The sequence below is a fragment of the Varanus komodoensis genome, unplaced genomic scaffold (genome assembly GCF_004798865.1).
Source record: "Varanus komodoensis strain SLA01 unplaced genomic scaffold, ASM479886v1 scaffold24, whole genome shotgun sequence".
NCBI lineage: Eukaryota > Metazoa > Chordata > Lepidosauria > Squamata > Varanidae > Varanus > Varanus komodoensis.
Genome location: NW_025335641.1, coordinates 6,463,752 through 6,535,840, shown reverse-complemented (window position 1 = coordinate 6,535,840; position 72,089 = coordinate 6,463,752). Strand labels below are relative to the sequence as shown.

Here is a 72,089-nt window from a genome sequence, read left to right as displayed (position 1 = left end):
CATAAGCATATTACCTCTGCTACTGGACATCAGATATACCCATCATGCTAGTAGCCATTATTCTCCATGACCTTGTCCAATCACCCTTTAAAGTGGTCCATGTTGGTGGCCATCACTACATCATGTGGCAGCAGACTCCACTCTTTAACTAGGTACAGAAGCACATAAAATTACACCTTGGCAGTGGGATTGATGGCACAGGGAAGGTGTGTGTGTTTTGTTTTAAATGGCCTCCATAAGCCACAAATAACACACATGTCAGTTTTAAGCCCATGCTACTGAGGAAGGTAAATCTGACTTATGTAAGAGAACAATGCTTTTCTGAAGACAGTTGTTGGCACTTGAAATGTAAAATTATGCCCAGAGTCTGCACACCAAATTTCATGGTAACATCTCAGACTTGACAGTGGAGAGATCATATTGGAAACCTGGACTGACTAATGGTGAATCCAAATTTTCTCTTTTTTTCCTTCCTTAGGCAACAACTGAAGAAATAGATACAAATCTCAACAGACTGAAGGCCCTGAATTCTTTGGATCCGATCACACTGGTCTGTAACATCGCTTCTCCTTGTTTATTTGTATTATAAGATATGTGTATGCATTATAAGTGTTTGACAGGAATTTTTTTTTTGAGAAAAAATTTCTGATGTCATCACTATTAGTCTAGTGACTCCCTTAATTGTTCTTGAACAAATATTTTTGCCTTATCTTTCTGGCAGGTCATGTTAGGATAAAATAAGAACATATTGTGACATCCTTAGGACAGGGCGAAGAAATTAAGTAGCGTGTTTAATTCAAACTCTTTTGCACATGCCAAACAGAAGGAAGTTCATAAATAACAAAGTACATCCCACATGAGGCAGCAGCTATTTTGAAGGCCAGTGCCTTCTTGGTAAAATGTATTTGGCGGCACCTGAACTGAGACAAGGAATGCAGTGCGAAGACATCGGACGTTGCATCATTATCTTCCATACTGTGAACCTGGGAGAAGCAGCTGTGCTAGGGCGGGCACCAGGCCGCTTAGGCAGTGTGCATGTAAGCAACCTGTTGATACAACTGTTCCTGGACCGTTTTGCAATAATTTCTCACTTGCTGGCTCATTCCATTGCTGACCGACAGAAAAGACAAATTACGGAAGAATACCTTGTTTATATTCCTTTCATGCCAATGCCTGTTAGGCTCGCCAGCCAGCTGGCAAAGACAACAAAAACAAAACCAACCAGTCTGGCCATTCTTCTTCTAGTTTTTTTGTTCCTGAAAGGTGGAAACAAAAGCAAGAAGAGGGCAGCGAAGCCTTGTTGAATACATGGGACTGGATCCAATCTCACATGGGACTGGATCCAATCTCGCATGAGTGAAAGACTGGTCACGCAACGGGACTTCCATTTGCACAATGACACTTCTCCATCCACTGATCTCCCTTGCAGACCCCACTCCCGATTTTTTTCTGGAGGGTCACCCGATCTGTCCGAGGAGATTTGGGTACTGTCTGGAGCCTGTGGGGGAAAGGGCAATGCAGTTGCACGAGGAATTCCCTCCTGTTGGTGGAACATCCTTGGATCCCAGTCGATGTTTTAAAGATTATTCTCCCCCGCTCCATTTTTGTTTGTTTGTTTGTTTTCTGAAAAGTGTGTGTGTGTGCACAGTTGGGCAGAGGAAGCAAGAAAAGGTGAAAAAGCAGCTGTGGTTGGAGAATGCGAAGTTTCAGGCAGCCACCTGCCTGGCCTCCACATCAAGGCCCGGCCTTCAAGGCAGCAAGAATCACAATTGCTTTTAAACGGAAATCATCAGAGCCCCAACAACTGAAGAACGGAGAAGTAGATTAGCAGAATATGCTGTGATGGCAACCATAACTAATTATGTAAATAGAAGACTGTTAGAAGAATTAAATGATAAATGGAAATTTTATTATGCACAATATGACTAATGGGTGCTGAGGGGGAGTTTAGAAAAGAAAAAGGAAAGCAGTAGAACTTGAAGTGATTAGATCTCCTGTTGTGTAGATTAATGATTTCTTTTCTGTTAAACTCTCCCAGAGCATTGAAAGATAGGAAGATAGATCATTTTGGGGGACTGAATGTACTGAATGTATAGGCTGTATTTGTTTAAAATTCCCTTGGCAACTTTATTCACATGTTTATTTTAGTTTGTTCTATTTATATTAGTCTTTTCTGTTTCACATTTTACTTTAAGTATTTGTATATGTTAAGAAAATAAAGTCTAATTTTAAAAAAAGTGGAGGAAAGGCTCTCTCTTGTTCTTCAGACAGTCAGTACAGTCTACCAGTCCCTTACAGACTGTCATCAAGGCAGCAGTCAATGGGAAACAGCAGCCACAGAATTGGTCCAAAGGACCTGCCTGCCGTGGAAGTTTGGTGCTGGCGACTGGAAGGCTTGTATAGAGCATCCTTCCCCAACTGGAGCACTCCATCTGTGCTGGACTGCATGGGCTGCGTTCCCTACCAGCTGGGAATGATGGAGTCCAACACAGCAGGAGGCTGGGAGGGGGCTGGTGAGCAGCCTCAGGAGATGCTGAGGTGTCACAAAGGTGACAGCACCAAATAGGTGACCGCACTTATGACAGCACTTATGGAATGCGCTCCCCAGAGAGGCCCGCCTGGCGCCATTATTTGTTTTTCGGCACCAGGGCAAGACCTTTTTATTTAAACGTTAATTGTTGAATTTATTTATTGATTTTATATTTATGCCGGGATGTCTCCAGATTTTTATGTATTTGTATAGTTATTTATTCGTATTGGAAGCCGCCCCGAGGCTTTTGCAAATGGGGCGACATATAAGTGTTCCAAATAAAAGAAAATAAATAAAATACAAAATGGACCGCAACAAATAGAAAACATTTAATTATTACTTCAAACACCAAACAGTCAAAATAAAAATTTCTGTGGGTTATCAAATACCAGTATGTGTTCTATTCATGCGTGAAGGAGGGGGCACTGTCTGTTTTTGTTAGGAATGATTGCTTGGCAGTGTGGCTGTTACTGAGCAGAGAGAGTCATGTGTGTTTTCTGAGCTCTCAGATACAGGTATTCTTCACCTCTAAAATAGCGAACTTATTTCCCTACCTATACCTTGTGAACTGAATCCCTCAATAATACCATTCGTACATATGACATGTCTTGTGGCTTGGCTCACTTCATTGACATACCTTCAGAGTCACCCTACAGTAGAAGAGGAAATCTGAGGTGGCCAAGCTTCCTTTTCCTATGCCCTGCCAGGCTTGCATTGGCCAGGTGGAAGAAGGGCAATGGCTTCCTGCCTTCCCCCACTCAGTTTCCCTTCCCACCTCCACCTCCATTGGTCCCAAAAGAAGGGCAATCCAGCTCTAGAGCTACCGTATTTTGGTGCTAGGTTGGTGCTATGCTGAAGAACATGGCTGGAGAGCCAATTCTTCCCTGAGCCAAGCTTGACACACTCCCTGTTAATTTCTCAGAAGCTGGAGCACCAATGTTGGAGAGGAAAGGTCAGTGGAGTCTTCCATGCTTGCAATGGGAAAGCTTGAGGGGGCAACGCTCAGAGAAGAACATCTTTCTATCCTATTTCACCTGGGATGCCACCTGCCTTCCCCAGGCACTACGGAATGGCAGCCTTGGTGATATGGGTCATTTTCTGTTTTCCAAAGGTGGGGCAGCAGCGCTCAGGACTTGTGATGGTGCATGGAGGGTGGATGTTGGGTGTGAATGGCACTGCACAACCACAAGCAGTGCGTACATACTAAAGCTATTGTAAGCTGAGCATTGCTTTGCCTTTCCCCCACTCCCTTGCTTGGGTATAAGTATTTTTATTTCAAGAGTTGGCAACTCTAATTCTGTCAAGAAATTAAAACACAGGATGCACAGAAACTTACGATCTGTTGCTTGTTCACTGTCTCTGCTGAGTGAAAGGGGAGCAGGGAGAGAGTTGCATTCTGGAAATGTTAATGGAATTACTTCTAGCAGTATGAGCCCTCCTAATCTCATAAAGTATTGAATCATCGCAATACTTTAATCTGAGGTCAACATCTTCTATGCGTCATGTTCTGAGGCCTTTGCAAAAAATCTTTGTTTTGCATCTTAGGAAAGGGTTTAAAACAAAACACAAAAAAAATCCCCTTCTCCCCTAGGCTATTGCTTGGTCCCACTGGGAAGGGAAAGGAAGCAAAATGTTTACTTACAGAAAAACTCCAAGCAGAAGGGGGAAAGAAAATAAGCTTCTAAAAATTTGAAGCATTAGCTCAACCTTCCTCCCTCCCCTGCCACCCCCAAATGTGGGGCCTTCCAGATGTTTTTAGCTGCAGCTGCCAGCACCCCTGACCGTTTCACCATTGCCCTGATGGCTGGGGCTGATAGGAGATGGAGTCCCAAACAGACTGCATTAGGGGAAATTTACATTAGCTAAACTGTCATGTGATTTAAAAAAATGTGTAAAGATAGATAGCAGTTGGAAAAGACACTTGGAAGAAATGACCCAAGCAGAGATCAACTTTTCAGTAAATGCCACTCATAGACAGCTCCCCCCACAAAAGAAAAGCAAAAGTAGAGTCCTTCTGTGTCTTTACCATTTGAGAAAGTAGCTGGGAAACCCCCATCAAAAGTTTCTGAAAAATGCTAGCATGTTAAGTAGGAAGTTTTCAACCCAGGCTTCTCCCTGACATGTGAATTTTCTACTTTTATGAAGCATTTTTCTTAAATATTTTGAATATGAGAGCACCCAAACATTCAGTTGCTCATCTGTATTGTGAATCATAGTGTATAGCCTGCAAGGGCCACACCATACACAGCTTTTAACTGTATGTCAACGCTCTGAAACAAAATGCTGCTTGCATATATGTAGTGGGGAACTTTCAAACTCTCCTTTCCATGCCAAAGGAGGGACACTGGAGGCCTCTGGGTGTGTGGGTGGTTGAGTCCCCTTTCTCAGACAGTAAGGCTCCCAGAAACCAGATAATCTCCTGAAGGCCTCTCCTTTTTCTGGCATTCCCTCCATTTCTGATGGCCAGTGTTGGGAAAATTCAGATCAATCCTTGGAGAAAAAGATTGCGTATATGTGCCTTTGTGTCATAACATCAAATCTGCACCTGTTTCTCAGAAACTAGCAGAATTCCAAGCCAGCTTACAGTTTAGCCTTGCTGTTGCCTTAAGAAGATGGCATTCTTAGCTGGACTGAGAAGCTGCTGGAGCCTAATACTATACTAGTGTTCAGACCACTGAGACAAAGATATTCATTTGTTTCTGAATGGACCCATTTAGTCATCTAGCTCTGTTGATGGACCCATTTAATCATCTAGAGCACCTCTGCAGTGAAGCTGTCAAACCAGATTTCATGAATGGTTCCTCCTTCAGACATATTTGCATGTTTAACCAGACACACTGTCTGACCTGAACTGTCAAGAATTTACTAGATTGACCTGTCAATAAAGCAATCAGAAATGATTTCCATGCTATTGTTAACAATGTTTTCTAACCAGCTTAGGCATTATGTCATGAGGAAGTGCCTTTGTAAACATAGTCTAAGGAAGTGTAATACTCTGTCTTGTGTACATGACTCGCAGGTTATAAAGATGTCTATATTTTGCTGTGATTTTGTAGTTGAGTTTGGCTCTACCCCGTAATGCATTATCGTGATGACTGCAGGCACTGGGCCACCTATCAATAAAGCCACAGAGGTTCAAACTTTTGATCTTTCCCATGGACCAGAGTGTTCATTCCTTGCAAATTGAAAACCGAAGTTCTGTCACCAGGCTGGCAGGCTGATCCTTGTGTCACAAAACTGACACCATGCAAACACATGCACCAGAGGGAGGCATCAGTATGCATAGAGGAACCTAGAGGTTTGCAGGAGTGTGATAAATTATTTTAAAATGATTTAAAGGGTCAGGATAGGAGAGGAGAGGAGAGGAGAGGAGACCTCTTTCCATGTGAATCTACCTGGCACCTTAGATCTGTATCTGAGGCTCTACTGAGGGGGCAACAAGAAGAAGGGCCTTTTCCAGAATGGCACCCCAACTTTGGAACCAGCTCCCCAGAGAGGTTCACCTGGCACCTTCTTTATACTTGTTTCGGTATCAGGCAAATACCTTTTTATTCCAATGGCATTTTGTTCATTTGTTCTCGATGACATTTTAATAATGGGATATGCCTAAATTACTAGTTCTGTCAGTGAGCGTGTTTTTATTTTAATTATTTAATTGTTCTAATGTTTTATTGCAAATGGTGATTATGTTTTACATTGTATGCATGGTTTTATTGTTGTAACCCACCCAGGGAGCTGTGTGGCTAATGGGGCAGGTTAGAAATCTGATAAATAACTAAATAAAATGTTCGACATAGGGAAGAGAAGGAGCTGGGAAGAAACATGGGGCCATAAGCATCGTGCTTGAATAAAATGGAGGGACTTATATTGTGATCGTTATTAAGTTTGATGGTCTTCCATGCAGACATTTAGGAGTGTATTATTATGTGCTTTTGGATGATTCAGGTTTATTCTAAGACTTTCAGTGAGCAGCCATGGAGGTACCTTCCAACCATATTTCTATTTACATGATCTATTCTACCTTAGCCCCTTCACTAATTAAGGTACTTGCTTGCCTTTTTGCAGAAGAGGAGGCTTTCTGGAAATCATACAGTTTATTTATTTATTTAAAACATTTTTATGCCGCCCCCATCACAACAAAGCCTCGGGGCGGCTCACAACAAGAACAAAATATAACAAATTGTACAATAAAAATATTAAAACCCGGTGCATCTCGGCTTAAAAGATTTAAAATCCTATAAATAACCAATAAATTAACAATTAAAATAAGTTTTAAATAAAAAGGTCTTAGCCTGGTGCCGAAAAACAAATAATGACGGCGCCAGGCAGACCTCTCTGGGGAGCACATTCCATAGATGGGGCGCCACTGCAGAGAAAGCCTTCCTCTGGGTACTCACCCTCCTAATATCATTCACAGAGGGTTCCCGGAGAAGGGCATCTGTTGCTGATCTCAAGGGGTGGGAGAGCATATATGGACGCAGGCGTTCCTTTAGATAACCAGGTCCCAAGCCGTTGAGGGCTTTATAGGTCATAACCAACACCTTGAATTGGGCCCGGACTTCAATCGGGAGCCAGTGGAGCTGACGGAAAACTGGAGTTATGTGAGCACAATGCCCAGTCTCCATCAGCAACCTGGCAGCTCTATTCTGCACCAATTGAAGTATCCGGATTGTCTTCAAGGGTAGCCCCACGTAGGGCACGTTACAGAAATCTAATCGGGAAGTTAGCAACGTGTGTGTCACTGTCGCCAGGCAGTCGTTCTCCAGGAAGGGACGCAGCTGATGTATCAGCCGAAGCTGAAGGAAGGCACTCCTCGCCACTGCCATCACCTGAGCTTCTAGTGACAACTCAGGGTCAAGGAGCACTCCCAAGCTGCGAACCCTGTCCCTCAGAGGGAGTGCAACCCCATTTAGGACAAGGCCCAAGTCCCCCATCCTGAGGCCCAAACCACCCACCAACAAGACCTCCGTCTTGTCTGGATTGAGCTTCAGTTTATTGGCCCTCATCCAGCCCATTACCTCGGCCAGGCACCGGTTCAGCACAGCCACTGCCTCACCTGGATTGGTGGAAAACGAGAGGTAGAGCTGGGTATCATCAGCGTACTGATGATTCCGCAGCCCACACCTCCTGATGACCTCTCCCAGCGGTTTCATGTAGATGTTGAATAGCAAGGGGGACAAAATGGACCCCTGCGGAACTCCATGGCATAGCTGCCATGGTGCAGAGCCATAGTCCCCCAGCACCACCTTCTGAAATCGGCCGTTGAGATAGGAGCAGAACCACTGCCACGCGGTGCCTCCAACTCCCAATCCCGCTAGTCTGTTCAGAAGGATACCATGGTCGATGGTATCGAAAGCCGCTGGGAGGTCCAGGAGAACCAACAGGGACGCACTCCCCCTGTCTCTCTCCCTGCGCAGGTCATCGTACAGGGCGACCAAGGCAGATTCAGTGCCATACCCGGGTCTGAAGCCAGACTGAAATGGGTCCAGATAATCAGTTTCATCCAAGAATGCTTGGAGTTGTCCCGCCACCACCCGCTCTAGCACCTTGCCCAGGAACAGGATGTTGGCCACTGGCCACCGGTTAACACTTACATTTATAATAACCGGTATTTCAGTGCAATCAGCTAGTTGCTCACTTTTGTTTTGTTTGTATTGGCTGTGGTTAACTCTTGGGAACCCAAATCCATTTCATTGATATGAAATATTCATGGCAGATAAAAGGGGGAAAAGTGAAATGCCCATAATGGTTGAATCTTCATGTTCAGGGCAGCTGAGCCTTGGATAGCAGGTGTTTGGCTAAAAATAATAGGGGAAAGAGGGCAACAACTTTGTGAATGCTTTCTGCCCAAAGATATGTGGATGGCAGCTGTTGGCAACAGAATTTATTTTATTTTATGGGTTTCTGAATCACCCTTCTGCTTAGCCAGTTCTTTAAAAAATTACAACAAATTACAAAAAACCAATAGAGTACAACAATTCCAAGTGAAAAAAGCAAAAATAAAACTGATAAAACACTTATATTGTTTTACAATATATACAATATATTGTATATACATAGAGGGATTTCCTAAAATTAAAGAGTAGTGTTTATCACTAAAATCTCAGAGGAGCAGTAAGGTTGTTTTCTTTTTTTAAACGAAGATTTCTAAAGTTTAGACATCCCTCAATACTGGGATTGAACCTGAGTCATTCTGCATTCAAGGCAGGTGTTCTTCTACTGAACTATTCCCAATGAGCTTCTGAGTTTGATGCTAACTTCCAGACGGTTGAACTAAAGCAGTTTCAGGAAGAAAGTGCAAGTAAGGGAAGAATTCAGCTATCTCCTCCTGGTCTTCCCTGATCAATGCACTTCAAGAGGCAGATCTTCCTGATGCATAGAAACTTGTCGCAGGCTCACCTCTGCCACAGGGATCTACCATTACCCCGTCTGGTGTGGCCTCTGCACCAGTAATGACTTCCCAAGCACTCCCACGCCACTTCCAAAGAACCAGGAGAGTTGCACTGATCTAAGTGGTAGAGAATCCAAAATCTTTCATTGGACCAAAATGCTGCAAAGGCTCCATGAGCTTTCTGATACTCCAGAGCTTTTCCCAGTCTGAATGGTACAGAAAACAAGTGTTGGGAAAGGAAACAGAAAACAGAAACAGAACTGGGCCGGACATGGATCATCGTTTACATCCAGTCTTAGGAGGGAGGTTGCTGACGGACTGACTTAGTCACTGCCCATTGCTGCAAGTTATCGGAAAACAACTTGCATTCTGGGACAGCAAAGCAATCTATAGCTTCCATTCCTGAAAATGTAAAAACCATCTGTAACTCACATCTGTCTCTTGCCTTGGGTGCAACTCACAACTCTCTAGGTAGAGACAAAACTTTTGGGATAAAATCAAGTATGTCTGTACATTCCAGATGAATCCTTCTGCTGAAAATTTCCCTTAGAAACATTTGAACCCAGCTCCGGAAGAGGAAGGTTCAGCCCACAGAATCATACCCATCCTGAAACTCTTGATCTGCATACAGCTATTGGTACAGAAGGAGATGCCTGAGATTAGACTGAACAAAGGAAGTCTAAAAATATCCAGCTGTTCCTGTAAGGGTGCGTACCATTTCCTCAAGCATGCTATTTTTGTGAAAGGAAGAAGACAAAACTGAAGAAACTGGTGGCACCAGCCATGAAGGAAGGCAAGCAATGCTCAGACATATAAAATGTGCTCATCATAGTTTGCGGGAGAGTAAATGGAGCTGCAGCAAGCCTGCTCTGCCTCCCTGCATGCAATAGCCCTGTGGACTGATGCTCGTGGACCCGTCTTCATTGGATCTCCACAAATATTGGTGCCTTGTGACTGCTCCATGTAATGGATGCAACTGATGCTTTTGATGATGGCGGTTTGTCGTAACATGTTGGACCATCAAATGCTGATGTGCTGCATCATACCCTAGATAGCTTCTGTGTTTATTGCTGATGGAGTGGGTGATACACAGGAGAGGAACCTCTGGTCCAGAGGCCAAATTTGGCCAGATTTGCCTGGCTCAGGAACCAGCTAGAGGAGTGTTCCTTTAGCCTGAATTTCATTCAGGGAGATATCTTAACTCTGCCTACTTTTTTTCAGCTGGGAAAGGACCACAGTGAGGCAGGCTTCCTGTTGTGCTGGTTGGTGGGTCTCCAGGTGGAACCTCAGTCAAGGACCCTATGACATCAGTGACAGGCCTGCATCTGTTGCCATGCATGAGGTCCCACTCCTTGATATTATCTACCCTGATTCCAAGGGTGGGTGATCCAAAATAGTTTGACACCCCTGCCTTAAATCGCTATGCAGTTCCCACTCCCCAAGCAATGAGGTGTCCCTAACATAATGCTATTTAGGTCTGGTTTTCTTAAGATGGGAGAGAACGTGAGCAAGCCCTGGAAAATTAGTACATGCAAGTAGAGCAGCCTTCCCTGACATAGTGCTCTCCAGGTGTGTTGAACTGCAGCACCCATAATGGCTGTGCTGGCTGGGGATGATAGGAGTTGTAGCCCAAACAGCAGGATGGGGAAGACAGGCCTAAATTAACTGGCATTTCCAAGGAATGAACCCGTGATTTTCTGAAAAGTTCAACAGGTGTTCTACCAGTAAGGCTCTGTCCTCAACAGCCTCAGCCTAGAAGTGCTTCCTCTCTCCTAGCAAAGTTTAATACCGATGGTTCTAATGCATCTCTTGCTGTAAACATACGAGAAGTGTGTGTCTGTTCTCTGTATTCATCAGAACAAAACAGAAACCATATAAACACACTAAGCTGGGTGTACAAATTATGAATATGTACATTTACTCTAGATAGGATGAATGCTTGCTTGTTTAAATTCCGAGATACAGCAATTCTATTACAAATAAATCTCTCGAAACTTGAATTGTTCTTTCAGATTTTCTGAAAACTTGAGTGCTTGTCATTTTCTCATAAATGTGAAACTGGCAGGTCAGATCATCATCGAAGTACCCAAAAGCAACTATGAATAGGGAATGCTGAGTACACAAGAAATGCCTTGAAGAAAAACTCATTCATTCTGTGAGCAAAGGGAAATTTATTTTTGTATTTGTGCAACTGTATTATTCTGCTATAGCACAGCGCCACCTAGAGGCTATCCGGCTGAAAAGGAGGGAAGAGGTTAGTGCTTGGATCTCTGTTTTGCACTAAACTGAATGTAGGCAAAATAATTAACAGCCTCATGTAAAACAGGTCCATGTCTGAGTCCAGAATATTGAGGCCAATATAACTGCCTCTCTAGCCTTAGGGTGGCTCTTTTCTGCTACCTTTCTTTTCCTTTCCACTGTCCATTTTCATACTCCATTTCCACTACTCCTGAGATTCCACTAGTCAGACACCTATTTTATGGAGTTTTAATCACAACCTGTTTCTTTTTATCTCATGCCTTTAAAAATTAATACAATCTTTCATTCTCTTCCTCAAAGCTCCCCACATTGTTTCAGTCTGACCCTTCCTAAACCTGAGAACAAGAACACAGAGTTTGGGTGGACAGCCTTTGCTGAGGGCGTGCAAACATTCCAGAAGAAGGAAAATCAAGAACAATGGAGGGAGGCCGTATCTAGGTATTTCCTAAAACATGGCCTGCAGATTACTCCAGGGCTCCTCCCCGCCTCTTCTGACTTAAAAAGAATTCTAAAGAAACAAACCAGGAGGCTGCTTTGCTCTTTGGGTTCAAAAGAGCGGCTTTGTGGATTCAAACTCAGAGTCCACTTTCCCGTTATGCAACTTACTTTTTTCAGTAGAAGTTTGCCTTCTGGGAAAGAAATGGTTGCAGCCATGTTCTCAGCATGCCCACGACTCTCTCTAAATTCCAGGTATGCCCCTCATCCGAAAAGGATGGAGACCTCTGTGGCCACCACAACCTTGGATCTTCATATCCGAATCGCATGCAGTGAGTTAAATGGTAGCCTCTGTGTAAGTGAGTTCTAACACTGAAGATGGAGTGCATAACCTTTACTGGGCTCCCTGTTGTCCGCCACCCCACCCCGCACAACACGGCTCAGCATCAAGCAGAGAGGATGCTCAATGGTTCACTTTTGGATATTCAGGAACAATAAGCACGCTGATGGGCAAAGACATGCATACGTTCATTTAGCAAGAAAACAGATTAGCCGAGCAAGAAGGCAGGCTCATCATACGGAAGAAATGCAGTAAGGAGAAATTGCAAAGCTGATTATGTGTATGAGGCGGGACTGCTGTGCTCTTGACCCTTTAGCTACTGGGCATCCCCAGTGAGCATCGCCTGGGAGAGACTTAACCTGGCTTGCTCACTGCAGTTTCTGCACTTGAGGGCTTTGTCAAGACTGTCTCTAGAAGTTCCTTTCAGGTGATAAGATGTTTAAGCCACGTGAACAGCACAGATCGACACCTTAATTGCACCTGTTGTTTTGGTTATGCAACAGGTTGAAGAGATACGTATGTATTACTGAAAGCCTATCTAGATAGGTGTGATCATCACAATATGCTCCAAACAAGTGGTGGTCTTTTAAACCCTTCTCTCAGCACATGCTGACTGGGTTCAGATTATCATTTTCAGACTACTATAAACAATGATGGCTTTTTGGCATTGTTGGTCTATTGTGTTGTCTGAACCAGGTCATGGTAAGTTTTGTCTTTAGTAATCTTCCTAAGCACCCCTCCCACCCACACACACGGTTTGTTCTATGGTTTCTCTGAACCACCATGGCTCATCATGTTGTCTGAACCTAGGATCATGGTTTCCATGGTCTCACTACACAACTACAACAGAGTCCTTGAAAAGAATGACAACTGCAGGAACTGTTCCAGTCATCTAGCCTTTGTGAGGACAAATGAAGAAGAGGCAGGTGACATAGGCAGGGACTGAAGCACTTTGGGATTGAATTTCAGGTGCAGTGCTGATGGGATCGATGCCAACAGTGGGAGGACTGGGTAGGGAATATGGAAACCATGATAAAGTAGAAATCATTTGATTGTGTATCAGGTAAACCATTGTAACCTCCACCGTCCCGCAACCCATGGTAAGCACTCAGGGTTGCCTTGTTGTGTTGTGTGAACACAGCAACTGATGTGTGTCTGTGTGTGGACAGATTGACTAACCTTGAGAATTATAAGAAAAGAATCCTTTCAAACCATGTAAGGAGACAGGGACCAAAGGAAGTCCAGGCAGAGAAACAGCAATTGCTGCGCAACATCTAAACTCCATGATGTACAATTGTCCCCTAGAAATTTCGACCCCTTTTGCTCACCTAGATCCTTATCAAGAGAGGAACATAATGCTGTCACAGCTCTGAACAGGGGTTCTTGCTCTGAGCCGTGTCTACAGTGCAGGCCTCATAGCAATGAACTCTCACGTTGATCAGACCCATGAGGTTTGGACCTCTCCGAAACCAAGTGGAAGTGTTACATTATAGCGAATCAAGCCTGCATTGTCCATAGCTTGACCCTCAGTGCATCCACCAGCGCTCTGATTCCTGATGTGGTCTTTTCCTCAAAGAAGGGTTTCAAAAGTGGTAAGAATGTAGGGAGGGTGCATTGCTTGTTTGTTGCTTCCCAATGCAAAAAAGAGTTCAACCAGAAATTGGGCCTGGCATAAAATATGGTGCAAGCATGACAGTCTGATCATCCTATGAGGCCCTGCATTAAGAATGCTTGCCATCTGAAGACAGGCATCTGGTGATGGGACACAAGCCTTCAAGTCATGGTGCTCACCCTGTGAAATTCTCCCACTGGGATTTGGATGCCTTCAAGGCCACCTTCTTTTGACATGTTCTTGCAGCAAGTTTCAGTCCGTTGTGTGCACACACAGGGAAAACGGCCTGAAGGGCTGTGGTCTGTTGATAGATTTGATGGGAATGGGAGTTCAAACAGTGAAGGCAAAGCAGTTTTGGAATGTCGGCAAATGACAGTATCAGGTAAGGAACAGGGAATGTCTGCAGAACAAGCAGAGTTGCCCCAGCTGGATGGGGGTGGAGACCACGGAGAGGGGGAGATAACCCAACAAGGGGTGGAGCTGGGGGCAGCAGCTGACAAGCGCTCCAATCTGCCAATGGGAGGCGGGTCTGGCGGGGGCGGGCACCAGGAGTTGAGCAGCCCGCCGGGTGTGGAGACCTCGTCCCCTGAGGAGGTGATGCTGCTTGCTAGGAGGCAAACAGGCAGGAGATTCCATTGTTGGAGCTACAACAGGGGTGGAGGCAGGTGAAGAATGTCAGTGTCCCACCTCTGAGCCAACACCGGAGAAAGACTCTTAAAAAGGGATGAAGATTAAGGGCAGGGGGACTCAGAAGGCTCAACACTTCACTCTGGGTGAACTTAGAGATATTTGACCATACGGATGTGAAACAATAAAGCATTGTGCAAAGGAACTCTGAAGCAGCGTGTTTACTCGGGAAAAGGACTGTGCCTCATGACACAGACAATATGCCGGGGACAAAGTTGGTGGCTAACTGGGAGCAGGGCCTTTTTCATGGCAGCACTCACTCTTTGGAACATACTTCCTAGGGGCCTCTATCATGCCCTGGCACCGTATTCCTCCAGATACCTGATTGAAACACAGAAACGACACTCTGGCTGAACGTTTGTCTAATGTGTTTAATGTTCGTCTCTTATTTGCATTTTCAGTCTTCACTGTTACACTCTTTTAATGTTTATGTTATGCAGTTCATTTTTTAAAAAAAATTGGAAAACACCAAGGATGTTTCTTTGTAAGCTGCTTTAAGTCCACCTAGAGGAAAAAAGTGAGATGTTTATTTCCTGTAACATCAGATGAAAACTTAAAAAAACCCTGCACAAATATTTTAAATGTATACATTTTATATTAGGCTGGAGTTGTACTGACATTTTGTTTTCAAAGGATTTTACTGAACCTTGCCAGGAACTCAGGCTGATGGATGCTGATACTGGTGTCCACCACCAAAGGGATGCCTGACGCATCCCTGAGAGTTTTCTCAGTGGCATTTTGTTGGACCAGCTGATGCCTCATTGGCCACTGTCAAGTCCTCACAAATAAGTTGAACAATGTTATTATGTGGCTCACCCTGCGCATTAATCTCCTGTTTTCACTGGAAAACAATACAAGCTTGTGCTACCAGAGGAAAAAGACCCACATTGTGGTGGACCAACAAGCAGCCCACAGGCATGTGCCCCCACCGCCCGTTCCCACCCTCGAGCCTGGGTCCCAGCAAGAGGGGCAGTCATTGTGCTTGGTGTTTTCATTCAATTAGTCCTATGAGTCCTATTAGTCTCATATGTGTTTTCTCCTGCGTTTAATAATTAGATTAATTGGGTATAGTAAATTAAATATATTACAAGCATATTAATTTATGCTATGGAAATGTAATTCATTGTGTGACCCCCGAGTTTCATGTTGAATTCCTCATGTGGTCCTTAAGGTACGAAAAGTTGGACCAGTCTGTCCAATTCCAGTTATACTGGGCCTCATCATTAACTTGATTTATCTGATAACATCTTTCAGGAACTATCTGGAATTGTGGATTGTGTATTATAATGTGTTTGGCAAATGTTAGGAGTTAACATATCAATAATTTCAAGTCAAGAATAGAGCTTTTAGTGACTAAGTAACACCCAATAGTATTGAAACTAGGCAGGGCATGTATTACGTGTTGCCTAAGCAATTCTGTCAGAAGCTGAACAGAAACAGCTTTGCCCTATGAAAGTTTTATGTAGATGGAAAGCACCAAAGGGTGGTGTTTAATAAGAACTAGGTGGAATATATAAAAAATATGGCTCACAAGAATGCATCAGAATTTAATACTATTCATAACAGAAAAATTCAGATACTGGGTTAGATGCAGACTTGGTCGTGCTTAGAATAAAACTCTTGAGATCAATGTGATTTAAATTACTCATGACCGATTGATTTCAGTGGGTTCATAGTAGGTCTTTCTCTTCTTCTACCTATACTCAAGATGTAGGAATAGAAATAAAGGAATCCGTAGGACTCTACAAAGGTGGAAAGAACAGCAAGTAGCTTATGGACTGGATGCATCTTCGAAGTAGCAGGAATTGGAGATGATGCAGCACTGAGAAATAATGCAAGGCTGTCAATTTCCTGTGTATGGCATTATGACCATTTCTATACTGCCCAGCTGCTGGAGCTGTGTTGTCTGCAATGCACTGAATCTTTTCCCACAGAATAGCGACCTGGGCACCTCTTCTCCTTTTCTGCTATATAACCTCTAGGTGGCATAGCAGAATAGTGCAAGTACATAAGAGGAAACTGCGCATACTTTTGCCATCAGAAATCATACTGTCCTAAAAATATGTACATTAAGTTCAATTTACAGACATAAACAAAATGAGGAGGGTCATGACACCATATAAAGAAGACATAAACTGCGAGTAGGGAATGATGAGGGCACAACAAATGCCTTGAGTGCTCAACAGGAGGAATGCAGCAATGTAAGCACAATGCAGGGACCGCACAGGAGGAAGTATTATTTCAAACACAGCTGAGCCTGGTTGTTAGGGCTAATTATCCAAACATCCTATGGTTGGCCAGCACGGGACTCACAACCTATCACATGGAAAAACATCTCCCAGCAGTTTTAGCAGCTGCCAGTCTCTACAATGTGTTAAGGCAATCCTGCCTGATTCCCTTTCCATCTGTTTCCTTGCTCCGCAGTTCAGGCATCTTTGCAGAAGTTTGGGATATTGGTTTTTCTAATGGGAACAACCCAGTTGCTGTTTTTTCGGCAAAGGGAACAAAGAACTCGCTGTCTCAGGTCAATTTTTCTAGCAAAGAGCAGTGTGTTGAGCAGCAGGGACCATTTCTTTGCATGAAATAAAAGGCTGGAAGGGCCTTTGTAACAGCTTTGGATAATTGTGGCCACAAGGGTAACAGAGAGGCTTTCCCCCTATGCTGCCTCATTAAGATGTAAACAAAGGAACTGAAGCTCAGACCCAAAGCACAACGCTGTGCATGGTTAAGCAGTTCTGGCTGGGGAATGGAGGATGGTGAATGGTGGGCTCTTTCCTTCTAAATATGCACAGGATCACACCCTTAAGAACTCTGCTTGCTCTTCATTTAGTGCTTAAAGGGCGTGTATCTTTCTGAAACACATTTCATAAGCTGATTAAAAGGGAATTTCTGCAAAATCCCCAAAGCTTCTCACTACAGTTTTCAGCCCAGTGCAGAACCAGAATGCCTGAGCATGCAAACTATCCAGGAAACCTGGCTAAACACTTACTGCTATTCTTAGCAGAACAACAGCAAAGTTGACCTGGAAGTGTCACCGTGATGTAAGCACAGTCGGAACACTCTTCTATTACAAGGCACCATCAACCGGATGCAGGAATTGTACAGCCTTGCTTAGGTCAGAGTGAAACAGTAGCCTGTCTAGAAACAGCAGTATTTTCAATTATATTTGCCCCCTATCGATCTATCAATCAATCAATCAATCAGAAAGGACCTGTAGATGATCTTCCAAACTCAGGAGCCCCACCCCCTTCCACAGCTACTTCTCTCTTGCCTCCTTCTCCCCCCCCCCCCCACTTCTTCCATTTCCCTTTCTTTGGGTGAAGGGTGTGACTCCTTTTAACAGAGCGGGTGTTTGGGTCTTCTTTTCATATGTCATAGAGATGTTCAGCAGGAATACTGGTAAATTTGTTTCTTGTGGGCTAGTGAAAAGTGGAGGGGATTTTGGAATTGCTTCACTCCTATTCACAGAATGCCTGCTAATTTATTTTAAATTCTCAGTGTGTCCACACACATGCATGAATACGCACGCACGTGTGCACACACACACACAGCGAGGGGGGGGACATTCCAACTAAACTCAAGTGCCACTAAAAGTAGTGAGACTTCAGTGACTAGCTTACTCTGTAACTTTCCACGGAAGCTTGGAACAAACTAGAAATCACAGTAGCTGCCAGCCTGGAAACCTCCAGATATTTGGGACTGTAGCTCCCATCAGCCTACTAGAGTGTCCAGGGATGATGAGAAATGTAGCCCAAAACATCTAGAGGGTACCCAGTTAGGAAAGCCACCCTGTATCTGGGCAGGAAACATGGGGCCGGTGGTGCCACATACTAGTCTTGGGTTTTGTGCACACTGGCACTTCCCCATCTGCCCCACCACAGTTTTGAGCAGGAATAACTTACGGAAGTGTCACAGTCAATGGAGTGCAGAAGGTCCCACTAGAAAGATGAGAGAACTCTACTCAATTTGCTTCGGCAAACAACAGACCTAAGATCAAGGTCAAATGCCAGGCTGTGTATTAAGATTAGTGCAGTGGCTGGGGCTGAATGGGTCTCTAGTTCTAGTTCCCATTCAGCCATGACGCTCACCAGGTGGCTTTGGGCCAGTCTCAGCCTAACCTCCCCACAGGGTTGCTGTGAAGATAAGATTCAGGGGAGGAGGATTCTGTAAACTACCTTGAGTTTCTTGAAAGGAAAAAGAAGCAGGATATAATTATATTAAATAAATAATCTGATTTCCATCACATCACACCAGTTTTTGGAACTGATATCTCCCCACATCTGAGGAAAAATACCCATTACTATGGCTAGATTGCTGTGAATGAAAATGGATTCAGACTAGGTGACAATCTTATGCAGTATTGTTTTATATGGTCAACTACAGGCAGATATAGGTTTGCAATTATCTTAAGCAAAATGACCGACTATATATGGCATTTGTTCATCAACGTAATTTCCAAACCTTGAACAGAATTAAGAAAACCACCCTTTCTCAGCAAGACTTTTTTCATATATATCTTGATCATAAGATTTTGAACATATACCAAGAGGAGTAAATATAAATAAAAAGGGAAATCCATTTACCTGAGCTTGTTTCATGACATTACAGAACAATATTTTAAAAGCTATCATTTTACACAATTATAAAAACATTAAAAATGAAAGCTGAATGGGCTATCTGAAATTTCTGTTTACAAAAGTGCCACAAAACACATGCAATACAACATTTGTCATAATAATATGCATAATAAATGCTTTTGATACACATACATGGACAGGAGGCATTTTCAGGAACGCTTGTACATATTCATCCACTTGTTTTGAGACAGAGGCTCCAGAGAGGATAAAGGGACTTCTCCAAAATACCTTCTAACAAACTGCAGCCTGTGACGAACTCTTTGCTCAACTGCACTGGATTCACACAAGACGAAAGTTCTGTGTGCACAGTGGGCTTAGACGTATGACCCAACACATATGCCTGAGACTTACAACCCTCCCTCCTCAAAAGAGCAAATGGAAGCATTGCAGAACTTGCTCCTTTGTGCAGGCACAGGGAATGCCATGCACGAAACACACACACAGCCCCGATGTCCATACAAAAATTTCTCAAGGGATGACCATGTGAACTGCCCATTAGTTACACGGAGAGGCAGTGCACACGAGCGACACAAGTTGCTGGTGCGACCTGCTTTTGTTCCAGTTAAGACACAAGCCATAGAAGCAGCACCCTTTAGTTTTACCTTTCCTAGCAAATTTCATTTGGGAGAAGCAGGTATCCTCAGGAAACATTTCTGGAGAAACCTCATTTTAGGAACACAGTCCACACTGTCCCCCTCCATACTATAATCTCCAATTTCTAATCTATCACAGATAGTCACACAGAAAACCACTGATTGTACAGACACGTTCAACAGTTTACATTCATTAGCAACAACAGCACTTTGGTTTATATGATTAGATTTCGACTTTAAAAAGGAGAACGGCTTTTCTTCCTCACATTCTGCTAAACCTCAGAAGCATAAAAAAGGCCTGCTTATCTGCATATTTTAGTTTGGGATGTTTCACTTCCATCTCTGACTTGTTTACACATGCAAGCTGAAGATGAAGTGAGCTGAAAGAAACTCAGAGAGAGAGAGAGAGTTGGCAGGATCTTGCTAGGCTCTTGCTAGGCTCCCTAGCATAAGTGGCCACTTAAACAAAAGCAGGGTTATTCTCTAGTAAAAGAAAGGCGGTTTAAAACTAGAGGCCTCCAGTTTTAACATTTAAAGAACAATGGGGCTTGGGATTCACAGTTTCATGCAAAAACACCAAGGGAATGGAATTAAGACTCTCAGACAAAGAATTCTTAGCACTTCCACCAAACTATAATTTCCAGGACTTTTGGGGGAAGCCATGGCCATCCAACAGCATAAAATGCAGAACTGTTTATAATCTGTATGTGCCACAGTGACCTTGGAATGAAGCAAGATGCTGTGGAACAAAGCAGTATTGAAATAACCCCAAATCCTTGCAGTGGGGACTATTTCAGAACAATGCTGAGGTAATTTCTCAGACTAACAGTACAGTCCTAAGCATGAAGGAAATCTCACTGAATTCAGCAGACCTTATTTCCAGGTAAGGACACATAAAACTGGAATTGTGCACACATATTCTTAAAATATATATCTCATGTCTAGCCAATACTTACATAGACAATTTGTGGAATCCACAAATTTCCTTAGACAATTTGTCTAATCCACTGCCACAAATGTTAAGATGGTCATGAGCATAAATGTCTTTAAAAGAGATTAGACAAATTTGTGATGAATCTACTGATGGCTATTAGTCATGACAGTTATTTGCAGCCTTCAACTTTGTACGGAATGGGCTAGTATATGTATTACTCTGAACCACAGTGTGGTTTGTTGTTGGACGCAGAGTCACCTCCACAAATAAATTATAGTTTACTGTTATCTTTAAAAGTCTGCTTGTTTAAAACATGACTTCTCATACCTGAAATTAGAACCCTGATTTATTTCCTATTTGTGTCATTGTCTGCCCTGAAATAGCGCCTACCAAGAGCAATGGAAAATTTCTCCAAAGGTGGAAAAAATAGTTGGGGAAAAGCAAAACAGAAATTGGGAAAATAAGCCATGGGTTGTTTCCTCATCTGTGAGACAATTCATGACTAAAGCAAAAACATCCTGGTTAACATAAATCACAGTTTAGTGTTATGTGCAACAGCCAAAATGCATTTAATGGTATTCGCTGAAGAACAGTAATGGACCAGCAGTTTTGTCTCCATGTCCTGATGTTTTCTGAAAGCATCTGGCAATCACTGTAAGAAAGTGGAGGCTGGAACAGATGGAACTTGGGGATGGAATAGATGGAACAAAAGCATGTGCAACAGCCGCATGCACAGTATAAAGAAAAAACTACTCTTAATAATAGAATAATTATCTGAAATCACATTTTGATTCCTTCATGCAACTTTGTTCTCATACTTATAACACGTTTTTTTTCTTTTCAAGTTATCAAACTGCAGAAATGTTTAACATGCAAATGAAATGCAAATTTTATATTACACACCAGATGTTTCTGGTTTGAGATAGCTGGCCCAGGAGACAAAGCTCAACACTTAGCTAGTCACCTAGCAATTTTTAAATGCTACCTTTTTCAAAGCCAAAATAGTAACCCCCTCTTCATTCTGTGTGGGTGACTTAAATGCTGAAAGAAGAAATCTGGTTTTCAGGGTGAAGTGGGGCCTGGGGAAGATGTGAGGAAGACAGATCTGCAAGGTTGCCCCGCAGCAAGGCTTATTCTTATTGTCAAGTAATGCTAACATGATAATCAAGGCTGTTATATATTAGAAAGATGAACCTGGGGCTCACCACCCTCTCATCCTTCTGGGGGAGTTGAAAGGAGAAAGGAAGCTTCTGCCCATGTTATTGATTAACAGAAGTTCAAGGTTACCTTTGCTAACAACATTTGCTGAAGCCAAGCAGTCACTTGAAGATGGGGTATTTCAAACAAAACATGGTTTAGATTAAGCATGGTTTGTTACACTTAGGTAACACAATGAAATTAAACAACAAAGGGGCTAATGGAAGCAAAAACTTCCAAATTCCTCTCTCAAGCTGTTCTAGAAGAAGAAAGGAGAGAAACGTATGAGTCTCAGTTTCACCGAGGCGCTTATTGTAACATTTGAATGTAGGCAACAAGTCATGGGACACTGTGGCCTCAGATGCAGGTATGTATCGCCAGCCCACGAACAAATCTAAAAGGCATCTGGCCATTAACAGAGCCTAGATAAGCAAACCTCCTTGTGCAGTCACAAGTGTAACATGCAGGAGAGGCTTCCCACTTATGCAAGTATGAAGTGGATGAAGTCACTACATATTATGGATAATTAATTATAAATAATGACAACTTCAACATAAAACATTGAGTTTCAATTTACTCAACTTTGAGTAAAGCTGAAGCACACATATACTATTTTCCTTGCAACATAACACATTTCAGTGGAAGTCAATCCTGCTGAGCAAAATTACTTCCTCCCATCAAGCATGGCCAGGGTCAAATCCTTAGGCTAGCATGCAGCGTGACTCCCAACATTGCTGCCACTGCAACCAAGCCAAAATGCTACTTTCCGGAATGAAGCAGGACAGAAAAACTAGCAGAAGGAAGTTCTGCTGACCTGCCATTCAGGAAATAAGTGTTATGGTTCATTTCCGAGTTGCTCTAGGATCCTATTGCACCAACAGCAGGTCCTGCTGACACAGCACACCCAGGAGAGATGCAGTGCCATCGCTCGATATTACTTTCATTTGCAGAAATTTAGAACTTTTTTTACTAAGCTATCTAACAGGACTACCTTATGTTTTGACAGGTCACATCATAGTTATTTGTATGCTACCTTTCCATGGCAAACCTGACCCAAAGTTCATGAGAACAATATGATTCCCTCTGCTCAGGAAATCTAAGATACTGTCAGTTTTTGGAGAGAAGCTAGGGGACTCCATAATAGTATTCTCTATATCTCAAAGCCTCAGAGTGCATTTATGATAGGGAAGGTCACAAGCGCCATTCTGTAGATTCGTCTATAGATGCAGCAGCAAATGGCAATGATCTGATGCACACAAAGAGATGGCAGGAGAGGAGGAAGACTTGGTATGCTCTTTTGCCAGGACAGAATCTTGGATCAGAGTGTCTAATCATGGCTGAGAATCCCAAAGATGGAGACAATGACTTAATGCAAACTGAATTCTAGCCAAAAACATAATTTTAATTTAGAGTCTTCAAGAGAATAAGGCTTCTGTTGCCAGCACCGGCGTCAGAAGTTCTATTAGCACAGAAGGCTATTTCTTGACCCATAACCAGCTGTTAGGAAGCTCCTCTCATCCATGAGGTGCTGATGGCCAAAACACCCTTCCTGTTTTGCTAAAATGAAGCCTTAAGAACAGGACAATCTGACCTGACAAGGCGACAGTTACCTATGATAAGGATAAAAATACAAGAGAAGAAACTTACTACCTTAAAGGATTAAGATGGTTTACAAAACACAATGGACAGGGTTAGAGTTGCTATAGCAACTGTGCATTCATGTCCTTAGTATGTATTACCTGCATTATATACTCTGAATGATGTTGATTCCATTTTGAGCTAGCCCAATCTTTTTTTGTTTTTAAGGTGGATGTAAACAATTTCTTTTTCCACCAGAAGCCCACAGTATCCAGGAAAAATTAAAACAATTACAAATGTTTGGGAGCAGGGAAGTTTAAAACAATAAAACTAATATAAAAATATGTATATACACTTAGTCGCAAAAAGTTCATACAGGAAACTCTTATGTCAAAGGAACCAAGAAAATTTAAAACAGGCTTTAAAGGCATATTCAGGATAACTTACTATGTACAAGGCATTTGGCAGAATCAGGTTTTGTAAAAGAACTGTGAAAATGGATGCTATTCTGCCTTCATTTGTTCCCTGACATCCAAAGGCAGAGTTTCAAACAAGGTGTCTTCTACCACCATGCCAGTCTTTTTCAGAGCTTTGCATTCACCAAGTTCATGGGGCAGAAATTCCAGGTGGTTTCCTTTAATGTCCAAGTGGGAGAGCAAAGCCAGATTTCCAATTTTAGGTGAGAGAATGGACAGGTTGTTTTTTCCAATCTTCAGAGTCTTCAGTTTTTTGCAAAAGTACAGCTCATCTGGCACGCTCTCCACTTTGTTGCAAGTGATTGAAAAATACTGTAAGCTTTGTAGCACCCCAATTTCAGGTGGGATGAATCGGATGTCATTGTAAGACAAGTCTAAGTATCTAATTTTGTTGCATAAGAAGAGGTGGGATGGAAGAACCTCTATCTTGTTGTGACTAAAAGACAGCCGTTCCAAACTAGTGAGCTTCTTTATGTGCTCGGGAATATAGGTTATACTGTTGTACCATAGCTTTAGGATGGTAAGTTTTCTCAGGTGTTGAAAACTAACAATTTCCTCTATTGATTTGAGATTATTTTCCTTCAAGTCTAATTCCTGGAGGCTAATAAGGCTGAAAACGGCATGGGGAATGCGCTCCAGGTCACAGTGCACCAGTTCTAATTCTGTCAAATTGACCATTTTCTTCAGATTGTTGAGCATCACAAGTTTCGTGCCATCATTGTGGATGCACATTTTTTGAAGGTGACTTGAAACATCAACCACAGATTGTGGAATCTTGGACAGGTTGCTTTTAATGTACAGAACTTTAAGGCTCTTGAGTTCTCGAAAAGATTCCAAAGTTATATTTTTAGAAATGTCATGGCACAAAGAACCAATTAAACTCAGCTCTTCCAAATTTCTGAGCCCATACATCCAAGGAGGGAGTTCTCTGAAATCATCAAATTTGACATTCAAGACTTTCAAGTTGTCTTTCAGAAATGCTAAGGCTGCACTGTGGATCTTTGCAGAGCACTGGTACAGTGAGAGTTCCTGGAGATTATCCAGCTGAACCATGGTGGCTGGAATCATAACATTATTAATAATTTCGAGTTTTAGTGACTGAAGTTCCGTAATCTCAAAAACTGTGTCTGGAAGCCCAGAGAGCATAAACAGCTGTAGCTCCAAACGGTTTTGGGCATTCGTCTGCAGTCTTTGTCTCAATTTATCTATGGTCCATTCATTGTTTAGATTAAGCTGTTTAAGTTTGTTTTCACTGACTTCTGAAAGAAACACAGCAAATCTTTTAGAATAAAGAGGGTCATACTGGTCTATCATGTGAAGCATAAAAGCAAAGTCATTTCTGACATCTGGAATATCATCAATTCCAGTCTCTTGCCGGACATACTCAAAAGAGTATTCTTTCAGTGAACGATAAAACAACCAATACAAAGTGTAAAGGCATGTAAACCCGTAGATACTTACAAAGCATAAATAGCAGAAAGAAAGTTTCGAGAACAGATGTGCCATCGTGTGATTGCAAGAAAAGTGCTTATACCCTGTCATGTCTTGTATGTCAACGTTGCAGTCTACTGTAAACTGGACTTTTGAAACAAGTGCACCATTATATGCAATAATGATAAGAAACTTAATCACCTTCAGCACCGTTTGGCGGACATACATAGCATAAAGCAGGTCACCTTCTTCAACATGGAGTCGGAACTTCTTCACCTTCTCAAACAATGCTTTGGCCTGCTCTCCTTCTTTTTTATCCAGTGCCCCAGGTGTTCCCTTATCCACAATAAACTTTTCAGGTATGGATTTCAATGACTGACTCCTAACTAAAGTGCCTTCTGCGCTAGGCTGGACAGTGTTTGACTTGTTGATGTTGTTCTTCCTGTTGTCCTTCTCCTCAGAGTCTTCTCCAGATACCTCCGATAAAGCCCTTGTTGTCCAAGGAGAATCAAAGCACTTCCCCAGAATGGAGATAAAATGTTCAATTTTTGAGCTTGATCCGGGGAACTTAAACCAGAAGTTGCTGCAGAGCATGAAGATCAGAGTGTGTATAAGGACAAGGTAAGGGAAGTACTTTGCATACCAGTGCAGGGCACGTTCATAGCACATTTGATTGATGAAGCTATACTGCTGAAGATCTAAATCCGTCTTTAGACCCTTCATTTCAACAGTAGCAGGAGGCGTGGATGGCTTGGGTGGAAGAAGTGGGGTTGCACTGGAGTTCGAACTTGACACGTTAGGAACATGGGAATTGTTCTGCAAAGTCTGTACTCTTTTTGGAAGGCAAATGATCTTATCCTGCATAACCTGAAAAGCATACAAACAAACAAAAACCATGGTTTAAAGTATGTACTGTGTAATAAAAAAACAGTTCAGTGGAAGAAAAGTGTTTGATGTGCATGATTTCCAAGAAACATCTCTGCCCTGAGCTTTAGAAAGCCATCATGCTGCCTTCAGTTCTACTGTACGGTTTTGACTCAGAACCAAATCCCCATGGGGAAGGATGGGGAAACATGTCCCATTATGCCTTTCACCTGCATCGATACTCGATATGTCGAGCTGAACAAATGATTTTCCTCTTTTTGCAGGTTGTATCAGCACCAAATCCAGAAAAGTTGAATATGTGTTTAATATGGCTTTACTTTCCCACAAGCTGTGGGGCAGAAAGGGGACATACATGGTGACTTTAGTGCCATGCATCAGAAAATGGGATCCACCAGTGAATTATAGATTTGGATCTTCAGATAGGAGGCATAAATGGTCCTCTGTGTGCTTCCTACACAAAGGGAATGTGATGGTTTGGCAAATATTTTGAGAGCAACTTTCTGACATTTTTTCTAAAACAAGAACTAACACTGAAAGGCTGACTGGTTACAGTAGACTAGAACCATTCCTTCATTAATCATTCATTCAATTTCTGTACCCCACAAAAGCTAAAGCTCTCTGGGGATTCACAACATAATATAACACTAATAAACAAAAATGTAAAATGGTAAACATTAATAAAACTACCTAGACCTGATAAAAAACAAAACAAAAAAACCCTACATAAAGAATGTATACAATACATAAGAATATTCAATACACTATACATGCACAATCTCAGTAATCCTTGGAACAGACATAAAAAGCAGGCTAGTTATGCATTATGATACGTTTCTGCGTGAGAGAGAAAGTTGCTCGCTTAAGAACTTGTGAGTTGGTGGCTAATGCGTTACTGGGACTGAGGCCGCTGAAGCTCACATGCTTGGCTACATCACCTTTCCATTTGCCCTAACACCATCCCAACCAGCATTGTCTGATTCTGGTTAGCACATGCAGCATTTGAATCTTGTGTAAAATAGAGAAATTCACTGGTTTTCTTAAAAGAAAGGTATTCAAATGTCTATCACTTAACCATATTCCTGTAGGACAAATAGAAGATGGTGATCTTGTTTCATCCGGATGTCCATGTTAGACATGTGGGTCCTTCAAGTGCTAAAAGCAGCTTTCATGAAGGCTGGCCTTGTAAATGGCATCTGAATTTTGAGCATAAGTGACTCAAGGCCTGCATTCTTCTAAGCCAGTGGTTTTCAACCATTCCACAGCTGGGGACCGGCGAAAATGGGAAAACCACCTCAGGGACCACTGAGGCAGAAACAAAAAGTACCATACACATAATACAGTATTCCGTGTATTAGTTTCCAAACACAATATCAAAATAATAAAACAACACTCAAAACAACCAGAAACCGAACAAAAAATGCCAACAAAAGAACAAAATACCGAAATTGGTGCAGCGTGGCTCCCAGCTGGCTCCCACCAAGCCATCTCTCCCTGCTGCCTCCCTGCAGCACCGGTGCACTCCCCTGCAAACATGAAACCAACCGAGGAAGAGGGGATGGAGCACAACCAGCCCCTCTGCTGGTCTGCAGAGATTGGGATGTCCCCCCCGCCGCAATGGACCGGCAGGAAATCTCCTGCGGACTGGCACTGGACTGCAGACAGGAGGTTGAAAATCATGATATAGGGAACCATGCCTAGCAGGGGCATTCTGAACTGTAGACCATTTCTGCCAAAACATGCACAGGATTGCACCAGAAATGAAACTCCAGACCTGTCTGTTTCTGCTCTGCTGTTGTGTTCTGCATCCAGCTACCTGTTGCAGCTGTGTTGTGGGGATTTATTTATTAATTTATCGATTTATATCCTGCCTTTTTCCTACAAAGGGCTCAAGGCAGCTTACATCTTCTCCTCCATCTTATCCCCACAACAACAACCCTGTGAGGTAAGTTGGGCTGAGAGTCTGTGACTGGCCCAGAGTCACCAGTTGGCTCCATGGCTGAGCGGGGACTCAAATCCAGATCGTCTGAGTCCCAGTCCCATGCTCTTAACCACTACACCACACTGGCTCTGGCAGGAATTTTGATAGGCTGGAAGAAAAATGCAGACTGAGGATGTCCTACAGTTGCTTAGCAATTGGATGCAATCTCTGCATTGCTGCCTTCTTGTGAGTCAAAAATGCTACAGTTGCCTACCTAGCCATATTGCCGTATTTACATTTATTTATGACACTTATATCCTGTGCTTCCTTCAAGAGAAGCTTGGGGCAGGTTATGTTGGGTTCCCAGGAAGTTTCTAATCCAGGCAACCAGTGGGAACGCACTGGCTTAGCTTTGTCAGTAGAACTCCATTGCCTGATTCCAAAGAAACCTCTATGCCAAACTAAGAACTTTTAAGAGCCCCGTCATCACCATTATTGTTCTACTGCTGGAGGTAACCAAACAGTAAGTGGCCACACAGGTTGACTGCTCAGTACTCTTTGCAGGCTACTTTGCCCAAGACAAAGGGGACAAGCATGCCAAGGAAAAATGGATACACACAATGGCGAGAAGCTACTTCCCACCAATCCACAAGGGAGATACACCGCAAGGAAGCTATTCGTGTCAGTGCTAACAGTTCACCGCTTTGATGGAAAAGAAAGACTTTATTCTCTACTACAATGAGGGGTGCCTCTCAGCAGTTTTAAACTTAAAATGTACCTATAATGTACTATTACAGAGTGCTTGAGGCCACCAAGCACTTTCAAATTTACTATGACTAACACAGAACCAAATACTTTCCAGGATTCCTCACTCCAAATTGAATACTTAGTGTTATTATCAATAAACATGTCATTTCAGATGATGCATAGATCTCGGCTACTGGCATTACTTGAGTGATCACAGATTCATGCCAGCAGAAAAAATGGGGTTGCTTCAGTGGAAGGACACAGCCTGCCATCTACGAATCAGCAGCAGGACAGAATGCAAATATGTCCATGCTCGCATGACATTTCCCTGAGCTTCACTCATTTGCACATCCTTAGAGTGCCTCTTGAAGCCAAAAGCCAAAAGGTTGTTGGTTCACTGCCCTCGATGAAATGACTTTTGAATATATCCATGTGACAAACTGAGCTCATAATGGCTATTAAAAGGCATGCTGTACATGCGCGACTACCACAATTGGGAGTAGAGGGAACCCTTAGAGCATTCTGAGTCAGGCCTGTAATAGAGCCAGTAAACAGGCAGGCTGTTCAAGCCCCAAATGGACAATTCACAGAAGCCCAGTCTCTGCCAGCGATGCAAAGCCCTCAGACAGAGAGGCAGGCTGGAGTCGGTAGCTGTATAAAACCAGGTGGAACTCTGCTGACCCTTAGCGTCACCTGGGGTTATAGATGCAGGATTAGTGTTGTCTGACTCTCCACAGCAAGAAGCAAGCAAACTCCTCCTCCTTTTTCTGGCCCATTGATGGAGCACAAGTAAGGCACCTGAGACCCACAACCAGAATTCCGCACCCAAAATTCACCAGCACTAGCTTCTTATGCAGTACAGTAGGCACATACCTGCATTTCCGTACCAGAGTTTCCACTCTGGCCTGACAAATGTTCTCAACAGAACAGTCAGATTCTCCCTAAACCTTCTTAAATGCATGCTAGTATTTTCCTTCCTTTCATGGATCAACAAAAGTGCGTATAGTCAAGGCAATGGTTTTCCCCATTGCAATGTATGGCTGTGAAAGTTGGACCATAAGGAAGGCTGAGCACCGAAGAATTGAGGCCTTTGGATTGTGGTGCTGGAGGAGACTGCGAGTCCCTTGGACAGCAAGGCGATCAAACCGGTCAGTCCTAGAGGAGATCAACCCTGGCTGCTCTTTAGAAGGCCAGATACTGAAGATGAAACTCAAATACTTGGGCCACCTAATGAGAAGGAAGGATTTCCTGGAGAAGAGCCTGATGCTGGGAACAATAGATGGCAAAAGAAGGAGGGGATGGCAGAGAATGAGGTGGCTAGATGGAGTCACTGAAGCAGCCGGCGTGAGCTTAAGTGGACTCCAGGGGATGGTGGAGGACAGGAAGGCCTGGAGGAATGTTGTCCATGGGGTCGTGATGGGTTGGGGTTGGTTTTTAAAAAATCCAGCTATAAACTTTACTAGTTAGACCTCTGTAGGAAGATATATGCTGGAGTGTATACCTTTGAGCCTTCCTTGGGTATACCTACTCAAGCACCTACAGATTCTTGCGCATCTACATGTACTTATTTGCACACACAAGCAGCATGGATGGTCTGCACCATTTGTTTCTTCTATATGTAAAATTTCAGAGAGCAGCAGTACAGTCTTCTTCAGAATTCAGAAATGTACCACACTGCTCATCAGAATGTCTCCCTTCGGTGTACCACAGTGACAAGTTCTCCTGTTTCTAAAAGGACTTCCTCAAACTTCTAGCTCAACAGGATGCTCTGTGAATTCCCCTTGCACAAATTTATAGTTTTGTATTGACTGTCCTAACTAGTCTTGACAACTTGTTGCTAAACTGTTGCCACTTCTTTGGGGAAGTGATAAGAGTTATTCATCAGCAAGTCCTAAAAAGAGTGTACCCAGTTTTAGGCCTTTGAAGACCATTAATTAATTATTGGGACATTACATAGAAGAAACACTTTGATGCCATTTCAAGTCAAAACAGAGGGATAAAGCAAACACACACATTTAAAACCAAAACCAAAACCAGAGACTGCCCAATGGGGAAAAGCAACCATATAGCAGTATATTCTCACAGACAGTGTTGCACCAATGGGATCAATGACATGTGTCCCGGGTAGTCAGCACATTGGACAAGAACCTAGTACATGAGCAGAAATGCTTGTTTCTGGATTGCAGCAGGTCATCAGAATTCCCTTCTGTGAGCTCCACTGACTTGCCTCACTGTAAAAATGAGTGCTTCTGCTTGTTATGGGTTGCTTAAAGAATGGCGTGCAGCCCCTGCAGTAGTGGAGGGAAGCCCCCTGCACTACTGTCACTGCAATGCAGATTAATACCCATATATGTTTTCCTCCCAATAATCCAAGGATTTATGAATGTTCTGAACACTAGAACTTATCTTTTTCTTGTCTTTGTCAAAATTTATCAAATGGAAAAATGCATCAGGCTAAAAGCAATGACCTGAATGTATTTATCATTCCACATTCCCCTTTCACTTGATGAGAAAGCTAACATCTGGAGGTTATGTAGATTTCAGAAGCACTGTAACCTCTTTTAAGCAATATAAATTTTAGAGTTTGGGGCAAAGACAACTGTGAACAACAATGCTTTGGGGTTTTTTTTAAGCACTATTCCTTTTATCTGTTTCTAGCATACCTACATATTTATTTCATTGTGTTTGCAACCTCCAAGATCTTAAAAAGAAAATTTAAAAAGCTGAACTTTATCGATCTATACATACACTAGGATTTAGACCACAATATTTGACAATGGAAAGAAATGCAACATTCGATACAGCAGTGTTTGTACTTGAAATCTATAGGGATGGTTCATCTACAGCATGGGTAGCATAAGTGGTTTTGTGGAAGCCTGGAGCCTATCTTGGCCTCCTCCTATTTTCAAGAGATTATAGACAAAGCATCAGCTCCACATACCAGAGGAGCTTGGACAACTCTTATTGTATAGCAAAAAAAATGCATGAACTCAAAGGGTACTAAGGGACTAGCCTCAGCACATCCCTTATCACCAATGCCTCCCATGTTCTTCCTCTGTGTTGTAAAAAAGTCTCCATTTTCGTACTATCATGTGGAATTCCTCCATGCAATATTGGGTTGGGTAGGGGATTCTGACTGGGGCAGAATGTAACACTGAGCTCTTTCAATGTGCTCCACTGCGTGGACTGAAGGAGGGGCACATCCACAGCAGATGGTGGGGCCAGCTTCCACACTATCCCTCCCATGGGTTCTTTCAACATGAAGGGATAGGGATGTCTGGAACTCCTGCTAATACAGGAGAAAGCTCCTGCCTGCATGTGTCCTGTACAGAGGCACCCTGTCGTTCTTCGGAACATGACTTGCTGTAGATTGCTGAAAAGGTTGGCCACAAATGGACTAAAGCCTTCTACCAAGGAAATTATCTCTTGCAACTGTAATTTAAACAGGGCTAGAGGTAAACATTCTATCATCTACCTGACAAAACCTTTCTGTGTACACATTGGAATACGAAGTATTTCCCAGTCCTACCTAAAGTGAGTGTGTCTGGATTGCATTCCTGCTTACCTACCTGTAAAGTGCAACCAAACACTCCAATCATCAACATGGCAACGGAAAGATAGTCTGTAAATACATCCCACCATGGCTTCAACACCCGGAAAGCTGGCTGCTGCTCAGAGAACTGGCGGAATTCTGTGACCGGAATCATTGTTCTGAAAGACAGCAAAAGGGAAGGTATAAAATTGTTAAGGATCCTCCCTATTCATTCAGGAATACGATAATGAAGATGACACTGCATTCGTACCTGGCCTTTCTTCCTCTTACAAGGAAGCCAATATGGTTACAAAGTTCTCCTCTTCATTTTATCTTCAGTACAACAACCCTAGAGTGTAGGTTATGCTGAGAGTATGTGACTGGCCCAAAGTCACCCAGTGAGCTTCATGGCTCAATGGAGACCAGAACCTGGATTAGCCCTATCTGCTCTAACCACTTTACCACACTTGTCTAGTGTATCTTCTATTTGATGAGGCCACCACAAATAACCTTCGTATTATCATTTGTCCCAACTGGTCCAGGTGGATATGTTAGCCATCCAGTTGGAAGAACTTTGGTAGCATTAATATTTCCCATCTTTCAGTGGGGCTGCACATTCTCTCAGGGTAGTGACAGGGCCACAGACAGGCTTTATGGTTAGCAGGAAGGCTTATAAGGAATGCATCAAATGCTCCTCAACCCTGGGCATTTTGTCTGTTCCCATAGACACTGATTGGCCTCCTCAAACTATTAGCCTCTTCCATTCCTTGCCTGCTCCTTAGAATGTGAACACTATTTTCACTTGCCCAACTTGCCTTAACGAGACTTGCTTCATTATAAAATTGACTATGTATGAATCCCATCAACTTAACCTAGTTGCCAGTGCCAAACAGAGAGACTCTTGCTTGGTCAGCTCTAACAGCATCTTAGGGGTCATATGTTATAAAAGAATGACTTATTTACTGCTTTCCCTTGCCTTCTCTTACAATTCTGCCAGTGGTTGACTTCAGATAACACAACATGGCATGATGGTTTTTTAGCATTTTTGGTCTGTCATATTGTCTCAACCCAGTCAAGGTATTTCAACATGGCAAGTTTGGTCTTTGAAAACCCCAAAACAAATAATGGTTTGTTCTTGTTCTCTGGTGTCCGACCATGGTTCACTGTATTGTACGGACCCAGAATTGTGGTCTCCAAAGTCCTGGTATGCAATTATCGCAGACTCCTCTGGAAACAGCAGCAACTTCGGGAGTTGCTCCAGCTATCCAGCATCTATGTGTGGACCAATAAGGAAGGGGCAGGGGACAAAAACAGGGACTGATTTACCTTGGGATTAAATTTCAGACAAATTATCAAGTGGCTTATTTAATACATGTCTACAGTGGGAGGGCTGAGCAAGGGAAATGGATACCATGTTAAAGTAGAAACCACTTGATAATTAGTCAGGTAAATCATGGGGGAAAAAAACAACACCTGTGAACCATGGCAACCACAGAGGCTTGCTTGTTCTGTTGTGTGAATGCCACCAGTATCTACATCTGGTACCCAGAGAAAAATGGTAAGCACGCCACTACGATAAATCAAATAAAAGAGCCATAGTTTGCAGGCTGTAAGGACCCTGCCTGCAAATGGCATTTCCGATTCCTTTGATCTCACTACATAACTAATAGTCTAATCTTGATAATAATATCTCTAGCATCACACTGAGATCTCTCTCTGCTCCTTTTTTTAAGCTGAAGTTTTACATTCACTTGCTTGTGAAATTCAAGATTACTTCTAGAATATTCATATCCCCAGTTCTGAAACTCTTGGTAATTCCAGGGCTATTAGTGAAATCTAGGCCTTCTTCTAATCATGCAGTAGTGCTTGCTCCTATTAAGATGTGCAAAAATCCAGGCTGAGTGCAGATATAAACAAAGTGTCTGACTGGAAAGGTCATGATGTACCATCACCTGCATTTAACTTTTCCAAAGGAAAGCAAACTGCAAAACAACAGAAAGAGCCACCTATCCCTTTCAAAGGATCATGTTCTTATTCCATTAAACCTCTCCTTAACTGAAATATTTTAAACCAAGATAATGAAAAACAGAGTAGTGTTATTTTCTAACACAACCAATCTAAAATTCATGAAATGCACCTCTGCAATGTTTTGCAAAGTTAATTCCCGTATTCAGTTTGGCCTCCTCAGTTCAGGAACTGACATTCAGTTTCACAATGGACAGCATGAGCTGCCTTCAGCAATTCCAGGACTGCATTACATACATCTGCAGGATTTGAGCTATTGTTTAATTTGGTGTTATTTGGCTTATGTATTTCTGGTGAAATTCTATGCATATTTAGGCAGAAAAAAGTTCTACAACTCACAGCCAGAATGGTTGGGGAATTCTCTGGGTAATGAGGCTTTTTTCTTTCTAAACATGCATTAGATTGTACCCTCAGAGGTATTTTTATTTGGTTAAAAAAAAAGCTCCCCGAATAGTTTACAAATCATCAATTAGAGAGGGTCCTTGTCCACAGGCTTACAGCTTAAAAAGTACCAAACCCAAGGAAGAAAAGATGAGTGTTATGTCTACTGGGCAGCCACAGAGTTGGGATCTTATTGTCTGACTTCACCTCCTATCAGACTCACTAGCAGTCAGGATGATGGGAGCTGTAGTACAGCATCATCTGGCAGAGCAAGGATTCTTCATCCCTGGTATAAAGGAACAAAAGGATGAGACTGAAGAATGAACAGGCAGAGAGAGGTTGGAAGTGGAAAGATGGAAGTGGGGCAGGTTCTTGATGATGATGGTTTATATTCCATTTCTATACAGTCCTACATCTGAAGCTCTCTCTTACAGGAGGTCTATTGCTGGGTAGAAGCTTTATTTACTTGTAAATACAGCAAATGTTATAACAATGCTATACATTTCCAATGCTCTCTTTTTTAAAGGAAACCAGAATCCATCTTTGGGGAGCAGGCACGGCTTTGGGAACTTCTCATAGTTCAGGGAACCAGGAAGCATGCAATGCTAGCTTTTGAGCCCCTGATACTCTTTATGTGCCATCAGGCAGCTTTACAGATCACTAAGATAAAGGAGGGTGGGCTTCCTTGGTGGTGGGTCCATCCCTTGCCCCTATATGTCTGCTAGAAGTGGAAAATTAAGGTCAGAATCAGAGGTATGGTGCCAATCTGTTAAAGAAGCCTAACATTTTCTCTCTCTAAATGCAGAACAACATTCTTTATGGTGTCTGCCAAATGTTATGACAAGATGACAAGAGTTTTCTGCAGAATGACCTTTGTTTCCAAACACCTCAGCTCCTCAGTCTCTCTTGCTGTTTTCTTTTGAACTGGGAATTCTTAAATACAGACTTAAAATAACTAAATGCCAGTAAGGAATGTTAGCACAATCAGGAATGGGTGCTCACATGTCTATGCTTCCTTTGCTATATTTTCCTCCTATCTATCCTTAAATTCATCTACTGCAGGAGCATTCCTAGTCACAACAGAGTAAGATGTTTTATGATTAATCAGCCATAGCAGAATTCTAGGTGAAGATGGCAAAGAAACAGCATATTCATCTTTGCTGTATCATTCTTTTGGCCTGCACAAAATACTTTTATGTGCAGCAGCAGCTTCTTCCTATGGCTTTTTCCAACCACCTGTCAAAAAAGTTCAAATTCTGGAGAGTCAGTGTGGTGTAGGAGAGCCAGTGTGGTGTAGTGGTTAAGAGCATGGGACTGGGACTCAGGCGACCTGGGTTCTAGTCCCCGCTCAGCCACGGAGCCAACTGGGTGACTTTCGGCCAGTCACAGACACTCAGCCCAACCTACCTCACAGGGTTGTGGTTGTGGGGATAAGATGGAGGAGGAGATGTAAGCTACCTTGAGCCCTTTGTAGGAAAAAGGCAGGATATAAATTAAAAAAAATCAATTGCCAATATCCATATTAGTTGAAAGTGGAGGTGTTGAACCTCAAACTCATGTGGCAAATCAAACTTTTAGTGGTCTGCCAGCTTTTGTTTTCCTCCACCGCCCCCATCTTTTTAAAAGATTGAAAAGCCTCTCCTAAGGCTTTGCTACTGGCAGGAAAAACTTTAAGATAAAATATCCTACTGTTTTTAGTATTTTGCCCTGCCCTCTTTGCTGTTCGCATCACCCCTTTTACTTTCAGCCCCGCAAGAGCTTCTCCAAAATTGACTGCAGCCCTTGGACTGAATGAATTTAAAGAGGTTATTTTATAAAAACAGTTGTTATATGCAAGGCAAACTGAAGCCCATCTGCAGCTCATCACAAATGCAATAACAGAAGCGTGGCAGATGTTTTAATTCAGTGAGTAGTATCCAATATTAGTCCTGTATAGAGTAGAGCCACTGAAATGAAGGAGGCTTTGACTAATCATGATTTGGGACTACCAGCAGTCAGACCAACTTACTTCCATCCAGCTGTGTATGAAGAAGAGCATCAAACCAGGAATATGGCTAAGGGACACTGGTTTCAGACACAGAGGATAAAGTGGGGGAGGGGGAATGCTGAGCAGCTGCTGCAAGGAAGAGAAGAGGTACATGAATCCCTAGGGACCAGAAGGCCAGCTGATCCTGACCATGCATGTGTGCGGCGCCTGAGCCGTGCTTAAGTGTCTTTGTGCAAAACTCCCTCTCTGGGCTCCCTCCCAGAATAAATCTACCTTTCCTCTAACAACGTTACTAGTTGCTACTGTTCCTCAGCTTCTTTCCCATCATTGTTCCCACTTGCTGGATGGGTAGAGGCAGTGAACAAGTTTTTCTGGGCATCTGCTGATCCTCCTTACCACCACCATTGTCTGAGTCAGAAAGCGTGACAGGTGAACAAGCAGGTCACAGTGGTGAAGAGGAAGGGCCCATCGAGGGGACGCCTGCCAATCAGCAGGCCTCCCCTAGGTTTGGGTCCTCAGCACATGCTCAGCTCTGCTTTCAGCGGTATGAGGAATGCAAAACCCATAGTCCACTATCCGAGGAAACGCATGGAAGAGACACATGCAAGCAGTATGCGGTTTCATTTCTATTCCAGAAAAACAGCCTTGCCACTTTGTCCAGCTTCAGATTCCAACAGTGTCCTCCCATGACATCCCGAGCTGCTATTAAGAAAGGCATCAGACTCAAGCCTTGGGACTGGTTGTGTGGAAGATGAAATGAAACAATAAATTTTCCCTTTTCAAGTCTCACAATTTTGTCTTCCGGATGGACCACACTGAATAATGGCAGTTTTCTTTTGTGGATGTGAACAGCCCCACCCTTGCCAGCCCTTAATTTCCATGAATTTGCACCAAGAGAGCTTCATTCCTCCAGTGAGCGAAGAGAAGAACCAGCAAATGCAGTGTTTCCTAAACAAATTAAGGGGAAACAGGATAATGGGCAGGCAACTTGGATGGATGAAAATAAAATGAGGGGAGGAAATTATTTCAAATACAGATATTAAAATGCACTCATCTTTGAGTCATGTGTTTTTCTAACTCTAAAATGCTCTCATCGGCATAAATAAAGAAAAATGTTAGGGACTGCAAGGAAGTATTAAAGATTTTTTCCCGGGGAGATTAAAGACTGCATCAAACTTCAAGAAGACCAGATGGCCGGCATTCCAGGATATGAGGGAAATGAATTCATTAATCTACTGCCCAGTGGCAACCCATGGGAATTACACTAGGGTGTGAGGCTTCAGAACAACAATGGGTTTGACTGCAGTAGCAAAAGCCAACCTCCCCTCAAAGTAGGTCAGAATTGTTCTGGGAAGACTAGGGAAAATGATGGAAACTGCACAAAAACAAAATGCCAGGAACAGAACTATGCTCAGGAGGCATGCTGACAGACAGTTGATTTCAAAAAGCAGTTACAACATCAACTGTTCATCTCCTCTCATGCCACGACACTCACATAGTTGCAAGCTGTTCCAAATGATTCGCAAAGCCATCACCTCTTAAAGATTTGGCCCGATGCCTGAAATGACTTCAGGACTGCTGTTTCGGAACAGATCCTGACTCAGTGAAGTGGAAAATTTTGGTCTTACACGGGATGGGCAGAGAACCAAGCACTATGATCTGATACAATATGGCAGGCGTGCGGCACAATCAAGGCCTAATTCTTGTACGCAAATGACGAGAAGTGCCCTTTTGTCTGAACCAAGCTGATGCCCTTCAGATGCTTTAGCAAACTTCCAGCATTCCAGACCACTGATTGTGCCAGATGAGGCTGCTTGGAGCTGCTGCCCAAAACATATTGGCGCACCAGCTTAGGCAAGAGTACGCTAGACTGTACCACTTCAAACTGATGAGGAAGGGAGTTAAATGACTGAATCATCCTCCACAACAAACATTCACAGAGAAAATTAGAATGTGAGAAGGAGAAGACTAGAATTCTTCCTTTTGTCATTTTGCTTCCTTTGTACAGTTTCTGTACCTGTACGTGTACCGTGAGGAAGCATTCAATCATGACAGATCCCACCTGCACTGATACAGTCCAAACACACTGCTTGACCATGTCAACTGCTGCTGTGGTGCACCAAGTGCTTTTAAAAGCCACTGATAACGGGCTGTAAACTTTCTAGGAGAGAATTCTAAGAAATGTTTGTGTGTTTGTGTTATTTTTTCTAAGTGAAAGCATGCACATCCAACGATGCTCAAAACTTAGAGCTGCTCCACCATCCTGGAATAATAATCCTGGTTGGACTACCATAATGAGCTTTATGAGGGTCTGCCTTTGAAAATGGTCAGAAACTTCAATTGTTGCAAAACAGAGGAGCCAGATTGCTAACAAGGACTACTAGCAATAAATATGAATGACCAGTCCTCTATCAGTTGCACTGGCTTCAAGGTGCTCGTTTTAAGGTATAAAGCTCTAAAAGGTTTAGGACCTAAATATCAAAAGGAACATCTCCATTCATATAAGCCTATCCAGACACTAAAATCTTCATCAGAGGTCCTGCTTCCAGAGCTGCCTTTAACGAATGTTAGGAAGGCGGCCACCTGGTGCAGGGCCTTTTCAGCTGCAGCACCACATCTGTGGGACTGGCTCCCCAGAGGTATGCTCCAGGTGCCTTCCTTGTACACATTTCATTGCCAGGCAAAGACTTTTTTTGTTTTAAGAAAGAAAACTGCCTTAGCAGACCTATAAAAAGGAACAAATGTTTTTCAGCAGAAGAACTTCTTAAACGCGTTTTGGCCAGAGCTTAGCAAATCTCATCTATAACGGCATTTTACTGGATGGGTGCCACCATCAAAAAAGGCCTCCTATTTGTTGTTATCTGCCAAATTTGAGATAGCTGACAAATCTGAGGCATAGCCTTAGATGATGAATGAAGCAAGCAGGGAGGAATGTATTCAGAAAAGCAATTTCAGTATCCATTTTTCAAGCCATTTAGGGCCTTAGAGGTTAAAACCAGAACACTGAATTGGGCCCCAAAACAAACTGTCTTAGAAGAGTCATTCTGTAAAAGCCAAGCAGCTGAATGATAAAGACCTGCACTTCTTCCTGTAATGCGAGTTTATTTTTTCTCCCAGCTTGTAGGTCCTTCTTTAGGCTTATTTCTAACACAGGGGAAACTCACTCTATAATGAAGGAGGAGTAAGGTGGGAAACTACTCACAAACCAGGGTACAAGTCCACAACAGTCTTTGTGGTGCATTTTGCAAAGGATGTGGCAACCTCACACAACACACAACATTTTGGTTTCTTGCAGGCAACACTGCCAATTCAGTTAGAAATACTATTATGCAGTTACCTGGAATTAAAGTGGTAAATGCCTAGCAATGATGACCCATGCTCTAGTAACTTCCCAAATAGATTACTGTGAAGTGCTCTATGTGGGTCTGCCCTTGAAGATTGTCCAGATACTTCAGCTGGTCCAGAATACAGCTGCCAGGATATTAAGAGCAGGTACTCACATATAACACTGGCCCTCTATCAATTACAGTGGCTGCCAATTGAAGTCCTGGCCCAATTTAAAGTACTGGTGACGACCTATAAAGCCCCAAACAACTTGGGTCTGGGGTACTTGAAGGAGCACCTTCTTCCCTATGTGCCTTCCTGCCCCTTGGGATCTGAGGCAGAAGTCCTGCTCCGGAAGCCCTCCTTGAAGGAGATTAGGAGAGTGGCTACCCAAAGGGCCTTCTCTGCGGTGGTGCCACCATCTATGGAATACACTCCCAGAGAGGTTTGCCTTGCACTGACACTTTATTCTTTTTGGCATCAGTGAAAACCTTTTTATTTTTCCACTATCTTAATGTTTAGTTTGTTTTAATTGGGGCTTTTTATTGTCATTGCTGGATGCTGTGTTGTTTTGCTATTTTACTGTTCTTTGTTGTAAGCCATCCTGAGATGGCCAAGTAGTGGACGGGATATAAAAGTTTTAAATAAACAAATAACTCCATGGTGATCCTGGGAAAGGCATCTCAGTGTTACTTCAAAGCACTCCTACCTCTTTTATGATTGATATAAAAGCAATTCCCTCTGAATTCCTAAACACACACTGTACATGCTGATTTATCATTTATATTGTCATCTGGAACCATCACCAAGAACAACACTTAAGAGCAAGTTCCCATATTAATCTCAAAGAACATTTATCTTAATTAAAGAATTACAGCACTTGCATTCTTAATTTATGAACCTGACCTAATATAAAGCTGATATGAGAAAGCTGGGGATTTATGTGTTCCAAATGCATTTCAATTGCTTCTATGTGATGGCCACTAGCTGCCAGTTGGGAAGACTCCACATAAAGCAGGGATTGTGAACTTGTGGCCCTCAAGATGCTGTTGCACTCCAGTTTTCATCAGCCCCAGCCAACACGACCAGAAAAGATAGGTGTTGTAGTCCAGCAACATCTAAGAAGACTATTGCTTCCCATTCTTGATGGGAATTGTGGCACTGGTCAACTCATGAGCTAAAATAGTTTTCAACCAATACAGGATGATGTTTAAGAGTGATGTATACTGGGGTAAACTGAAGAGAAACAGGGAAGGCTTGAACATTTGGTATAATTTGGACATGCTAGGGACTGCATGCAAACTTATTTACTTAGAAGCAAGTTCCATTCATTATACAGGGATTTCTTCAGGTAAACATGTTTAGAAGTGCAGCCTCATACACCGTTATCCTTCCACAAATTTTGCTAAAATCAAACCCACAGACTGGTTGGTCACCTATTAATGTAATTACAGATCCTCTGTTCAGTTGGTTCAGGAATGTACAGTATATCTCCACTGACTCGGTGGGTGATATGCTGTGTTTCAGTTCCCTGCAGAAAATGTCCATGGCGGCATCGAAGCAGTAGTACAGTCTGCAGCAGCTCTTGGCTCTAATAATGCAATTGTTTTCACCAATACTCCACTTGCAGAAGCTACAGTTGTCGATGTCCCTTGTACTATATCATGCTGTGCAATATCAGCAGGAATTCTTCATAGAAATGTGCCTGTACTCATACGACGTGTCATCCGCGTGTGAAGTGAATGTTTTTCTTTCCTTTCTCTTGTCCTTGAAAAGTTTTGATTGCCCTGTTGGAACTACACTTCATGATCCCAGAAGAGTCTCTAAACTAATATTTTCACTGTTGCTGTTGTTGTTGTGTGTGACCGATTCATCTCTGACTTATGGTGACCCAATGACTGACCACCCCCCCCCCATGTCCTATCCATGATATCCCTGCTCAGCTCTTGTAAATTCAAGGCTATGGCTTGCTTTATCAAATCATTCCATCTCATAGTTGATCTTCCTCTTTTTCTTCCCTCAATTTTTCTTAGCACGATTGTCTTCTCCAGGGAGTTTTGCCTTCTCATGATGTGCCCACAGTATGACAGCCTCAGTTCTGTCATTTCTGCTTCTAGAGAAAGTTCTAGCTTGGTTTGCCCTAGGATCTTCTTCAGCTTCTGTCAGTTCAGGGTATGCAAGGCTCTCCTCCAGCACCATGTTTCAATTCTATCATTTGTTTTGCTGTCAGCTTTCTTCACTGTCCATCTTTCACACCATAGTGATCGGGAATATAGCACCATAGATGATCTTGGCCTTGGTCTCCAGGGAAACAACCTTACACTTTATCTTTTCTAGTTCCTTATTATTATTTTTTAAATTGGGGCATTTCTACCCCCTCCTTTACAAAAGTCTCAGGATGATAATACAAATCAGTATGGTAGCAGCACATAGAAGTAGAATATAAATATCTAATAAAACCAATATTAAAACCACAGTTAATCCTTAAAATACATCTAAAATAAACATGTTTTGGCCTGGTGCTGAAACAAATAAAGCATTGGTATCAGGCACACCTCTATGGAGAGCAAGTTCCACAGCCAGGGTGCTACCACAGAAAAGGCCCTTCTCCAAGTACCCACTCTTCTGATTACCTTTAAGAGGGCTCCCAAAGAAGGACCTCAGACAAGGATATTATGGGATGGGCAGCTATATACAGAAGGAGACACTCCTCCAGCTACTCAGGCCCTAAACCATTTAGGGCTTTATACTCCATCAGCACCTTAAATTGGGGTCAAACTTCAATTGGTAACCAGTGCAGATGATACAGAACCGGTGTTTTACGAACGTATTTATTGGTTCTCATCAAAAGCCTGGCTGCTCTGTTCTGAACCAACTGAAGTATTCAGACCATCTTCAAGGGCAGCCCCACATAGAGAGCATTACAATAGTCAAATGTTACCAGAGCATGGTTCACTGTTGCTAGGCTCTGCTCTTCTAAGTAAGGACATAGTTGATAGACCAGTCAAAGCTGGTGGAAAGCACTCCTTGCCACAGCAGTCAACTGGAATTCCAAGGATAACTCTGGGTCGAGGAGAATTCCCAAACTACGCACTCTGTCCCTTGGGAAGGTGCAACCCTGTCTAGAACAGGGCAAAAATCACTTACTTAGAAAGCTGAGCCACCCACCAACAGGACCTCCATCTTATCTGGTTTACGTCTCAATTTATTGACCCTCATCCAGCTCCTCACACTGGCCAGACACTGCCTCATCTGGATTAGATGTAAAGGCGAGGTAGAACTGGGTGTCATCAGTGTACTGATGACTTCTCAGCCCAAACCTCCGAATGACCTCCCCCAGTGGTTTCATGTAGATGTTAAACAGCATGGGATAAAATGGAACCTTGCAGGACTCCATGGCCTAGCTGCCATGATGCAGAGTCATAATCCCCCAGCATCACCTTCTGGAATCAGCTGGCTAAGGAGTGGAACCACTGCAAAGCACTGCCTCCAAACCCCAACTCAGCAAGCCTATCCAAAAAGATACAATGGTTCCTTCATTGCTTCCAAGTCTCAGCCTTCTTTGAATTTCTTGACTGCAACCACCATTGGAATTGATGCCTGAGCCATCAGCCATTGAAAGTTTGAGTGAAATCCTTATCAGCAAGGCTTTATCAAACTCTCCCATCTTTTTAGATTTTTCTCATTGTCCCTTGCAAGACTCCATGGCAGCAGCAAAAATTAAAAGCCCATTTTTGGCAATTCAGACTTCAAATTATTCAATGCATATATTTGTCTTGGTGGAAGTTTGGCCAAAACATCAAACAATGAAGCTCATTTTCTGGAAAAATCCATTTTTATAAATAGATTTTCTCTCCAAAGAAGTAAAATAGTTAAACTGAACAAAATAAAAACATAAATCCAATTGCAACACTAAAATACAATAATATACAAGCAAAAACTGTTATTAAGATTGTTCTTCATAGAAATATCATATAAAATTCACAAATAATCAAGTACTTCCAAAAATATCTGTGTTGACATGAAAAATGCTAGACTGAAGAATTATTGCTTATACATTTACAGAATGCAAACTATTAATAAATGAGCCAGCTGCATTCAACCATCAGATAGCCAAATCTGTTCAATCAATTAAAAAAGTCTGGCAAAATCCTTCATGTCAAAACATTCTTTACAGTGCATCCCATATAATACAAGAATTATATCTAAAATTGGCTGGTCCCTTTTATAATAGCAATAAATGACAGTTGCTACTAATACAACTGGAGGACTTTTAAGTTCTCCATGGGAAAGATGGATACTGGCCAGAATGAAGAGCCCTTCGTTAAGTTTTGTGAGCACATTCTGTTTGGAGTGGACTGGGAAACACTGACAAATGCATCTTCTCTGAAAAACTCCTGCGCTTTCCCCTGACTTGTCATATCTTCAATGTACAACCCTTCCTTTTGTTGATCATAACAAATGTTTCACAGTTTAACAAAATATCAACATTAAGGGACATGGAATCTAAACTCTGAAATCAGAGAAACTTGTTGGAAAGGACTGCTCAAAAATGTGTTTATAAAGTAGCTTAATATCCTAGTTCTTTAAAGCAGCTTTAAAGCTCCTTTAAAGCTCCTAGTTCAACATGCTCCTCTGCTTTATAAACACATTTTTATTTTGCTTACACAGCAAAGTATATCAAAGTATCCTGGGACAGTGTTCCCCAACCTGGACCCTCAAATTGCTTTGACCCATTGGTATTGCTGGATAAGCCTGAAAGGAATCAAGCCCCAAGCATCTAGAAGGCACCAGGTTGGTTTCTAAGATGGTCATGTGGCAGTTCGTGTTCTTTTCACACTGGGTCTCTCAGGATTCTGTTAATCTGATTTCCATTGTATTGTAGCAGGTTTGCCAATTAGGCTCCTTCCTTCCTGATGTGAAGCACTGAATTATACCCTACAATACACATTCTATTGGTGGGACTTCAATTAAACTGGAATAATGTTTTCTGCTAATTGCTGCTGGCTTGTGCTCGCAGTGCCTACATGCTGATTTGCCTAATATAATCCCAGTTCCCTTGGGCTAGGAGGGGCACAACAAAGTTTCTCCCGACTATGGGAAAGAGTGGGGAAACTGACTGCCCCAGTTTCCATAAAGGGAGATGGAGAGCTAGATTATCTGGCAAGAGTGAATTGTCACCACCCATCTCCACCATCCACTTCCCAACTATATGTTGACTGCATGGTGGGATAGAACTAATTATTGCTATGCTGGAAAAATCAAATAATTTGTTTTCCTCTTAAGTCCTGGAAAGATGCCTAACTGGCTTTCTTTTGTGGACTACAGACTCCAAACACCACCTCCCTTTCCTGTTGTTAGGAAGGGAAAATGTCATGAATGCATTTGTGCATGCATGTGCGTGGGATGGCTTGGGGTGAAATGCAACTCTAAGAAAAAGCAAAACGAGATTTGAAATGCTGCGGCCCATGCTTTGCTTTGTTTTGATTTAAAACGTTCATTTGTGTGGATTTCCACATGTTTAACTTATTTCCTTTTAAAATGTCAGTAGCAGATTGGGAAAAACCTTACAAACAGCAGAGTCTTGGATAACATGGTTTCATTTACAAAGCCAAAGCCAGACAATGTGGCTTAACAGCAGTGATGCACAGACTCTGTTCAGTTCCATTTAAAACCAAAGCAGCAAGTCCACGCATTATTGAGGATCTTTTGGAGAGGAAAATGATTTTGTATGTGTGAGAGAGAGAGTCCTAAATTGACCAGTAAGGATACCTACACTCCATCATATTGCAGTATCATTTTTAAATTGAAGATAAATTAGTGCATGTGCAGAATCTCCTTTCACATTTTAGGCTAAAGAACTTCTCAGGGAACATCATGTTTGGCTTTGTAACACATTCATGCATTACAATTCTGGAAAAGCCATATTTCATGTCAGATAACTTCAAACTTTTGCACCACCACAATGCAACAGAGACTTCAATTTCCCTTTCTTTTCTCCACTGTTGCCTCGCAACGAACAGATATTCAAAGGTTTTGAAAACAACACTGAAAACCTACATAGCCTCATTTTACAACAACAGAGACAACTATGTATGCCATGAGTCCTCTTTCAAACCATTTCCAGCACCCTGGAAGAAACAAAGTTATTGGTCTCTTGTTGTTGTTGATGTTAGTCCCAAAGTTGTGTCCGACCCATCGCGACCCCATGGACAACATTCCTCCAGGCCTTCCTGTCCTTCACCTTCCCCCAGAGTCCACTTCAGCTCACGCCGACTGCTTCAGTGACTCCATCCAGCCACCTCATCCTCTGCCGTCCCCTTCTTCTTTTGCCATCTGCTGTTCCCAGCATTAGACTCTTCTCCAGGGAGTTCTTCCTTCTCATTAGGTGGCCAAAGTATTTGAGTTTCATCTTCAGTATCTGGCCTTCTAAAGAGCAGTCAGGGTTGATCTCCTCTAGGACTGACTGGTTTGATCGCCTTGCGGTCCAAGGGACTCGCAGGAGTCTCCTCCAGCACCACAATTCAAAGGCCTCAATCCTTTTGCGCTCAGCCTTCCTTATGGTCCAGCTTTCACAACCATACATTGCAACTGGGAAAACCATAGCCTTGACTATGTGCACTTTTGTTGGCAGGGTGATGTCTCTGCTTTTTAGTATGCTGCCTAGATTTGCCATAGCTTTCCTCCCCAGGAGCAAGCGTCTTTTAAGTTCTTGGCTGCAGTCCCCGTCTGCGGTGATCTTGGAGCCCAGGAAAATAAAATCTGTCACTACCTCCATTTCTTCCCCATCTATTTGCCAGGAAGTGAGAGGACCGGATGCCATGATCTTAGTTTTCTTAATGTTGAGTTTCAAGCCAACTTTTGCGCTCTCCTCCTTCACCCGCATCAAGAGGCTCTTTAGTTCCTCTTCATTTTCTGCCATGAGAGTGGTATCATCTGCATATCTGAGGTTGTTGATATTTCTCCCAGCAATCTTAATTCCAACTTGTGATTCATCTAGCCCCACCTTTCTCATGATGTGCTCTGCATATAAGTTATACTGCCTTGCCGAACTCCTTTCTCTATTTTGAACCAATCAGTGGTACCGTGTCAGTTCTCACTGTTGCTTCTTGACCCGCATGTAGGTTTCTTAAGAGACAAATAAGATGGTCTGGTACTCCCATTCTTTAAGAACTTGCCACAATTTGTTGTGATCCACACAATCAAAGGCTTTAGCATAGTCAATGAAGCAGAAGTAGATGCTTTTCTGGAACTCCCTAGCTTTCTCCATGATCCAGCGTATGTTGACAATTTGATCTCTAGTTCCTCTCCCTCTTCGAAATCCTGCCTGTACTTCTGGTAGTTCTCGGTCCACACACTGCTGGAGCCTAGCTTGTAGGATTTTGAGCATAAGTTTGCTAGTATGTGATATGAGTGCAATGGTGCGGTAGTTGGAACATTCTTTGGCATTGCCCTTCTTTGGGATCGGAATGTAAACTGACCTTTTCCAATCCTGTGGCCACTGTTGAGTTTTCCAAGTTTGCTGGCATATTGAGTGTAGCACTTTTACTGCATCGTCTTTTAAGATTTTGAATAGCTCAGCTGGAATACTGTTACCTCCACTAGCTTTGTTGTTGCTCAGACTTCCTAAGGCCCATTTGACTTCACATTCCAGGATGTCTGGCTCGAGGTCAGTGACCACCCCATCGTGGTTATCAGGGACGTTAAGCTCTTTCTTGTATAGTTCTTCTGTGTAATCTTGCCACCTCTTCTTAATCTCTTCTGCCTGTTAGGTCCCTGCCATTTTGGTCCTTTATCATGCCCATCTATGCATGAAATGTTCCCTTCATATCTCCTATCTTCTTGAAGAGATCTCTGGTCCTCCCTATTCTGTTTTCTTCTATTTCTTTGCACTGTTCATTTAAGAAGGCATTCTTATCTCTTCTCGCTGTTCTCCGGAATTCTGCATTCAATTGTTTATATCTTTCTCCCTTGCCTTTCACTTCCCTTCTTTCCTCAGCTATTTTAAAGCTTCCTCAGACTGCCATTTTGCTTTCTTGCATTTCTTTTTCTTTGGGATGGCTTTAGTTGCTACCTCTTGTACAATGTTGCGAACCTCCATCCATAGTTCTTCAGGCACTCTGTCTATCAGATCTAATTCCTTAAATCTATTTGTCACCTCTACTGTATATTCATCAGGGATATGATTTAGGTCATACCTGAGTGGCCTACTGCTTTTCACTACTTTCTTCAATTTAAGCCTAAATTTTGCAACAAGAAGCTCATGATCTGAGCCACAGTCAGCTCCTGGTCTGGTTTTTACTGACGGTATAGAGCTTCTCCATCTTAGGCTGCAGAGCACATAGTCAGCCTGATTTCTGTGTTGACCTTCTGGTGATGTCCATGTGTAGAGTCATCTCTTGGGTTGTTGGAAAGGAGTGTTTGCTATGACCATCGTATTCTCTTGACAAAATTCTACCAGCCTGTGCCCTGCTTCATTTTGCACTCCAAGGCCAAACTTGCCTGTTATTCCAGTTATCTTTTGGCTTCCTACTTTAGCGTTCCAATACCCCATGATGATAAGGACATCGTTTTTGGTGTTAATTCTAGAAGGTGTTGTAGGCCTTCATAGAACCGGTCAACTTCATCCTCTTCAGCACCAGTGGTTGGGGCATAGACTTGGACTATTGTGATGCTGAATGGTTTGCCTTGGATTCGAACTGAGATCATTCTGTCATTTTGGAGACTGTATCCCAGTACTGCTTTTCCTACTCTTTTACTGACTATGAAGGATACTCCATTTCTTCCAATATTGGTCTCTATCTCTAGTTAAATGACAGAGGCAAAAGTGAGCAGAGTCTGACAAAGCCATAGAGAAGCTGAAGTTGTTCCAGAATAAGCTAAGAAATAGTGATACTGAAATGGGTCAGAAACCTTTTACAGGTGAAGTGTGAACTGGAACAATATTTGGGAAAAGAACTAGAACACACTTGGAAAGAACAGAATGAAAGCTTTAGAAACTCCTTAGTAATAGCTTTTTTAACATGAAGCATTTATTGTGCACTCAACATTCCCTACTTGTGGTAATTTACAGGTTCTTTAGATGATGAGATGATGTTTTGCTTCTATGTCCCATCAACTCTTTCAGCAAGTTTTTTTTTTAAGAACAGGGAAAATGCAACATTTAATTGTGAACATGTAAGAAAGCATGATTTTCTCTTGTGTGTTTGTCCTATTTGCTATATTCAGAAGTTACACAGTGGAAAAGCAGGTAATTAATGCTCCCCATGTAGTGCTCGGATTTCAATTCTACCAAGAAACAGAAAGCAGATACAGTGATTAACAGCCTAATATAGAAAACTGCAAAGGACACAATTGTGTAGATGTTTAGACAGAAAAGTCCTGGGACTCCCATGCTGGAAAGTGCAGGACTCTTTTCTGTCTAAACATGGACAAGATTGTGTCCTAAATGACTTATAAAATGCAATTGAAGAATAACATCTTTATGAAACAACTGCAAGATGGAACAAATGGCATGCCCATTCCTGTACCCTCTGCACAGACAGATGGTTTGTCCATATTGGGAGTGTACTGAGACCCTTGACTTGGAGCTTGCTAGAACGCCCTTCCCTCCCTACATTTTTTAAATTAACACTGTTTCTTGCAGGCAGCTAGGATGGGTGTGATACAGGCTTTTACTGGTGCTGAAAACAGTGCATTCAAAGAAACGCCTAAGTGTGCTGGACTCAGGTGCCCCTTGAGTACACCTGTTTTGAATTCAAACCATTTGGGCACACTGCCTGTCTTTTGACATGCCTCCCATAGTAAGCAGTATTGTGGTGGTGCTTGGGATGGTGGCAGCGCTCAGGATGATTCTTGAAGTGCCAGATGTGCCCATGGGCCTTAATGGTTGCCTATCCCTGTTCCATATTGACATTCCATAGTGCCAGACTGTGGCAAAACACCTCCCATGTTGGTCTAGAAAGATCAGTGACCTCAGACACTACAGCACACAAAGCCTTCTGGGAATGTCATGGCTTTGCGCAGCTGGTTGGTCTGTGGCTACTCCTGTGCACCAAAGGAATCAGGTAAGCTTCATGCGTTGCCATGCAGACGCACCAGTTCTGTACATTAACAGTGGTTGTGCAACCACCCTGGGTATAAGTGAAACTTTCACTCACCAGGGTGGCAAAATGGTAGCAAAGGGATTTGTAGAGTGAGGACAGCAAGAAAGACAGTTTGGGCTGTGTAATGTGGGTGAGCTTCACAGTCAGTTTATTTCTGCTTTATTCTGGTGGAGAACCCCAGACAGCTTGCATAATGCTCCAGATGGAATTTTAGGGCTTGATGTTATTTGGTTTCTCCTTTCATGCACACCATCAAACCAATCTCCTTCTCACAAACTGGAGAAGTTAAAGAAGTATCACTGTAGTACTGAAAAAGCCAAATCTTATTTAATGCACCAGCTTGCTTCCAAGGAGATAATTTTGGACTTGCTAGGAGAAAATGATGTTTGCGCACGCACACCCCTGCCCCGCCGTGTGTGTGTGCCCCCCCCCCCCGGCCCGGCCCATGACCTCCGCCCATCGCCGACACCTTTCAACTGGCCCCTGTTAAGTTTGAGGACCCCTGCAATAAATGAATGGACCAAAGCAAGCAAGCAAGCAAGCATCGAACTCTAATTTTGACCCCAAAATTCTCAAGACAGCATGCTCAGGATTCCTTTTTTTTTCGCTATACAACAATCCTGCAAAGTGGCTTGGTCAGGAGGCTGTGAGTAGCTCAAGGTCACTTAAAGCACAATCCAAAGCATATTTGGACAGAATAAAGCCCTGCACGTCTAACTGTGCATAGGACTGTGTCCTCAATAGGCTCTGTGGCAGACAAGAAATATGAATTTCCACACTGGTTCAAGAACTGACACCGTTAGCACAATTCTTGATCTTCTCCAAACAGTAAATGGAGCTAACTACATATGTGAGTACTTCGTACTGACATTCCCAACTACTCAACTCAAAAATTTGAGCAAATATAAAATACCAGACTTATAAAAGAGTTCATTCTGAGTCAGACCATGCTCCTCGTCAGAAACATCAGTTTAAGATCACACCATGGTGAAGCCAAAGAAAGTCGGAGGAGCAGCTTTTTGCAAGATTTGCTGCTGCTGTATATAAAGGATTCATTCTACCTTACTCTTGCATGCCAAACAAGGAAGCCTTTTCACATCTGCAGAATTTCCCAGTAAACAGTGAGTGTAACACATCTGGATGAACAGAATGATACATTTGGCCCCAACCTCAACTCAGGCACAGACATATAACCTTCAGATAGAGTCCAGAGGCTGCCTGACAAGTGACAAAATAATAGTACAATCTTATCCATGTTTCTTGAGAAGTAAGCCCGGCTATGTTGAAAAGAACTTACCCCCAGGTAGGTGTGCACAGAGCTATAACACTGCAAAGAACCCAAGGTGCATGACATAGTTTTCCTCCACTCCATTTTCCCTCCTCACAATCCTGTAAAGTAGGTCAGGCTGAGAGTGAGTTACTGGCCCAAAGTCACCCAGGCCAAATGGGGACTAGAACCCAGATCTCCAGTCCAATACTTTGACTATTGCAGTCTAATCTACAGTAGTTTTAAAAAATCACTTGTAGTATTCAAATTTATCCACACATGGGGTTGTCCCTATCCACCACAACACTACTATACCCTACGGGAATTTAAATGAGTGGGAGATGACAAAATAAAATTTTCCTGTGCACATAACAAGAGCAGTTGTTGAATCATATGAAAGCACTACCTAGTTAAAACTTGTCTCATGCAGGGCATCTTCACATATCATGCTAAACCGCCCTGAAAATCATCCAGGGGGGCCGGCCATTCCCTGAACAGTATGTTTGACAGGAGCGCAACTGACCGGGACGCTTCTCCCACTCCTTCTGCCTCAGCTGACTCTGGCATGTATCCCAGCATCCTTTGCAGCAGAACCTGTCATGTCTTTCTTTCCCTGTTCTGATCACTACACCTTTTCATTTGTTGCTGCTTTTTAGTTTTATTACAGAGTCTCAAAAAGTACAACTGGGATCACTGGGTAGAGGGGTGCCTCAGACATGTACATTTGGACTCATATTTTTTCATTATTTCCTTTGTCCAGTTTTCTCAAGTGGACAGGCACACACTGCAGCTGTCTTGCCTGGTCAATTTTCTTGTCTGTTTCAGCTGCCAAAGGGAGTAGGGAAGAGGTGTCCCTATAATCTCTGCCCACCCTAAGCGCCTTCTCAGAGTTCCTTATGGCTGTGCTTACCAAGTGTCCCTGACAAACAAAAAGCAGAAACAGACACAACTGTAATGGCAGGGAACTAATGGGGGCACCAGGAGTACTTGCACTGTTATTACAGGTGTACACATTTCCCCTCCACTTACTTCCTAGTCTTTAAATTGCTATCTATTTCTCAGTCCAAAAAATAATCCTGACAGGTTAAAAATCCCTCAAAAGGTGGTGGAACAGGCTAGAGCATGTGGGACACTAGTAGCAGCAGTATTTATCCTTGCCCACCCCATGGGGTTCAAGTCACTCCATCTCTGCTAAAGGCCTTTTAAAAAACAAACAAATCGACAAAAACTACCACAGCAAAAGCAGCCATTCACACAAACATGCAGGAGCTGAAGCTAGCCTCTCCCCTTCCTGGAGTAGCTGGAGGATTAGAAGTGTTAGAACAGCAGAGGGTGATGAGAATTGGCAGTTCAGCAATTAAAACCAAGAGGATCACATTGCATCGCTAACAGGAGATACTGATCCTCCACTCTTGTAGTTGACTGCTACTTTGATTCCCTCACCTCAGACAATTGACCAAGAAAGTTAAGCACACACACATCTGAAAGACGGACAATAATAAGTTACAACCCAACTGGGATTTCTGAGACACCAGGAAAAAAAATCCAGGAAAAAATTACTGTCCTTCCAAAGTGCCATTTTGACACCACTGGAAGGGCAGGTACTGGGAAGACCGTGAAAAGTCAGTGGCACAGTCCTGTTTGCTGCTCTTGTTGAAAATCTCTCTAGCCAATCACTGCAACCCATGATAAAATTATTATTCCATGTCTGGACAACACAACAGACCATCATGTACAAGAATAACTGTAAAACAAGCCATAGGTTCTGAGGGTGACTTGTTCAGAAAAATAAGCCACCCTGCAAAAGCCATCTTGGATTCAGATAACATGACTGGTCACTCACAGTGAGTTAGGGACCTTCTGAATGCACTCTCAAACTGAGCTGCAGTTCCTCCCTAGATGAGCACCCTCCTTCCTACAAGTGGCCAAGTAAACACTTATGGGCAGCTGATGAACAGGACATTAATAAAATTTAGTACTCTCTGGCTTGTGTTGCCAAAGCAGCTGAAATACAGATGCAGACTTCCACTGATTCTAGAGGCCATAAAGGGTCATGACTAGTAGTCAATGATAGCACAATCTTTTATGAAATGACTCCAAACACTGTTATTAATCCAGGTATAAATACTATGCATTTTCTGTCCCTTCCCTGCTTATCTTCACTGGATTTCTGGATCAGTCCAAAAGTACATCTAGGCCATCAAGGCTAGTATATTTTCTGAATAGAGGAAGGGAGTTGAAAAGGTGGAGGGCACAGAGAGCTGTCAGTTCAACACTTAAAACCAAGGGGAACATACTGCTAAGCAGAGAGATTGTCCCTTTCAGCTGACTTACTTCTTTGGTTCCCTTGCTCCAGTTCTCAAACCCTGCTGGCACACAACGCTTGGCTCACATATCCCTGAACTCTGGTCACGGCAATTTCCCCACTCCCCCGCCCCCCCCCCAAAAAAAGCAGGTAGACACAACAGCTTAGAACCTTTCACTAAACAGTCTTGGATCCTTTAATGCCTAGACATTTCTTACTATTAAATAAAATACCGCATGTGGAAGCTCATGAAGCTGTGGATTACTCAGAACATAAAGGTGATATTCCAAATAGGCACTGTGTATAACTTCACTCTTCATTCATTGTTTACAATTGTTTTTTGTTTGATTGTTTTGCCCATTAAAAGACCAAGAAAGGCAATGCAGAGGGGAAAACATGAATTGGAAGAGGAAGAGAGAAAGTGGGAAAGAAATAGTTTATTTTAATCTTGAAAGCAATTAGTGCAAAATGAAGGTGATGCAAGTTCAATATACTATTTAAATCACCCTTTCTCAACTTGGTGCCTTCCAGACATTTTGGCCTTCAACTCTCAGAATACCCAGCCAGAACAATGGGCGGGGGGCACCAGGTCAGGGAAAGCTGCCTTACAACAATGAAATATCTAATTTAGTTAATACAACTTCAGAACTTCCTTAAAATATAACAGAGTGCATAACCATGCTGTCTTATCTGGAAGTAACCCTCATTCAAGATAGTTGGATTTATTTTGAACAAACAAAGCAGATTTGTGCTGTTGACCAGGTTTAACCAGTGCACCTCCCTCCATTTGGGGATACCCCCCATTACCACCACCACCACCACCACCATAGAAACATAGTAAGTCAGAAGGGGCTTCCCAGGCCATCTACTCTGACCCCTGCCTCCACCTGGCTCCATTCATGACATGCCTAAACAGGTGCATGTTGTCATCATCCTCATCCTAAGGCACACCAAAAGTTAGCAACGGCAAGCTTTCCAGGTTGTTTTGGCTTCAACCCTAAACTCTTTTCTTAGAGCAAATTCCATTAGACTCAGTGGCCTTAAGCCTGACTAGGAACATAATAGGATCACACTGTTCCATGCCTTTTCTGACCCCTCTTGTCAATTGAAGCATCTCTCCATTCCATGCATCTCTTAGGATCCAATTCAAACAACAACCATGAAATCAGACACACGATCAAGACTGCTCCAGGATGTAGGACGACAATGAAAGTATGACTGTGAAAAACAGTTTAATTAAGCTGGCCTGCCCTTCTGCCCAGACAGTCGACATTTATTCTCTAGGATGACTAAAATGTTTTGAATGATGAGAAGTTTAAATGTCAGTTGAGAAATTAATAAAGCAAAAGAAACCATGTGTATATGTGGGTGTCCTCCATATATGCAAGAATGTACAAGACTCCAATTCCTTTGAAGGACAATCTAAATCTGTTTACTAAGAAGTACATCCTGTTGACTTCAGTGGAACTTACTTCCAGATAGTATTCACATGAGTTACATAACCTTATACATATTGTATTAAATGAAGTTTACTCCTAAGGCACAAAGGGCTACAGTCTGACAGTGCAATTCTGTGCATGTTGACTGCCAAGTCCAATGGTGTTCAACTGGGCTTCATCACAGGTAAATATGCATATGATCGCAGTCTTAATTTTCTGCCCTTCTTATGTAATTTGCTTCCACATTATGTTGTTAGGATCAAGAATGTAAGCCTGGAAGAATTCACAGACTCATGTTTCCTCTTTAAAAAAAAAAGTTTTAATTTTTCCATGAGAAAAAAATTCAATCCCAGAATGAATGCATTCTGTTAATGGAATAAAATTGCTCCTCACTCGGGCTGCAATGCTGCATCTACTCAACCTGCTTAAATGAGATGACTTCACTGTTTGACCTCAACAAGACTTAACCTACTTAACTACATGCAGGACTGCAGCCCCACCAAATGTACAAAGGCAGCAGCAATCAATGCCCTTCCACAGTATTACATTACATTGCGTCACAGTACAAAAGCTCAAGATAAGCTGCAGAAAGAAGCTCTCACTTTGCATGGAAGTGGACCGTTTGCACTGATTTGTTGAAAGCAAATTTGATTTTCTGCTTGTTCAGCTAAATACTTGCAATAGGAGGCTTCATGCTTGCTATAAAAATAGTGTATTTTGAACTACCAACTCCCCAAGAATGATTCATGGAGCCCCAAGTATGAGTACCTCCCATGCCCTGTTGGCTGACTGACTGAACTAGCTTCAAGTGCATCTATTCCTGCGATCAGGGTGTTCATTCAGACATTATGATTCCTTTTCTTCCAACCCAGGATGAAACAGAGCTGAACTCTGCTGAAACAGAGGAATGATTGTTCCTATCATGCATATTTCTTGGATTTCTAAAATTAATGTATCAACAGGTTTCAGTAGCTTCGATGAATTTCCCATTAAATTTAAGCAATCTTAAGGGAAGCACATTGTCTTTAGATGTTTACTCCAGTTTTTTTTTTTTTTTTTTACAGTATAACATTTACCTAATATTAGGCGGGCTTTACTTTTTTTATCTGAAATATTTCAGGTCACGTTGTTGTTGTTTAGTCGCAAAATTGTGCCCGACCCATCATGACCCCATGGACAACATTCCCTCAGGCTCTCTTGTCCTCCACCATCCCTTGGAGTCCACCCAAGCCCACACCCACTGCCTCAGTGACTCCATCCAGCCACCTCATCCTCTGCCGTCCCCTTCTCCTTTTTCCGTCAATTGTTCCCAGCATCAGGCTTAGTTGTTTAAAGACAAGTATAAATAAGATATCTTGTGAGCAGGGGCAATCAACTTGTGACCCTTCAAATGTTTGGTCTATTGTTTTTACCAGCTTTGGCTGACAGAGTCCATGCTAAAGGATGATGAGACTTGTAAGACAGTACATTTGGAAGGCCACAACTTTTCTTTCCTGCTCTGGAGTATCTGAATATTTTCCAATGCAAATTGAAAACTATCCTAATTTGCACTGGAAAATTTTCTGATATGAAATTTTCTGGAAAACTTACATAATTTTCTGGAAAACCTACAAAAGCAAACTAAAACTTGTTTGATGACTTGACTAGCTAGGGGATGTTGGGAGCTGTTCTTATGTCTAAGTTTGCATAGGACTGCACCCTAAATCACTAAATATCTATTAAAATGCGTAGGTGAAAAAAAAGTTTTACTAGGTGCTTACATGATAGCTATTTTAGTGCCAGCAAACTTCTTTAAGGGGACAATTTAATAACCTGAATGCCCCTGGAAAGAAAGCCCTCTCCCTTGCTAAACTTTGAACCTTTGGTGGAGCCTCAGCATAGTATTTTAAAGGCTAGCATTGGAACAGAAACTCTTTCTATTATTTCAGTCCCAAGTTATTTAGGGCTTTAAAAGAAAGAACCAGCAATATCCTGAAAAGGGCCTACAAAGCCTGATAAAGCCAGTGATACTCTTTCAAAATTAGTGAATTGGATTGGAACAGTCAACATTTTGGCAGCCATATTTTGTAACTGGAGGTTTCAACATTTTCAAGGGCAGCCCTATTTAATGGTTAATTATGGCTGCTCATAATAACTTTCAATGACTACCATTCACAATGGCTACATATTACCTCCAGTATAAGAAGCAGTATGGCTGTTCATACCAGTTGCATGACAGGACTATCTCGGTTATGTCCCACTTGTGGCATCTAGCTGGCCATTATGGAAATACAATACTGGACCAGAATGGGCTTTAGTCTGATCCAGCTTGACTCTTCTAGTCAAGAGAACCAGAAAGAAATGCTTTGGACCATGTAAAACAGCTCTCAGTGTCACAAGTCACCGGTGAGCGCTTGTGAAGAGTAGCAGCTATGAAGCTAAACTATGAATCTGGAAATCATATTCAAATCTTTTTCCACCATGTACTTCTAACAAACCACATATTCTTGGCCCACATGTTGTAGTCCTGCCATCTACAATATGTGGGATAATAATATTGATATGCCTTAAGGCTTTGTTGTAAGAATTACAACTAGATAATGCTTGTGAAACACTCTGAAGAGTTGAAAGCATTAGAAACATGTGAAGTATTATTACCCTAAGAAAAATAGCCTTTAATACAATCCTACACAAACTTCCTCCCCACCCAAACCCCTGCCAAATAATATGAGGGATGATTTAATGTAATATTTACAGTCATAGAATCACTCTATAAAGAGAGATCCCATGAATGGAACAGTTCAACAAGTTCCCAACACCATTGCTGTCTAAGAGGTAAGCTTCTCTTCCAACCATCATTTCCCACAAATACACATGTACAGACTATCTGAAATGTAATCCTGCAATAAACTAGAATTATACCATATCAAATACTATACTACATTTAACCTGTGTCCAACTGACAGCTTTCTGACTACCCAGGATAGAAAGTAGCAGAAATTCACAGATTATTTTGTGGTTTTCTGTAAATGGTCCCTAGAAGTATATTCCTTTAATTTTTAGAGAACTGAAATGACTCTGAAGATAGCATACACATAAAACATATGCAAGGTAGACTAGTAATAGAGGTATCTGTAAAGAAGGGTTGAGATGAGCAGATCTGTGATATGTGTTTCTATGGCCTTCCTAATTTCTCACCTTGTAGTCTATTCTGTGTTGGTTCCTTAATAATTTTGAGGGTGGGTTAATGCACCTTTTTCAAATCGTCCACGTTCAAATCGTTTCAAATCGTTAATGCACCTTTTTCTGTTTTGAGGTGATACAGATTAGAATAACAAAAATCAGATGTAGCAGATTTTTCACATATTCGTGGGAAGGATGGTACTTCAGAAACAAAGCACATACTTGGAGTGAAAAGGGACAGCCACTGAAAGTAACTCTAAGTACTACTGAGTTAGATGGACCAGCACCCTGACTTGGCAATTTCCTATCATCTACCTTGCTTAGGAAAAATGCACAAAGAAATGATGTAAGAGCCGGCAGTGAACTAGCTGGAAATGGATAGACATGCAGGAAATACTGTACAGAAATAACAGCATTCTCTAACGGATTAAAAACAACAGAAAAAAGGGAAATGATTCACAAGCCACAGGTGCTCAGGTCTTTATATGGCTCATTTCAAAGGGAAATTTAGTCATTCTTCCAATTCCATATATGCCAGCACACTGGTCTTGGCACCAAACATAGCTGCAGAAAGGCTTATGTATATACAGTCACATTTTGTGCACTGTACCCCATGAATGAGCGTACCAATTCTAGGGTTTGGTCTGTCTTCATACTTGCTGATTCCCAGTCATTCAAACAAACAGAATGCCCACAATCATATTTATGGACCTTGCCAGAGTAAGTCCCACATTTCAGGATACAATGGCATCACAGGGCTGGGTAGGTGGGCCGAGCTGCACATGGATGCAATTACAGATGCTGCTAACAGTTGACATCACCCAAAGGAAACATGCTACAAAACTATAACTATGATGGACAGCAAAATAGGTACAGGAAGGTGAGTATTACTGACTCCGTATTACTCTTTCTGGTTATGTTTTCCATCAGTTGTTATTCCATTATAAGAGCCACAACATAATCATTAGTCCCACAGATAAATGTCCAGAAACTGCTCTTTTAATTGTACTATTCAGACTATAAGTACTAATCTAGCTCTTACAGATTTAATGCTTAAGTAGAAGATTTTCAAATATTCTCAGTTTCTTTTCTAAGGGAATTACATGGGATAAGAAAAAGCTGGCAGAGTATATCTTCTCATATTACCAAGAATGAGAAAAGAAATTCATTAGACAGTACAAGAAACCTCTTTTTTAAAAAGAAAAACTTTTTGATAAGTAAAAAAATAACTGTGTGTCCTGAAGTCCTGCTCATATTTCCCTATTCATTATGGCTACATTTTCTCATGAATTGGGAAACCACGTAAACAAAACAATCTTGCAAGAAGTATCTTTTACTATGTAATCAAGACTTCTAAAATCAAGCATTTTAAGCCTGCGTATGAAATCTATTGACAATGCAAACCTAGAAACATCTACTCAGATGTACGACCCATTGAGTTTAATCCGACTGACTCTCAGTACTCCAGCCAGGTAAGGGGTCAGTAGGGGAGTAAAATAGTGAATTCTCTGCCACTTAAAACTATTCCGGCTCAGCCTGGGCAAGTGGCAGTACTAGACTCTGTGTTCTTTTCAGTTTTGATTTTATGTCATTCTTACCTCGCCTCCCACAACTGATTCTAACAGAGAGAGGGCACAAACTTCAGGGAAATGAAACTCATAAACGGAAACTACATTTCCAAACCACAGAACCACCAGTCAGCAGTACCACCATCTAAGTTCTAATCTTGGGCACTATCCTTTCAAGGCAAATTTGTTATCTCATCCAATTAAAATAACAATGAGAAAAGAGCTGGGCGTCATTGGCATACTTCCCTCCATATAGCTGAAAACCTCTTTCAGTAGTTTCATGAGGAAGTTAAATAGGACCCCACAGCATAAATGCCTTGGCACTCAACTATAACACTCCAAGCATCTGCATTTGGAACAAAGCCATTAGGATGTGAGTCTCAAAAACAGCCTTGAAGTTATGTTAAGTTCTGGAGTTCTAGATGCGATGACCTATAGCTCCTATCAGTTTAGCAACAAAGCTGTGAGGGAGCTCATGAGACCTGTGGGACAACAATCTGGAGAGCTGCAAATTGCCTACCCCCGTGTAACAGTTACTGGTCGCAAACCATTTACTAGAGTTGGTGGCTCTCCTACCCAACCATTGCCAGTGTTCGACATGAGGTACACCAATGAACCCAAAGGAAACACACACAGACATCACTTTTTCAGTTAATAAAACCTCATTGCCTGTCATCTGGAAGGAATTCTCACCCACTCATGCAACTGCCTGTAGTGTTTATCTGTTGCACACAGATCCCATCCTTCCTCCACAAAGCTCAGGGCAGCATACAAGATTCTTTGCCACTCATATCCCATTTTATCCTAATAAGCCTGGATCATGGTGAGGCTGAGGTACTGACCTGAGGTCAACCAAGTGAGCTTCATGCCCAGATGGGAATTTGAACTTGGGGCACCCTGGTCTATATCCAAAACTTCAATCCAGACTTCCCAAATCTGGTACCCCCTTGACATTTTGGTCTTCCCAAAAGTGCCAGGTAGCATAGGCAGAAATGCTATGATTTGCAGTTCAAAATATCTGGAGAGCATCAGGGTGGGAAAAAGTTGCTTTCTACTAGATGTACTAGTGCCAGCAAGTTATATCTTGCTGTTCAGAGGGACATGTTGTGGCATTATTACACAGGTTGAGAAACTGCATCCTTTAGAATGTACTAAACTACAATTCCCAACATATCTTACCGTTGGCTGTGATGGCTCTGCAGCTGGAGGCCACAACATCTAAACAGCCGCTGGTTCCTTTTCCTTTGCTTCAGTGTCTGTTGTTTGTGGGAGCAGCTGGACAGTAATTCAACAGTGGCACATCTTGCCTCCCCCTCCCCCCACCCACAGCAACTTCAGCACATTCCCAAGCCAATGTGGCTTGGCCAGGGCCACCCCAAGACATTCTGTTGCTTCAGGTGAAGGAAAGTTCCATTCCATGTCCAAAAGCAACCTGGACAGGCAGATATATCTGTCACCCACAACACTGTGGAAAACAACAGAACAAAATTATCCACAAAACTTGAAGGCAGCAGGCCGCTTTAGGAGGTACACAATAGCGTGTGTGCAAGACACACACTGCTTTCCTTGCACACTCCGCTGCTGCCTCCCAGCATCTGCTGCCTGAACGGGGCCAGCCCAGACTCGGTGGCCACACCCATGTGCCACTTGGGCCTCCAAGTGGGAGTTTACCCGTTCAGCACTGACAATTTCACTCGCCCTCCAAGTGTAGAACATCTTTATTTATTGGAATACTAAATGGAACTTATTCAATACAACTATATTTTTAATACCAGCAGCCATTTCCCACCCTTCCCCCTACTCTGGTTTCTAAGCCAACCATCGACATTCTTTAGGGGAGAAGGCACAATGCCGGTCTTGAAAATGCGACTTTCCCCCTTTCACTCGGCCTCCTCCGCCTGCGTGATTCTGCGAAGAGGCCACGCGAAAGTAGCGGCCGGTTGGCTACTCCGAACACAGGGCGGCGGAAGAGAGAAGCCTCCCATCAAGGGATCTCCCCAAGTTCTTAGCAAAGGGGATGTTCCTCGCTCTTGACCGGTTTGCACTGCAACTTCTCGGGGAAACCTCTTTCCTCGCACGCAGCCACCAAACAACCCAAATAAAGTTAGCCGAAGTGGAGGCACTTTTTCCAAGAGAGATACGACGGCGCCACAGGAAGCCAGCCGGGACAGAGCAACTCAATACAGCGGGCGCGCTCAGCTAACGGGCTCGCTCATCGCACTCTACACCCCACGGCCTCCGGGGGAGACCACAGGAGCAACGCCGCTGGTCGCTCGGTCTCAAGCCCAGAACGACTCAACGGGGTGGAGACAAAAGCCAAAGCGGCGAGATTTGGCGCAAACAACTCTAAGACCGCTTTCTTCGCCTCCCCGCTGGCCACAAAAAACGAAGACGGGAGTGGATGTGCAGCTAACAGTATGAACGAAGAGAGGAAAGGAACGAGAAAACTGGGGGAGGTGGGCGAGCAGCCCGGCTCCTCCCCGGCGGGATCGCGGCTCCATCCCACGGCGAGGCTGAACCCCAATCCCTGCTTTTCCTCTGCGCCCCGCAATCACTTGGAGGGTCTCTCCCCCTTCTCTATTTGGTTTCTCCCGCCTCGCTGCAATCACTTGGCGGGTCTCCCCAATCTCATTTCTGCTAAAGAGCAAAGCCGCTCCAGCCTCGCCGGGTTCTGGGCATCGAAAGCGGCGCATGAGCGGGTCGCCGCTGCTACTCCATCTTCTCCGACCGGCGGCTCACCTCGCTCAAAAGGGAGCAGCACACAGTGGCGGGAATCACGGGCAGCGGCGATGCGGACAGCAGTGCGCGGAGCCGGCGCCAGCGTCTTCCATAGCGGTGCACGGTGGCGGATGCTCTCCGCTAAAGTCCGCGCGGAGAGTGCCGAGGCCGCGGTCCCCGGCCCCTCCTACCGCAGCCTCGCTCTCCTCCTCCTCGCTGCCGCGGCCGCCACCTCCGGGCCACTCCCTGCTTCGACGCTGACGCGCACGTGGCTTCCCCGGGCTGCTGCTGCTGCGCACGGAGGCCGGCGGGAGGTTTCCGCTGAGCTTGCCCTTTGCCCCAGCCGGGCCAGAGGCTGTTGGCGAAGCAGCCGAAACGCGTCTTTCAGCGCAGCTCACCCCGGGAGAAACCCAGGGCGCGATTGCGCGCGATCCCGGTTGTGTGGGAGGAAGACTCACCGAATCCAGTGGAACTTACTCCCAGATAACTGTGTGTAAAGTTGCAGATTAACTGCAAGCCGAACTTCTTCCTCCTGAATTCAGTGAGGTTTACACCCGGATTAATGTCCGTAGGAGTGCTGTCTTCGTTTATTGATGACTGAACGCTAAAAAACGAAACAATACACAAAAGCAGTGATGTTGGCAGATAGGACGAGTAAGATCCAGGTTCAAATAAACACCCTGACAGGAATCTCAATGTTTAACCCCACTTTCTTGACCTAACCTACCACTCAGGGTTCTTGTGAAGAAAATGGTGTAAGTGGAGAGAGTCTTAAGGGAGTTGAATGTGGGATACAAATGCAATGAATTATAGTAGCGCAATGCTTTCTTAGAACTGAAACATCACAGCTTTTAAGTTAATCAAAACTCTTCTAAATTCGCCATGGGAAGCAAACTTAAAATGAAGGAAAAGGAAAAAAGTAAGGATGGAAGTGAGTACATGATGGAAACACCTGATCTTGTATGCTTTTTGCACAATTGTGCTGGCAATTTCAATGAATTGAAAAGAGGCAGGAGGTAAGGTGTGTCGCACTCCACCAAGCAAAGAGATCAACTCAGTGTTGGAGATAATGGCTTCAGCCCTCCATATGCCAGGTGGGAAGACTGGGCATTAGATAGTGAGGGCCAAAGAGCTCCAAGCCTGATGTACAGCTTGCTAAGGAAGGGACTGCTCTATCTTGACCCCTCAAGTAGTGATCTGGCTGCCTGCTGTGGAAACAGATCCTCCTCCTATGAGAAGGGGGGAAAGTTACCCATGTATGAACAAGGAGTTGGGCCTGTGGTTGAGATGGCCCAAAGTGTACCATACAGACTCTCCAGAGGTCTTTGCAATAATTTCAGTTCATATGGGTCAAGGGTGGGAAGCATATGCCCTTCTGGGTTTTGGACTCCAGCTTCCATCTTCCCCCATCTTTGGTCAAACAAACTGAGCTTTCAAACTAATGGAGCTCTGCAGGTTCACTAAGCTTGGTAATAAGTGCTTAGGAATCACTTTTTATTTGCAGGAATCACTTTTTATTTGCACTAAGCAATAAGTGCTTAGGAATCACTTTTATTTGCACTGCCTCCCAACCTTCCAACAACAATTAAGTTACACTGGCTCTGACTGCAAACCTGCCTATTGTCTCCTTTGAAAAATGACCCATTAATGTTCCACAAAGCAGACAATAATTACAGTTAGGACTTATAACAGAAAGTTACTGTTCAGAGAGCTCCATTACATTTCCCCTTTTTCTGGTTTTCTATCTGTCTGTCTGTCTATCTATCTTAGTATTATAAACTGCCCTGTTCCCACAGGCCATGGGTCCTCAAACTACGGTCTGGGGGCCAGATTAGTTAGTACTGTGTCTTCTCTAAGTATGACTAAAACTGGCTTCAACAGTAAGTAATCTGGGATCCACCTACCACAAAAACCAGCATATTCAGCATGGTGGAACGATTGTAGCCTATAGAACTTTGACCAGTCCCCACGAACATCCATGTTTATTCATTTTGTAACATAAGTGGACCTAGTGACAAAAATAGCATCTTCCTCATGGTACTAAATCATGAGCTGGTTCTATGCTTTTCTCAACTTTAAAAAGGACTTACCTAGGACTAGGACAGACTTGGGTGTGTAAACCATTTGGTCCATGTTTTGTTTTTGTCATGCTTGTTTTTATTGCAGTCTGGTTATTGGGCAACAAGTTCCTGGGGATTTCATAACACTCTGAGCAACTCTAGATTTCAAAACCTCCCTGGTACCTTGTATCAAATGTACGATAGATACTACTACAATACAGATGTAAATATAGGAGAGCTGACTCGAACATGTTAGTTGCAGGTTTTATTTTGCAGTAAATCTGCGAAGGATTATACCCTGAGAGCCAGTGTAGCTTGGTGGTCAGAGCGTTGGACTGGGGGCCTGGGAGATCTTGATTCTAGTCCCCACTTGGCCATGAAGCTCCCTGGGTGATTTCTCATCAATCCCAGACTCTCAGTCGAACCTTCCGCACAGGAGTGTTGCCGTGGATGGAGAGGTGGAAGAGTAAGTTCCTTGCAAGAGGAAGAAAGGCAGTGTATAAATCTAATATAACAACAGCCACAGGTGGCAGGGATTATGTTATCTTTTAAACTTCGTACAGTCCTTAGAAAATTATAGGAGCTTTATAAGATTCCTCTGCTGATCATCATCACTCTCATTTGTTTCTTCCTGTTTTAAATCCAGAAGTGCAACCGTGTGTGCATGTTGAACATAAACTAAGGACTGTACAACACCTGAATGACTAGCACAAGCTTTTGTGGGCCAGGGTCCATTTCATCAAATGGGTGAAGCTTTATCCTTCATTAGTGGGTTTGCATACATATGAGTGTGGAAGGGAGGGGAGGGGAAACATAACGAGCGAGGGGTCAAGCCTAGGGAAAAGCCACTGAGGTTGGCCCCAGATCTGAAGCATGTTCTTGATCCAGTTCAGGGGTCCACCCCACTTTTCTAATTCATGTCTCAAGAGATAGACTAAGAATCAGATGATAAATCAGTTTCATGCTGGAATTGCTTTTTGAAATTCCTGTGTAGTAGGAAGAAGGGGAGTTTTTAGGTCAGCTCCAGGAGATTGAAATGTTCTCATATCAGTGCTCTGGGGGGAAAACCATAATCTTTTCAAGCCTTTATTTTATAGCCTCTCATTTCAGCTTCTGTAATTCATCAACCCAGAGATGGTATTTGTATTTTGATAAATGGGGAGATTTTCTGCTAAACAGACAGAAAAGTTAATCTTCATAATCTTAAACAGATCTTAAGCTTGAAAAGAAATAATCTCCTTTTAGAAAACAAATCCCTTATTTTAAGTCACATGTAAACATTCCATTACTACATATTTTCTTCAAAGCTCTGCATCCCCTACCATTTGCATGTGATTCTTATGACAAAAAGGATCAGGTTTTTTTTGTGTTCCACATTGTATTATGCATATTTTCCTTGTTGCAGTTCCATGCTGAACAAGACAAAACATCACACATATAGTTATCTAGACCCTTAAGGCAATGGATATTTACTGTATGTTCCACTGGCATTCGCATTTGCAGTCTTGGGTCAATTATGTTTGCTTTACCATTGTCATTGTTGGACAGCAGTACTGCCTAGTCCATAAATGGAGGAGTTGTGGCAGAGGAACAGCCAAATCTCAGACCTTGCTGAGTTTATATTGTTGGTGTTCGGGGTTAGCCCTTCCCTGCTCATTATTTCTGATGGGAGGAAAATAAATTATGCCTGATCCAAGGCTAGTGTAGTTCCCCTCATCCACTCATTCCGGGGTTTCTAGGGAATGTGAAGGCTTTGGATACACAGGATCCAAACCTTCTCTTGGAACACCACCAGAATGCTGCCTTTTGCCTTCACTGCTTTGGAATGCCAATGGCAGAGATACCATGCCAGGTCCATTGCCTGACAAAGGTTTGTGAGGCTGGACCTCTGCCAGTGGACCTCTCTGCAGTCATAGAAGGAGATCTGCAAAATCCACTGGGCTCTGGGACACCCTGAGTCATTGTGCAGTGCTTAGCGTGCTGAGCTGGAACTGGAGAGGCTCAGGTTGAAGTTCCCACTTGGCAATGAAGCTCCTTAGTGATTTTGGGCCAGTCATGGACTCTCAGCCTAACCTACCTTACAGGGGTTCTTTGAGGATAAAATGAATAGGAAGTGGATCATGTAAACTGCCCTGAATTTCTTGCAAGAAAAATAAGGTGAGATATAAATGTAACACTCAATTAAAAAAAAAAAAAAAGAATGCACCCTTATTGAATTCATGCTGGTGTTAAAAATCTAATCAGCTGTATTGTTCAATCAGCATGTCAAATTTATTGTTGGTATCAGTTATAATATCCCTTATAAAATGATAATGTGAGTTAAGGTGGATTTTAATTGGTGTTCATTATCATAGTACTGTCTTATCAGATCTGTCTGGCAATAGCTCAGCCATTATTCTTATCTATGTAACATAGTTGTCTCAGTTGCCGAAAAAATGATGAGGGGAAATTATGTTCATGCAAATGAATGGGATTAGATACTTTAAAATATCTTGTATTATATATTTCAGTAAGTTGGGCAGAGCAATTCTAGAGACCTTAGGTAGCATCTAGAAGACCATGGGATTTTCCAGTTGCCAGAACAGAGTTTGGAAACTGCTCTAACCCGGATCACCAGTGAGCATGCAAAGCAAAAAGACATGCAAGTCACCTGCTTATAGTTTTCTCTACTCTAGTGAGATGTGTATGTAAATTATAATTCCCAAATTTGTACCCAAGTTAGCAGATAATAATCTGGATGCTTTTTTTGGTGACGTGTGAGTGAGTGCCCTTGCAAGGAAAATAAAATGCCAGGAAAAGACAAGAGCCGTGTGGCTGGGGGGGGGGGGGGCACAGAAACTTCCGATGGTGGGTGGCATTCAGTGGTGCAATTTTCCCATTGCCACCTGCATTCTAGAGCAGCACAGCTCCAATGGGATGCCATATACATTTTTTTCCAAAATGTAAACCTGCTGTTAGTAGTTTGCATACAGATTTTAAAGTGGCTTTATGTATCTGCTGCTAGTTTTTTCTTGTATGATGAGGAAAAAATAAAAACAAAGTAGGTGATCTTGTATTGTACTCATATTTAACTGAAATCCAGTTAAAATCCAGTTGAAATCCAGGTGGCAGCGGTCACAAGGTGTGCTTTCTTACAGCTTTGGCTGGTCCATCAGCCGCATCCTTACCTAGACAACCACTGCCTAGCAACAGTGATACATGCTCTGGTAACCTCCCGGTTGGATTACTGTAACGCGCTCTACGTGGGGCTACCCTTGAAAATGGTCTGGATATTTCAGCTGGTACAGAATAGAGCTGCCAGGCTGCTGATGGGGACTAGTCGTTATTTTCACATAACAGTCCTCTACCAGCTCCACCGGCTTCCAGTTGAAGTCCAGGCCTAATTCAAGGTGCTGATTTTGACCTATAAAGCCCTACATGGTTTGGGACCGGGATATCTGAATGAACGTCTCCTTCCTTATATGCCATCATGCCCCTTAAGATCTGCAGGAGGCCCTGCTCTGGGAACCCTCCCTGAAGGAGGTAAAAAAGACATCTACTTGGAGTTGGGCCTTTATCTGTGGTGGCGCCCAGATTGCAGAATGTGCTCCCTGGAGAGTTTTGCCTGGTGCCAAACCTATATTTTTTTTCGGCACCTGGTCAAAGCCTTTTTATTCAAGCATTATTTTAAAAATTAGTATTTCAATGGTTTTAACAGTCGCTTTTATTTTATTGGTTATATATTGTTTTATTATATATTGTTTTATTATATTGTGAAATTACTTCATTGGATACTGATTTTAATGTTGTAAGCCATCCTGAGATGTTATAAAGGACGGCATATAAAAGTTTTAAATAAATGAATATTGAGGCTGCAGAAAATTATATATGAAAACTGGTATTTTCACTGATTATCTCAGCTATATTACAGATTCATCTCATTTCTTTCTCAGTGGAGTGAAAATACAAACTTAACCCATTGCATTTAAGATCCTGAGAAAATCAAAACCACAAAAAGCAAATAGAAACAGATGTGCAGCATGAAGACAAGGACCACTCACAATTTAAATTTAGAAGGATGACCTAATTCTTCCAACTGCATTAAAACTAAGGAATTTCCAAAATAAAGCTACATTTCAGAAAATGCATTGTGTGAAAGCTGATCATGGATGGAGACCTCAACATGACTGAGGGCCATGACTGATCCATCTTTGTCATTGATGCTCAGCTGGCATCAGTGGCTCCAAATGCCCTCTACCATCTACAATTGGTGGCCAGCCACACCCCTACCTGGACAGGGATAGCCTGGTTTCATTAATCTTCACTCTGGTAATCTCTAAATTAGACTACTGCAACACACTCTATAGTGGGTCTGTCCTTGAAGATAATTCAGAAGCTGCAGCTGGTGCAGAATGCGGCAGCCAGATTAACAACTGGTTTTGGCCCATCTGCATTGGCTGTCTGTATGCTTCTGGTTGCAATTCCAGGTGGTAAATCTATAAAGCCCTACAGCTTGGGACTACAATAACTGTTGGGGTGCCATTCCCAACCCCGCTTTACCCAGACATTTCATGCCTCTTCCAACCTCAATCTACCCAGACACTATGCTCAGCCTCTGGGGTCTTCCTCCAGGTGCCAAGCCTTGAGAGGCTTGGAAGGTAGCAACTAGAGGGGGGGGTTTCAGTGATTGCTCCCCATCATTGGCATACATTTCCTGCTACAGCCTGCCTGGCCCAAATTTGCCATCCCTTTGGTGCCAGGTTAAGACAGCCCTCTTTGCAGAGGTCTTCAAAGACTTCTCTTGGGCATTCAGGGGCCCAATACAATTAGCCAAGTGCCTTTTTAGTCTTGGCCAGGGCTTTTTAATTATCTTTGTTCCCTTAAATTAATTTTTACTGTTTATTGTATTTTATTTTATTGTACACTGCCCAGAGAGCTTCGCTACAGGCAGTGTATAGAAATGAAGTAAATAATAAAATGCTGTTTAACACATATGGAGCTCAAAGGTGATAGCTCAAGCAGCCATCAGTACTGGTGTTAGCCATGCTATGCCTCTCCTAATCTTTTTAAAAGTTAAATAGTAATAATGTTAGTGTTCGCTAAACTGGAAACAAAGGAGCTTCAGAGGAAGAAGAATGTGTACAAGACAGCTAAAGCACTTTTAAATCTATTGATTTTAATCAAAGTGTTACCTGCTTCACTTTCCCCAAAATTAATGACACAAGATTATGCTTTTATGTTTAGTTAGGTGGTGCTCATAAACCTTAAACATCAACCTGCCAAGCTTATAAAAGACAGGTTCTGCCTCATTATAAGAAAATGAAGAAATGCATTTGACAAATAAGGCTGGGCACTGACAGGCAATTTTATTCAAATCTTTTAAACAGAGGTTACAAATATATGCAAGACCATATTTAAAACATCCCTCGCCCAAACCTTGTGGCATTACAGTACTCAAACTGAAAAGACAGTGTGTATAAAATTAAGTGCTATATACAAATATTGTTTCATGTTTGCCATAATTTGTCCTAGAATAATGAAGGTTCATTTTGCAAGTGATGCTGAAATTCTCCTCATTCCAATGCAAAATATTAAATGTGAATATGGTAAATGGAACAATGGTTTTCAAAAAATATTTACAGTTCAGCTCTGCCTTCTGAAGGATGAGGTCAAGGTACAGAAAGGAATCAAAAAGGCACGCTATGGCATGCATTAAGGCCAGAAATGCCAGCCTTTATTCCTTTTGACTTTTGCAAAGGTCTTGCAACAAATTTAGATTAAAATGTTAATTTGATGGACATATTGTTTTAAAAGGAAAAATTCTTATGCTGAAAGTTATCTGATTCAGAGTTAGCCCATAAACAAGCAAATTATGTGCTCATACCTGTATATCATAGCTATAGACTTGATGGACAGACTATTAAAAGAAATGATTTTTATGAGTAAAGTTTATTCCTGTCCCTCTTAAAGGGCTTTCCTATTCCCATAGATCATTTAGGAATGCAACACTTTTTTGGGGTGGGTGCATTTCAAAAACAGGATAAAGATCTGGATGGAATATTCAAGAAATCAAAGCCATCCTACATAGCTAATACACAACTTTAAAAGTTGATCATAACACTATAATACAGTTAAAATTTGAAAAAAGGGCATACCAATTCATCATATCCTCTAGAGTATTCAATTTTGTTTTGTTGATCCATTTGAAGACCTACCTTTAAAAACAAGAAAATACTTGCTTTTTAATTTGTGTGCGCATCAACTTCTGAAGCACAGGGCAGATTAAAATTCCTGAGGTCTTGATGTGTGGCATGTCTCTGTGTTATAAACCTTAATACAATTCTGTCCAAATTCTTCTTGTCCAGTGCCAAGTACACTACGGTTAGTGCCACCCATGTGAGAGATGACTGCTTACAGGCACAAGCTGAGCTAAGTTGAAGGTTAAAAAAGGCAAAACTGAGGATGCTGCAGCTGATGGTATTGTGGAGGCCAAAAAGCTGATCCCAATAGAGATCTTTTCATAGCAAAGACACTGCAAGAGAAACCACACTCATGATTTACATGTTGTTTCAGGTCTGCAGCTTTCCCATGATGAAAAGACCATTAGGGTTCTTTCAGTGTGCTTATCTGCATTGTGTTCTGAAATATGCAGACTGTTCTCTCCCAATGTAGTCCTGTACACTAAAGCACACTGTTATGGTATAATGCAGCTTGATTTGAACCATCAGAAACCAAACAAATTCAATCCATTATATGCTTGATGTGCAGATGTGAACGATACCCCCACATAATACATCATACATTTGAAAAACAAACCTGGAAAATTAGACCTGCACCTGAAAACATAATAGTTTCTTTTCCCTGAGAGATATTTAAAAAGGTCTTTGGAATGTAATTATTGTGACGGACAAATGTTAACATGGTGAGATTTTCTCTCTCCCAAGCAACTTAGTTTTATGGCATTGAGATAATTGAGCTATTTTTTAAAGAAATAGAGTAAAAATATCAATATAAAATTATCACAAAAAGCACACCTTTCTAGTATGTCACTCAATCCAGTCTCACAAAATAGACATAAAATGAAGTTAGTGTAACACCTGAATACATCACAGGGAAATATAAGGTACATTTTCTCTGCATGCATGCTAGCAAGTTACTATACTTGAATTTCAGGAGGCAAAGAGCACAGCAAAGTGACATCTCAGACCAGCACTGCAGCAGATACAAAACAAATACATACTACAGGTTGGATCCTGAAATTTCTTCCATGAATGGAAGAACTTTTATGTGCCAAAAGACCCCATTCCAGCAAAGGCTTCTGCTAGGGGATGGGAGATGGGAAGATATTTTCACCAATTTTCCTTCCCCTCTGGAGCTTCTCTTCCAGGGGGTCTGCCAATATCTAGACCACATTTTAAGGTCTGCAGAAGAAAAGGGAAATCCTCAGAAATTGTCTTCCCACCCTTCCACTGACAGAACACCCTGCAAGTAGAATCTTCTTCACTGGCTGTGCCTAGAACTTCAGGATCAAATCCTGTATTTCCACATGATATTTCATCGGCTTTAGTGACTAAGTACATTGGAAT

At 42.5% G+C, this 72,089-nt stretch overlaps 2 protein-coding genes across 5 annotated transcripts in view; both read right to left on the bottom strand.

Annotated features, from left to right (window-relative positions):
* Nucleotides 1–14,607: 14,607 nt before the first annotated feature.
* LRRC8C (leucine rich repeat containing 8 VRAC subunit C) lies at nt 14,608–62,621 on the bottom strand. 3 transcript variants are annotated; one of them, XR_006414948.1, is made up of 4 exons: nt 62,486–62,621; nt 32,220–32,361; nt 23,641–25,967; nt 14,608–14,758 (listed from the first exon to the last, which is right to left on the bottom strand). XR_006414948.1 is itself a non-coding variant. In XM_044432437.1 (3 exons), exons 2-3 carry the CDS (start codon nt 32,355–32,357, stop codon nt 23,697–23,699), a joined length of 2,409 nt encoding a protein of 802 aa, XP_044288372.1. In that variant the 5' UTR covers nt 32,358–32,361; nt 62,486–62,621; the 3' UTR covers nt 19,881–23,696. The 3 variants fall into 3 exon arrangements, 2 of the variants coding, with proteins under 2 accessions (XP_044288372.1, XP_044288373.1); XM_044432437.1 differs by lacking the exon at nt 14,608–14,758 and having other exon boundaries at nt 19,881–25,967; XM_044432438.1 differs by lacking the exons at nt 14,608–14,758; nt 62,486–62,621 and adding an exon at nt 60,926–61,036 and having other exon boundaries at nt 19,881–25,967.
* A 7,227-nt stretch (nt 62,622–69,848) lies between these two features.
* LRRC8B (leucine rich repeat containing 8 VRAC subunit B) overlaps nt 69,849–72,089 on the bottom strand; it is a 7,889-nt gene continuing 5,648 nt past the window's right edge. The window contains exon 3 of one of the 2 annotated variants that reach the window (XR_006414958.1): nt 69,849–71,924. The gene's annotated coding sequence lies outside the window, so the exon portion shown is untranslated. The other variant, XM_044432534.1, reaches the window with a different exon arrangement.

Excerpts from the sequence above, each read along its gene's own strand:
- LRRC8C (XM_044432437.1), bottom strand. The coding sequence starts at position 32,357 with ATGATTCCGGTCACAGAATTCCGCCAGTTCTCTGAGCAGCAGCCAGCT. Across the intron at positions 25,968-32,219 it reads TGTTTGGTTGCACTTTACAG|GTTATGCAGGATAAGATCAT; the intron begins GTAGGTAAGCAG and ends TATGCTTTTCAG.